This window comes from Strigops habroptila, chromosome 1, assembly GCF_004027225.2.
Source record: "Strigops habroptila isolate Jane chromosome 1, bStrHab1.2.pri, whole genome shotgun sequence".
NCBI lineage: Eukaryota > Metazoa > Chordata > Aves > Psittaciformes > Psittacidae > Strigops > Strigops habroptila.
The window spans coordinates 84,592,481-84,664,569 of NC_044277.2; positions in this window are offsets into that span (position 1 = coordinate 84,592,481).

Below are 72,089 nucleotides of genomic sequence, written 5' to 3' on the forward strand. Positions count from 1 at the left end.
TTCAGGAAGGTCTCATACTTCAGGTATTTATTACAATAGGAATTAAAATTATGGGTAAAATTAATGTTGTATTTAAGCCAAATAGTTGTCTTCAGTGTACATGCAGGTAAATACGCAGCAAAATTGCTGCTCCATAGATGAATGAAGGAGATGTGCGATTTAGATTCTTATGCTGTGAATTTGTAAAATGTCAAAATATACCTGACTTGCTGATTTATGCTAGGGCAGTTCTATTAGAACCACTATTACGGTGGTTCATGTTGGAATTTATCCTGACAGCTCTGACCCAGATTCTGAAATAGTGCTTTTTTTAACAGATCGGTTTCCAACAGTAGTGAAGGGTTGACATGTCTTTTCCAAAGCTTGCATGTGGGATCTTCTTGGCCTCAAGTCTTTGTGCTGAAGGGCTGGGGAGCTAAGAGCTACTCTGAGTGTTGTGTGCATGCATGTGCATACATGTGCAACTGAATGAGTATAAATGCTGCACAGACAGGTGTACCTCTAACCTCAGTCTAGCTAACTTAAGGTAATTTAGTCATCAAAGAGAGAAAGAGGATTTAATACTCTGTTGAGGTGTAAACTTCTTTCACATGCTCAAAATCTCAATTGTTCTGCTTTTCAGAAATTCCTGTGTTTAAAGATGCAGAAAACAAAATTTCTATTTACCTTCCATACCACCTCCTTCTATGAATCATATTTATGAAGTCTTCATACAGTGTATTCCATTTATATATGCTACAAACTAATGCCATATAATACTTAGCTAATTACTTTGAATTGCTACTTAAAATCCACCCAGGGGTTAGAGACATGGGCTAGTACATGGCAGGGCACTGCTGTAGTCCTTTTGCATTGTTCCCCTGTTGTAGAGAAAGGAAAGTAAAGAAGTCTTGGTAAATGTATGAATCAAGGTCAGTGTTCCAGACCGGGAAGGATTCAAACATTGTTGTATTTCAAACAGTACCCATGTCTAATTAATTTTATTAACTGTTCAATTGTCCCTAGAGGAAAGGAAATATACTTTAAGTAATACTTCAGGTTTTCAGTATTCCAGTCCAACATTTTCCATGTATTCAAGAAATGCCAGGGGATAAAATGATGGGCATTTGGTATAAATATCTATGTCCTATAAAAAAGTTTGTAATGAATCAACTATGTAAAATCCACAACACTTTCATTCTATTCTAAACTGCTACTCAGACATCCAGCCTGTGCATTTTTAATCCTGCTGTCGTTAGTGATTGGTTTTCATCCTGGCAGCTTTTTGGACAGAAACTGAAAACTTCTGACAAGCTCCATAAAGACATGATTTTTGGCAAAAGGAACGTTTTTTGGCAATTAAAACATTTCTCTCTGTAATTTCCATCAGGGGCCAACTAGGGCAGACCTAGTTCATTTTTCTGTCTGACTTCTTTTTTTTTTCTTTTGTAGCATTCAGAGTAAAAGATCAATTATTCTGGTAAATGTTCCTTATGTTTAAAAAGGCATATATTTCATTGGGAGAAGAATGCTCTGTTGGAAAAAAAATGGCTCTGGGGGTAGATAAATTCATAACTGGTGTAAACTTTAGTAGCTCCAGTGGGTGCCCTGTGGTCACTTAGCTACCTGTACTGTAACAGTGATTCCCAAATTAAGAGGTATATTTCTGGTGGTTAAGAGTGAGTTCATGAGTTTGACTGAGAAAATCAACTGAATCCAGTGTTAATAGATTTAGTTAAAACAAATAATGTGCCAGTCTATAATACAGTTGCAATGGCCAAAGTCCTTGGTTCCCAGAATATGGATGCTCTTCTTAGATGGACAAATATTTTAGACTTGACACCTCCTACCCCCACCCTCTTTCTCTCATATACTGAGAGCCTGAGAAGCTTCCTATACTGTGTTTTGCACAGTGCCTGCTGCCGTGAGATCAAGATCTCTGACAGGCCTGTTTGGGTGATTCAGGGACTAGGTCATTCTAATACGAAATGCAAAATGTGGGGCAGTGTTTCCTCAGCTGCGCTGCAGACTCAGTTCGCTCTATTCTGCAGAAGTCCCTCTTGGCCAACATTTAACACTGCGGCTGGCACAGCAGAAATTGCTCTGAAGCCTGGTTCGCACACGTTTGCTTCATAGAAACAGCTGGACTCCTCTTTTGTGCTACTAATAAAAATTCTGCATGCTTAAATTGATCTTGCTCTCAGAAATGATTTAAATGCTCCATAATAAAGTGCCATTTGAAGCTCATGGGGTTTTTAAATCTGCATTTATAGAGAGAGCGTGTGTAATAATGCACAGAATGGCCGAAGGGAAATTTAGAGTGACATAGTTACAAGTACTTCTAGGGTCTTTTGTGATTTATGATGTCAGTAAGACTCAGCTGTAATTATCCACATCTTCATAGCTTTCCATTGTTTTTTATTTACTTTGTCATGTATGAATTTCATTACAAATAAAAATTAACAAGAGTTGGCTACAGTCTAGAGGTTTGAACTTTAAAATAATAATAAAAAATAATAAATGCCTCACATAAAGATTAACATTCTGTCTCGATATTTAAGGTTGTTTCTCACCCCTTGAAATGGAGGGAGGGAGGGAGAGAGGGAGGAGGAGAGAAGTGAGGTTTTGAAGTGGGACCATCCCTTTCAGCTACAGTATTACTTCCTTCTGGCTTCATCCCTAGCCATTCTTCATGTCATGTTTATACATGCAGCACATATTCTGTTATGAATTCTTTAATGTGCCGTTCAGTAACCACATTTGAGGACAACCATCTGGTTGAAAAATTGCTGCAAAGATGGTCCATGAACCCAGAGAGCAATGCAGCACTGGTACAATTATAGGGAGACACCCTAAAGTGTGAAAAATCCTCTGTTAAGAGTAATGGCCCTTTCTTCTGTAAGACTTTTCAAGGTGGGACTGGAGGATATTTTGGAAAGGAATCTCCTCTGGAGATTGAATGCTCATCTACTGATGGAGAACTTCAGGCACACAGCATTGGTATGCAAATCTGTCCTGCAATGCCATTCTAAGTGTAGCCTTTTGTTCTGAAGTACAGTTACTTAGAATAAGCACAGCTTCTCTTTTTCTCTTTATTTACAATGATGTTTTATGTCAAACTTTCTTGTTTCTTCTTCAGCTATGCTCATGACAGAGTTTTGTTAATGGTATGTGTTTATGGCCTCAAGCAATAGAGCCCTTAAGTGGCTAAATGTCAAGACAGAAAAAACTTTAGTCGAGGGGTCATATAGAGAGCATCTCCAAGGATAGAAAACTACTTGTTCAACCATAACTGTTATTCCCAGTACAAAAGCATATTACCTCTTGGAGCTCTAGAGCCATCTTAAATCACCTGAGAGGTCTGTTGCCAAGAATGAGATGAAAAACATAGCAAAAACAGTTTACTATCCACAACTGCCTGCTCTTGTCATCTGCTCCTCTCCTCCTCCCCTACTCATCTTCCTTCTGCTTGAAAGCCTTCTTTGTAGGCAGTTCAAACACAGATATTAGCATTAGTGAAAAGCTTCCTTTGCACCCCTGGTGCTGCCTTCACTTTTTATTTCTTTTGTTACACTTTCATGATCCAGCTTAATAAAAACCACAATAGATTAAATAGCTATATTAGAAGTTATTCTGGTTATTTTGGAGCTTCTTTGGTATGACAAATACTTTCATTCTGCATTCAAGTTTTCTTTTAAAATAATTTGGTAGAATCTGAAATATATTTCTCCTAGAAGTTGTTCTCCTGAACTCGGGTAGATAAAGCATGGTCACTGCAACACTGTAATCCCAAGAGATGTATTGCTCACTCTGGTGGGATACAGTGTTGGAGACAGGAAAACATAAATAATTAGAGGTTTGGAGGGTTTGGTGTGCTGGCCAACTGGAGAAAAAGAAATAAATGATCTTGGGCTGACCTAAAAATGAATGTGCATTTTTTGAATTGTTGGCAAAACAGAAAGCAGAATCTTGAGTTGTAATCTATGTCCTACAGAGTGGGCCATGGTTACTCATCAGGGAATTGAGAGAAACAAAGTTCATATCATGTCTTTACCTGATTCAGAGCAGACATTCTTCCTTGAGAAATGTTATATTGAATTCCAGTCTGCCTTTCCTTGTCTTGTCCTCTTGAAGCTACGCCACATTGTATGAGGATTAAAATGACTAAATCATAAAAAGACAGAATGAGAAGACATATATTCTGGCTATGACTCTAACAATGGAGTGAGGGGAAGATACGGTTTGCATCCTAATTCTAGTGTGTACTATAGTGGGATCTATTTATCTGGCTCTACCTAGAAATTGTGTGTAGCCTATTCTGGTTTTGTGGCCTGTGCTGGAGTGCTCTTGGAATCCAGCTTAGTTAGTTAAAGTATTTGAAAACTAGTAAAATAACACGTTGGCAGTTCCAAAACCAGTTATTTTCTTCCTTATTTTTATCCATCTTCCAAGTACAACTAAGATTAAGTGGTTTGAGTAGAGAGATTTTGAAAATAAGCCTTTTTTTTTCTTTTTTTCCCCACTCCTCATCCCTCTGTCTGTCCCAAAGCAGAAACCTGCTTAGCATCCTGGAAACACTAAAAATCTGCTGTCTTATCGTGAGTTTTCTCTACTAACAGCAATTTAAGTAATGCAAAGTGAAGAAAACCCCTCAGTGCTTACTGCTGATTTCATTGAGGCCAGAGCTGTGAGGTGATGGAAACACTACCAGGTTTTCATTCATGTGACAAATGCTGCCCTCACTTTCAACCCATGCAAACTTTCTGGAGTTGAATGCTACAGAACCTGGCCCCTTAAACCGGTCTGCTTTCCCTTGACTTTCCTTCTGCCTCAAAGGAAAGAACTGAACTCAGCTGGAAAACTCAACTCTCCTTGAGCTGGTGAGATTTTATTCCCAAGAGCTTTCATCTGTATGTGATTTCCATTGATTCCAAGAAAGCCACATGTGCCCACACATGCAGAGCACTGGATGCTTCTTTAATCTCTCCATGAATGCTAATATTAGCATGCAATAAAGCTACACAACCCTTCCATTAGAAGCATACAGCATGAAGTACTTTTTCTCCTCGATGGGAGACTATTGGGCAGGTCTGCAGGCTGTGTAAACTGGCAGTCTTTGGATCTATCCTGATTTACATCATCACAAGAGCTGGATTCAGATCTTCTGACAATGTTGTCTCTGTTCACCACACCAGCCGTTGGATTGTGAAGTGTCCATTGAAAGTGTAATACTATAAAGAAAATAGGGTTTCTTTCAAAATGCGCCTAGGAGTGTCCACTATGCTGTTTTGCAGCTCCTACACATCTTAAGTAGTAACTTGGGTAGGATTAGTGTGGACTGTAACTGAGAGGACAATGGTAGGGCAATACTGGATGAGTTGTTCCTATCTGTGCCAGAGAAACTGGTTTAGACAAGAACAAGAAGCTAAGTAACAGCTGCTTTAAACTCGGTAGTAAAAGACAGACTCTCTCAGGTGCTTCGAATGTTGTACGTCATCTAGACTTCTCCTGAGACTGTTTAAAGTTATTATTTGCTGCCCCAAATCCTCTAGAAACTATTACCTTATATGAAATGCAAAGCCACTGAATTCTTTCCTAATGACAGTCATTCAAAATGGATAGTTTAGAAGAGTTATAGCTAGCCTTATGCCAGGGACTTTTTATAGTGAAACAAGACCTAAGCAATACCTTTCTTAAGTACACCTTTCAATCAGTGTAACAAAACCTGCCTCAGTCTAATGGGAGACAGAATTACACAGAAGAAAGGTAATGATTTTCTTCTTTGTTTTTGCCTAAAGATATCTATACTGACTATCCAGTGCTGAAATATAATAGGATTGACACCAGGGTATATTGATTTTAGTAGGAGTGGCATTTGCAACCAAATTCATTGTGTTCTTGTCTAGCTGCACCAAACTTTTGATTAACTGATGATACAAATGTCAATGATTGCACAAAGACTTTATTTGCATTAAGTATTTGGGCCATGACTGTTTCAATTTAGGATGTTAGTGTGTTTGAAAAACGCTTTTTGTCTGTTCACTATTTCTTCACTTCTGTCTTCCTTATGCTCCTGTTTTAAATGTGTCCACAGGACTAGAAGTGTTTAGTTACTCAGCCAGGAATCAGAAACATGATTATGGGGCCTAAGTGATGAATTACACAGCAGAAATGGTGCGTGGAGAAAGTAGTTCCCTTGTGAACAACTTACAAGCAAGAAATTGTTGACTTGCACTACCTGAACACTTACAAGTAATTAATCCAGTCACAAACATCTGGATTAAGTTTTTTTATGATGATGTAAATTTTACAACTATTTAAGGCACCGTGCCTTTACAGATTGCTTCAAATTTATAAGGCTTTACTCAATATCATACAGTTAATGGGAAATACAGGTGTTAAACTTGCAGTAGGCTGGCAGTGAGATGGCTTCTCTTCAACATTTAATGTTCTTAACCTGAGACTAGAGCAGGTGTCAGTGTGTCACCTTTCTAGAAGCCTACATGGAAGAGTCTTCCATTTCCATGAAGCTCATATCAGCAGAGAAACCAGCCTCTGATGAATTTCGTTTTGGTGTTTATTCATGCTCCTTCTCTCTGAAGTGCAGCTGGGTCCAGAAAGCCGTACTACCAGGCCATCCAAGATCTTGTCAGATGTCTCTGATTCATTTGCATAAAATGAATGGTGAAAGTCTACAGCCAAACATAACACACACTGGCTAACAAGAATACCTATAATACACAGTTCAAAGTTTATTAGGGAACTTTTACTGAACAGCCTCTGGCATTTAGATTTGTTTTCCATTGGCAAGGCAGTGTGGATGTAACTGCCAGGCACAACTTTCACAAACCTGCATATTTTCAGGATGGTTAGCAAATAACCTTTACATCTGGGCAGTTCCTTCTTGAGCAGCTTTGAAGCCTGAGCCTGAAACAGACACAAGACTAGAGAGATGAAGGCTTCAAAAGTAAAGTACACCACCTACAGGCCTCAGAAAACATGAAGGTGAGCTACTTCACTCTAAAATGCTTCCTGTGCATGAATCTCTCTCACTGCATCTCAAATGGTTTCCCTTAGTACTTTCAACATATAGGAATGGTTTATGGCAGAGTTAAATTGTGGAGTCTCTCTCACTGGTAAGTGGACACAATCACGTGCTATCAGCTAGCCCAATATCACAAGTGACCTTCAATAGTCACACATATTTACATGAAATTTAGTTACCGCAACTCTACAATTTTCCGAAGGTCCTGTAATACCTATGAATTACTGCAAGACAAGGGCATGAACTAATAGGAAAGGGCATCTGGACAGCACCTCATCAATAAGTGTCTCTGTCTAAAATTCAGGGACAATGCTTCACAAGACTTCTTTACTTTAGTGCCCAACTCTACAGTTGGTCACTAAAGAAGAGACATCATTCTCATGAACAGTGTTGATATGCTTAGTTTACAATGTGGGCTGCTGAAATTGTACCTCTTGATCCACGTGTTGAAATGTGTGTATAGGGCTTCACCCTGCCTCTTCTGAGAATATCCATTTAGCCACAGCACTGCTTTTCAAAATGCTGTAAAATGGGAGCCACAGAGAAGGATTGACTGAGGATAGCAAGGTAATTAACCTTTTCTGTATCCTGAATTGCTCCTGAGGTTGACTTCCTCCCTTTATTAGTTGTAGTATGGCCTGTTGGATTGCATGGAACAGCTTGGCAGCATGACTATACCCAGGCTTAGTCAAAAAGGTCTCAGTGTATTAGCACCTGTGGAAAGGAATAGGCTCAGACTTTGTGAGCAGCTCTTGTAGCACCATCAGCATGAGGAGCCCAGTTGCAGCTGCCTCACCTGGCTCATCCTGCGTTTGTAGGAAAAGTACAAGGGGCATGCCCCAAGTGAGTGGACATCACTGTCCTCCCATTGCAACCCCCTCAGAAGAGTGCAGATAACCTCATCACTTGTCCTCTGGAAATGAATGGAAGATCACCCATACTAAAAGCCACCATGGCTCTCACTCATAATAATGAGTAACTGTGTTCTTTCCCTCCCATTTTCTCCTATATTCTCCTGCTTTTGAATGATGGAGCATTTTTTTAAATGGTCATTCCTTTTCTTTGCCATGAAAAGCAATTCTCCAATCTCCATCATTTAAAAGTCCAAAGTAAGACACATGACTTCTTTATTCTGTATCCTCCATTCACAGCACATTGATTCACTTTAACATTTCAGACATCTTACACAGTGATGCTCAATATTTTCTGTTAAGAGGTGAAGGAAACAGTAAGCTATTTATTTTCATCTCTGAGCTCTGCAGAGGCCAGTGTTGTGAAGAACTGGTGTGTGCATGACTGCAACACCAGCCAGCTAAGGCTATATACCACACCAGAGCAGCACTCTGTTACTGACCTCCAGCCAGACTACAGGGCAAAGCTAGTATCTTTTATTAGGCCAGATGTTTTTATTTTATGTGCTTAAAGTAAGGCATTACCTCTCCCTGCCAGCCTTGTCTCATATCTTCTTTGATCCTTAGACTGTTCTGTTAAAAAAAAAAAACAAAAGAAAACAAAACTGAAACCTCATTCCTTTCTTCCCCAATACAAATTTTAAAACCACAAGGAGTGATAAGAAACATGAGGAAGTATTGCCAGATAGACTTATTGGCAGTATGTCTGAGCTTCCTTTAGCCGGCTGTGTCATTCAGCCTGATCTGCAGCAGCCCTTGCTTTTCCAGTCAGAAGGCAATTCAAAATATATTGCAGATGATGATAAATTGTGGAGGGATTTTGCAATGTGGCCATTACTCACTGGACAATAGATTTAGAGACCACCGAGCTCATTTATAGGTCTAACGAAACAGCGAGACATATTATCTCCATCAAATTATGTACTGGTCTTCCAATAAATGCAGCCCAGTGATCCCTGGTAAGGTAATTTCAAGCAGCAAAGAATATGCCAGCACAAAGCACTGATTCTGCATGTCATGGTAATATAATTTATTGGCCCCCGGGATTCAGAATTGCTCTATTTCTCTTCCCCAAGACAGACAGCTATGAAAAGGAGGATGGCCTTGTGGTTAAGGATTTGGATGCTGAAGATACAGTCTCAGTTTCCAGCATTCTCACAGGCTTCCTGTGTGGCCTCAAACAAGCCATTAATGCCTTTGTGTTTTTCTTGTCTGTCAGTAAGATGATGATTATACTAGCAGAACTGGACTGAACCCAAGTCTTTTTTTTTCCTTTCTTATTTCCCTTCTCAAATCTGTAGCTTCCTTATGGCTTCATATTCTTTGGTTTTACAGTGATTGCTGGCTGACAAAGATGCCTAATCAATTCAGTATTTACAGAACACCAATGGCATTTCATTTGGGGAAACTTTATTGGGTTCCTAAGGAATGCAGATAACCCAAACACCCTCTGAATTCAAGGTTTGGTACTGTGTGCTGAACTACTCTCCAACAGAGCCAAACATCTGTCTTGCCTTCTGGAAGTGTGCACCTCTCCCTTCAGTGACTGCAGGGGGAGATCAGGATGACAGCTCACCAAATTTTGATGGGGGTAAAGCAAGCAACTGGCTTGTGGTTGCAGTGGACCTGCCAGGACTGAAGGCAGGCTCACCTCTCGGAGTGCTGCTGCCGAGTTCGAGATGCTTCGAGGAAACACTTTGTGTTCAGCAGATTTTTCTATGACTCTTTCAACCATCTCTCTATATAGAAGCACTCCAAGTAAAAAGAAAAACAGCATAAAAAGCCTGCTAAATAGTTTGCTGAAAGAGTCCTGCCTTGCTCTGTTTTATTCTTCACCACGGTCTGTGCAATTTTCAGAGTTTTTGAACAGAACATAGACCCAGCTTCCTAATAATAATTATCATGTTTTTACATTGTGACATAAACAACCATTTATTCTCTATGATGTGGTATGTGAGCTCAGTCCAAAGCCCTAATTTTTCATACCCTACACGAGAAAAATAGCAAACCAGATCAGCATCTGAACTTTTTTTAGCCCCTAATTTGAGTTCAACCAAGCTCTCCATCTGAAAATCTATGAACTCTGACAAACTCTGGGTCTGAGTCCAAGCTTTGTATTATCTCTCTGGTATCAATCAAATCAACTGCAGGAAAAGCTTCAAAGATAATTCCTCTCTTCCCATGCCCTGTCTTCATTCTTTCAATGTCAAGCCAGTGCTGAGGATATTTTGACATGCTGACAGCTCTAACATAAAGAATGGTTAACGCAGCCTGGCTTGTGGCCTCCTAACAGCAGACAGTACTAGTGACAGAAGAGATATGCAAGTGGTAGGGATGGCAGGGTATGCATTATGGTCCCTCTACCTCTTCAAAGCCTTTCCAGTCATTTCTTAGAGAGTAACTGCTTTAGTATCTTTTTAGTAACATGTAGAAGATCATGAAGAGATCCAGAATTTCTCAGACACAGCCACTGTCTCCATGCTCCTGTACATGCACACACATTTGCCTAAATACCTGTTGACTGCACTAAGATGCTGAAATTCCAAGTTGTTCATGGGAGGAGTTGAAAGCCTTTCCTGGAGATCAGAGCAAAGATGGGTTTTTTTAGAGTCCTTTTCTGTTTCTTTTTCTTTCCTTCCTTTTTTTCACATAGCAGGGTGCCATCAGCTGGGTCTCCCTGTTGGCAACGATATGATAGATGGCGATGCATCTCGTGTTTGCAGCGGAGGCTGCTTTGGCTTACATCTGTCCGGCTAGCAAAACAGAGGGAGCTGCCAAAAAAACCAGTCCGAGGTATGAAAGTTAACAGTTAGCAATAACTGCGGTGTGAAACATTCCCATGAAATCCAGACATCAAGGATGCTGCCTGAAATAGCTTGAATGTCCTGCATTCTTTTCGAGTGAAAACAGAGTAATACACCAGCAGCGTGGGAGACAGCAGCCAAGGAAGAACACACGAGCCCCAGAGAACAGGCCATCAATTTTCTTGCTGAGGCTGGCTGAAGGAAACTGAAATGTATGTTGCAGTGGCTTCTGACACCAGCCACTGCTATGCGTGCTGCACTTTAGACTCAAAATACGTTACCCTAAAAAGTAAACAAAAAAATCCCCAAGCTATTAATAGATTTGTATAAAGAAATCCCTTGTAGTTTTTAATCATATACATATGGGACTCAGAAACCAAGCATAAAATGTCAGTGTGGCTATTACATGGGTCACTGGAACAGGTTTATGTTAGCTAATATGCTGAAATAGTAGATTAGAAAGAGGATAGTTTATAGCCTTTAGTTCATTTGTTGACAGGAAGAATCAGGAGCAGATTTGTTTTATGCCTGATCCCATCACAGAACAAGTAGGAATGGAGCAGTGCTTAAAATCCAGGCAACTGAAATAGGATAATGACTAGACTGCATCTACATTTTCTGTGGGTGAACAAGATGCTTGTGAAGGGGAAGCACTAATGAGATCACAGAAATTAGCAGAGCAGAACAAAACACTCCTGTGTGACCCTCTGGAGGTGACTCAGCAAAGAAATACTACTTGGCATCCCATTACAGAGCTGGTAAATACCCCCAACCCCTCATGCGATGCAGCACTGAGGAGGAAAAGATCTTCCTGAGACCTGTAGGAAACAAGTTTATTCTTAGAAAAAAGAAGTGTGCTGGCCTATGTGATGATACTGATGCTCTAGCAGGTCACCAAAAATAGCGAGGACTTTCCAATGCGCAGCCACTCTAGCACATCTGAAAATCTTGTTAAATCATCCTATGCTGTGTTTGATTGCTGTATATTGTAAATCCTAGCTCGAAGCTGACTCTTTTCTCTTGCCTGCATTCCATCTGTGTTTATCCTAGCTTTATGGGCAATTCTTTTGTGAGAAACAGAGCATCTTTGAAAACTAAAACTGTGTATATCCACCAGGCCTTCTTAATGTTTTATCAGAACATCATGGAAATCAATTCATTTGAGAAGACATAGGTGACATAAATGAATAATTAAATCCTGAAAGTATTGCAAAACCCTATCAATAATTAGTCTCATTCATCTTGCCTGGAACCAGGTCAAAACTCAAGTTGAAATTCTCTATGCAGTCATAATGGAGCAGGCCGCACCCCTCAAAGTCTGGCTTGATCCAAGGCACAGATGGGCAGCGCTCTGACTTTTACCTGGGTTACAGCACTACAGCAGCTTCCCTCCAACCTCAAGTATATTTCTGGTTTGTGATAAATTCTGTGTGTTATTTTAGCTGTGCTGGCATCCTGTGAGCTGTGTAGAGCGCTGCTTCAGAGAAGGCACCTGCAATAGGGCTTTCCTGGTCCAGGTCAGGAAAATAGCAGGGAGCACCCTTCTTCATCTAGGTTGAGAAGAACAGCAGAGTTTTCCTCTCGTTGGGGGGGAACTGACCAAGACTAAGACAGCTCAGAGCTGTCAGTTTTCCCCTAGCAGGTAGTCAAAGGTCTCTACCCAAATTGTCAACAAGCGAAAAGGAAAGGCAATCCCTGGATTTCCATGAATGCTGCTGAGGAACAAGCCCTGCAGTGGGACAGGTATGATACCTGCCTTCGATCTAGCCACGAGCGAATCTTTTTTCTGTCCACCACAAGTTTTACAGTTACTATTTTGGTTTATTTTCAAGGAGTGGAAAGCTTTTCAGCTCCATTCGTCAGGCTGGGGCAGCACATCTTGTATCATGTAATCTGCCAGCACCAGTGAAAGTAGAACAGGGCTTTATAAAAAAAATAACCTACGTTTGAATGCAAATAGTGTTACAAATTGGTGTTAAGACGTGGCATCCCGATCCCCATCTTTCTTGAATAATGATGTTTACTGTGCTATTTTCCCTTTTTTTTCTTTTTCTTGGAAACCAAACTTTCTTAGAACTGGCAGGAAAGTTTACATCTAGTTTTCATAGATTCATTTGAAAAAGGAAGCAAATGAATTAGTTACAATATTTTATTTCTTTTATGATGTGATTACTTTTCACCATCATCCTCAAAAAAAAGGTGCAACTTTCTAACCTATTTTCACCACAGCTTTATTTTACATATTGTCTTCAGACCAAATTGTTTCTTCCCATACTGCATTAATGATTCTCATTACTTCTGCAGCAAGTTTTCAGTATACACCTTGAAAACTCACTTCTTGTTTTGTTCCATAATGCCATGTATGTTGAAAAACACCCAAAAGGTAACCTAACGGTAGCCTTGCTGTCATTATTAAAAGCAGAAATGAAGTACACAAGCATTTAGGCATTTTGTCTCCAAAGCCTGAAAGATCTGTAATCATGTCATGGCTGTTCTTTCTTGAACAGTAATGTGTGATTCTGGAGCCATTAGTAGGTGGGGCGGGGGGACAGGATCTATTTTCAGGATCAGGAGTGGTGATCTCTCCCAAGTGGTTTTGACCCACTGAGGGGATTAGAGAATTTATGCAACTACACAGCTCCAATGTGTGGCTGAGATATCCAGCAGCAGGAGGCTGAGCGTGATGTTAATGGCATCTCTAATGGCAGACATTTGGGCAGCTGATCTGATCCCAGGTTATTTCTCTTAATCAGAACAAGTGAAAATGGGAAACTGCACAAACTGATTTTGAGAGAAGAAAGGTAACTACCTTTCTCTGCTCTTTCTAGAAAGAAAAGACTGAAATCAACTGAAAGAATAATTCTACAGAGGAAATGAGAAGAAGTAGGAGGTGTCATTTCAGCATTTCTGACTGCTTTTTCCAAGGAAAGGTGATTTAAGAACAACAGTCAAGGTCACGTATGCTTACTGATTCTAAATTGAGGTGATACTGCCTTCCCTTTTCACAGTAATTACAGAAATTTCTTGCAATAGAAATTGTTTTACATTTTTTCTTTTTTGCAGGATTCTTTTCTCTTAAACCAACATAATTAAAGGGATAGCTTTAACTCAGGACGTTTGTTACTTAGAGGTGAAACTTTTGTCCTCCTAGAAAGAATTAGGAAGAATTTTTTTTTTAAGTTTGATATGGAAGAACAGAAAACTACAGGTAGTAGTAGAGCTGTTGTTGGTGGTTGGGGGGTCATTCCTTTACTTCGAACCTGCAATAGAGTACCATTTGTCAACTGAGATATTTCTAATGGGCAAGTAATCTGTGTTTTAAGTCTCCTCACCCTGGGTGTTGGAAAGGGTAAAGTTTCTTCCGTGAAACAATGAAAAGCTCTCCTTGATAGTATACTTGTATAGTATACTTATATACTTATAGTATACTTACACAGTATACTTAAAATGTAAGTTTAAATACTTTCTGTAAAGCTATAATTCAAGTCTGAAGCAGGACAACCATGCCTCAGTCCAAGACAAAACAGGGACATTTCTGAGAAAGGTGTATTTTCACCACAGGAGGAAGAGAAGAACTGGGGGGGGGGAGCGTGTGTGTCGGATTTTATGCCCCCAGCAATAATTTCTCAAGGTGTGCTTATGCATCTGCTATGTATTTGGACTGCTTTATTAGCAGCTTTCTATTTAACCAGGTGAGCAACTTTACCTTTGAAAAGGAAAAGATAACAAAAACTGATGAGGGAATTTCTTATGATGACAATTTTGAGAGTAAAAATATAATTAGATTAAGAAACACTGTGGGTATTGTTAGACTCATCTCTCTTTGTTCCCCTTTTTATTGCAGAGCCCTGCGGTTTGGAGGTACTTGGCATTCGCTTAGCTGGTTCTGCTTCCCTCCTACGAATTTCCCTCTAGGATTAGACAGCAGTACAAATATTATTGCACTCTGCAGGCTTTGCCTTCTGACCTACTCTGTGGAGACATATGTGATGGAGTCAGAACCGCTGAATAGAAAATGTCTTTCTTAACTCTGTAGTGCTGGAGGGATGCCAAGGTCCAGTAGTTCATAAAAGAGATGGGGCTGGTAGTGCTCCTGAGGGAAGTCAGACCAAAGAAGGAACCCTGGGTATTTAAGGAAAAGTGTCAATAAAAAAATAAAATATGAGGGAGGGCGAAAAGAAAGGGGTGGGAAAGAAGGGGGGGAGGGGAAGTTAAGGGTGTTGGCTGGGGTGTCTGATTTCCTCAGCAGTGGGACATGTGCTTCTTCAGGAGCTACGTGACTGCAGCTCTTGGTCCGCCCCTGTTGGCCTTGCAGACCAGCCATGTTTATTTTGCTGTTAGCAGAAAGGGGTTCGTGAAGCGCCAGTGTGTGTATGTACGAGTGTGTTAAGTGTGTTTCCCCAGGAAAAGCTCCTTGGGAATGAGTTGGATCAGTCAGAAGTGCTAATAGATGGGAGGGCTTCCACTGCCCAGCACTAGCAGTTAGTGGCTACTCCCCTGCACTGTGCAGCTCAGCTCCCAGCGCTTGGGTCAGAACCTCCTCTGCACAATTTCCTTGTCATTGCTAAAGGATTGGGAACTTTTCAGCGGGGGTTTGCCAAAATACTTCATGATGGCGAAATCTTCTGTGGCAGAGTAATGCTAGTGAAAAGGAGGGGCTCGCAGGCTTGCTCGAAACCAGGCAGAGCATCAGCAGAGACTGTGCCAGCCTCCCACACAGCTCTGCTAACATGACGCTGTCTTGATCAGCAGCAGCCCTGCTGCTCCAGTGCGGCAGGGAGTGGTCAGGGGCTCTCTGAAGGCCTTGAATACCACCTACTTGTGCTGGGGGCTGTATTTGCGTGTGTGTGAATGACGTGGACAAAGTTCCTCCAGGGGATAGGTCTAGACCACCACCGTCACTCTTCCTTTTGACCTTGGCCAGGGTTTGAACTTCAGCCGCCAGTGGTGGAAATCTCTGCCAAGGCACTGAACTCTCCTGGTATGTGCGCCACAGCGTGCTGCAGACTGGAGATGATAGGGAGGGGGTTCAGCCAATACGCAAATCCGCAAGAATCTTCCCTCACGAAAGCAGCCCAGTCCAAACTCAGATGCTCATGAGCTCTGCAAAAGGCTTCTTGATCCTGCTTAGGTTTTGTTTAGCTTTTCTCAGTAACTCTCTGCTCCCTGACTCCATCAAGGGTCTGATGTAAAAACACTAACATACCATAAAAGCAATTCGTCTTTTGTTTATTGAAAGTCAAAAGCATAGTAAGTCTATCCAGGGGCTGGTCTGGTCTTTAGCATTTTGTTCAAATTACAGATTATGTCTTTGCAAATGGCCAGAAAAATTTTATTTCACGTGTCATTGAAATCAGGAAACACAAGAAATTTTCTCAGGGGCTTGTTTGATGTGTAGCCTAATTTGTACATCAAAAGGAGTTCGTTCACTGGACAAACTTTGAAGTACATGTTTTAGTCTTTCCACAATTTATTTTTTTCCAGCACTGCATTAATGAATTTTTGCAGCTCCTCTTTTGTGGGTATTATATTTTTTGAGAGCAGTACTGTGTTTTAGAGATGTTTCTTGCTTGCTTGCTTTAAGGTAAGCAGTTGTGGCTCTCTTCAGAGTCAACTCAGGCATTGGGGTACAGAGAGGAGGGAATATTTTCTTGAACTTAAACCAAAATGTTCATTGCCATTTTCCTTATGAGAAATACTGGATGGTAAACAGTAGGTAAGTATGGCTCATTCACACTGTCAATGCAATGTATGCAAAAAACACAAGGAAAGAATATGCTTTGGATAAACAGAAGTGGATGATCACATAAAGCTAATTTGTATCCATATTATTTGTGAGTTACGTGGTCGGTTTCAATTTGAAGGACATCTTGCAGACCTCAGTACCTCTTGCCTAGGGATTAACCTTTGTTTTTAATTATTGGACTGTAAGAGCTCGTGCTACAATTTTGGTGTCAGCGTTTACCCATTCAAAGACAAAAAAAGGGATAGCCTGTAAATCCTTTACCTCCTTCTTTTTCTAACACATCCAACAATAGTCTTTTGTGGCCTGAACTCTCGTAGTTCACTGCACTTGAAACCAACAATGCAAAGCTTGGTGCAAGGTTGATACCAGTCAGGAGCAGCATGGGTGGAAATTGCTCAGTGATGTCCCTGCACTGCATAAAGTGTACATAAAGGGCATAATACAGTCTAGTGGGCACTGAGTGAAAAAATGCATCTCTGCAAAGGAGGGCTTCTTCTTCCCCCATCAACACATTTAATAGAGCCAATAATGGGACAGACATCCAGAAGTTTTACTTTCATTGTTTTATTTTTTGCTTAGCTTGCCTGCTTGGTGAAAAGCTTCATTTTATTTACCATTAATATTATTTGAGAGGCAAGGTTCCAATTTTATCAGTTTATAATTCTGACAAATGGGGTTCCTCGTTTTCCTTCTGAGATTTCACATGACCGGCTAACTTTCCTGGCAAGCTGCATTCGGTATTGAAGGCTCTCTGCTGTGGAGTCGGCTGGACAAGTTTTCACTGAAACTAAACAGGGACAACTCCAGTCTGCGGGGAAGCATACCAAACCCCTGAGCTGAGCGGATCTGTATCTAGCACTGTGTCTGTGCTTTCGGCAGCAGCTGATGTGTGCAGGAAGCCACCGTGGCAGCTTTCCTTTTGCTGGGTGTCCAGACGCACAGCACAGCTTTCATTGCTCCCAGATTTACCTCACTGTGACAATTTAATACCCTTGTTAAGGCTTTGGTTAAAAAATCTTTTATGGGTTGACCCTTGATAATGTTAGTGATGACTCTGCACTTTCTTATATCTCTGCTTTTCTTCTGCAGCCGTAAGGAGAATGGAAAGAGGGTGGAGAAGGTGGCAGTAGAGCTGCTCTGGCAGATTCCTGGGATCATGCCTTCCCTTAACATGGAAAACACAGGGGAATTTTCAGCAAAATTGCTCTCCTCCAGAATATGGATGAAAAGGCAGTGCCTGAGCTGATATTTTTAGGATTCTGTAGCTGCTTTTTTATTTTCTGAAGACTCTAGCAGCCCTGTAATTTGCAACTCCAATGTGCATACACATATAGTGGCAGGAGAAAAGACATAAAAACTGAAGGCACTGTAGGATGAGCAAATGGTGACACTAAAACAGAGGTGTTACATCTCTGTTGTTGTTGTGAAAAAGATTATACCTACTGCTTTCTGCCTGTCTTATTACAGAAACTGAGAAATCTCTATGTCTTAAGCTAAACTCTATGTTTTAACCACTATGGCAACACTTAGATTGCCTCCCACCTCAGTAACTCATAGTTTCCTTGTTCTTGAAATGTTATCCTTTGCAGTTATGAAAGAAAAAGATGAGGGTTTTACAGGATCTAAGGGGCTTTTAAAGCAAAGAAAGGCCTGGCTGAACTTCCTGCCAGAACTGTCATATGTAATTCCTTTTTCCAGCACTTGTCTGAAAGGTGGTAGACAACCTGCACTTTTCATTTCAGTCTTTAAACTGCATCTATCTGGTCTAGGACTTTTAAATTTACATGGTTCCACTTTTTAGGGTATGTCATCTGGAAATCCCTGCAGGCAGGGAAGTGTCTGGTGTTACTTCAGATTGCTTGGTATAAATGAATGATATTTTTAGTTAAGGAGCGAAATGCTAAAACTCACATTGCTGAAGGTCTAATTAGATTATCTGCACACCTTCAGGTTTCCCTTTTTTGTTGTTTGTCTCCCTGTCAACCTCTACCTCCTCCCAGTGGCTGTCTTTCACCAAGACAAAGTCAGGAGGCTTTTGTCCCTGTGGTGTATGTTCTTAGCAGTATGCAATGTGCATCGCTACTGAAACAGTGCTAGGGAAGGGACAAGAAATCAGCTACCAGTTTCTTTCACTTGAGGACTTTTTCTCCTCTGGTGGAGTTCTCTCCAGCTGCATGTTTCCACAACTTCTTATATTGTTGAAAAAAAAGGAGGCAGCAGCATGCCTAAATATAGAGCCCCAAGTTTCCCTAAAGCATGAGCTCCTTGGGAAATGACTTGTGCTTCCTGTTCTAGACTAGAAAACACCGTCCTTGGAGCAGCAGTTCAGAGCCGAGTCACTGGACTCTTTCTGAACACCAGGCTTTGAGAGGAGCCTCGCATACATGTTTTCCTCTCCATTCACATTTGTTTCTGGCTCCCCTTGAATTCCTGTGAGAAAATGAGCCCTGCCTAGCCAGGATTTGGTATTTTTATTTTTTCCCCTTCAGCCACGTTGAAGAGACAGACCTTGGCAGCATGTAGGAAGAAGTGGTCTGGGATTTTGTCTGAGCAGAATAAGAGGAAGCCCTGTCTCTGCCTAGGAAGACAGCAGCACATCTGTCCATAGATGCAGGCAAAGTATGGATGAAAAATGGCACTTTCTTAGGACATACACATGAGAATATTGTTTCCAGGCTTGCCTCTAATTTCTGTTAGGCTGATCAAATTTGCAGTCTCTCCAACTGGGACTCAATATCCAATGGTAGGAAGGGGGTCCTTCTTTGAAGAATTGACATCAGATGGAGAGAACTTTTCACTTTATGGCCCTGGGCAGCAAACACCAACTTAAACTGACAGGACCCCAGGACTGCTAATTAGAAACTGGCAAAACCAGTACATCTGGACACCCTATCAGAGGTTTATCAAGATTACTGGTATGATCCATACAAACCCCTAATGGGAATCAGCTGTCAAAGAAGTAAAGTAACTTAGGCAAAGATTGCATTTTTTTGTTGTTGTTACAACTAGAAGACGTTAGAAGCTGAGTTCTTAAAGGCTGTAATAAATGTGCAGTTTCAGAAACACTGGGGTTTTGCTTGTTGTTTGACTCTCTAGCCAAAGAGACTCTGGGCCAAATTTAGAAAGAGAGCATGCTTTAGAGCAAGCAGTCAGTGCAAATCCCTGCGCCAATACTGGCTCTGAACTTGGCCTTCAGTTGCGAGGCTGTGCCCCTCTCCATAACTAAGGCAGCTTTAAATCAGCTCCACAGCACTTTCAATTATGAGAAATCTGCCACATCACCTTGTCTTTAGTGGTCAGCTAGAAGAGTTATAAAAGACTGTAAGGGAAAGAAATAACTTCATAAAAAAAGGTAAAACCGAGTGTGTGGTCCCACATTTTCCACAAGAGACATTGTAAAGAGCATACACTTCCTCAGATTGCACAAGCTGAGGATTATGATTGTTGTTTAGTCAGTATCTTTTATTAAAGTGGAGAAACAAAAGCCAGCATCATAAAAGAAGGATGGCCTTGGGTCTTGCACTCTTGAAAGCTCTGGGTGCTTTGATTCCACATATCCACACCTGGGGGGGAAGCTGAAAACAAAATGTCCCTTTTTTAATATACTCTTAAACCTATTTTTTTCTAAATGTTATTGAAGCCATAACCAAGGAAAGTAATAAATGAAATGTGAAGAAATGGAGCTGATGTCTGATGTTAGGTCCGCAGACCACAGGGAACACGATCCTACTGCCTGTTCATGTTAACTCGGAGATGTTCTAAGAGCCTAAGGAAGGGACAAGTCCATGGTTGGGCAAAACAGCCAAGAGAAATTGTATCTGGAGCATAGCCTAGGTTGCTGACTACCTTGTTTTGTGCTTTGATCTGGTTTGAGCCATCATTCTGAGGAAACTAGAATAATACAAGCAAAAAGAAGTCAGTTTTAGCAGAGACTTGCCAAATAATTTTTTCATGTGGAAGGGGAATTTCACTGTCTCAAACAAGCCTGGCATGAACCTGAGCAAATCCAATCTCTCTGTTCGTAAAACTTCAGACATAGTTTAGGTTTTACAGTGATCTGATTTTTGTTTCTGGATGCAAATATTCTTTGGTGACGTTTTTCCAAGTGAATGTTGTGGTGTTTGACTTATGGAATATTTCTCAAGACTGAAAGGTGATAATTTATTGTGCTGCTGAATGCTTGCCTGTTTTGGCAGGGGAGGATGGACTCGGTACATGGGAGGTTGAAAAGGACAATATTAATATAAATGCAAGTCCTTCAGATCCATTGGCTGTTCGTAGGGCTTCGGCTAAGAGCATTTAATCAGTCCTCCCATGTGCAAAAATGATGACTAGACAGCAAGACAAATCCTTTAGAAAGATGGGACATTCTACCTTGCCTTCAAAATGTAATGAACATGCATGGCACAGGGCCTAGATGAGTTGCATTTTAGCAGCTCACCTGATTCAACAATCTTCACTGGAGTAGGACTGATTCTTCAAATATAGACCACGGTAGAAGACCTTTGAAATGACCAGTTGAAGCCATGGCTCATTTACACATGTTGCATGCATTTTGGGGGTTGTTTGGTTTTTTTCTTATTATTTTTTTCTTATTCTGCACATAATTTATTTTGTTTTGGGGTTTTTCTGTTTTGGTTTTTTTTCCCCATACATAGGAAAAAAACCAACCCCACTCTTCTGCTTGGATTCACTCTTAATTTTTAAAGAGACAGCATGAAAACAACAGAGTGGATAACACAGGGTTTCAAGAAGGCAGAGCGACAGTGACCACCACTAGGGCAGCAACCTGATGAAACAATGCAGCTATCATATGACAGATAGCTGTTTGTTTTTCTGGAAGTTATAAAAACCATCTAAACAGCTCCCCTAGGAATATTACCTGCCCAAAGAATTTTCAGGCTCATGCAAATTTATCTAATTACCCTATCCTTGTTGATCTTAGGTTAGATCCTAATTAAATTTCAAAAGCAATATTATAAAAAGAAAATAAAATCCTCAAATATTCCAGGGGAAAAATGCTTTTGTACTTTGCTTTGTTCCAGACAAAGCTGCCAAGTGGTAGCTGAAAATTAATGCTACTTTTGCATGTGTACTTCTTAGTGAGCAAATCAACTGAACAGTACTGGTTAAAAACACATCTATACTTCAACAGTTGACTGTAGAGCCTCATAACCTACCAAAAGTCTCCAGTGCCTTGCATTTACCAGACTGCCTGTGGTTAACAAGCAAACTTCACCAGTTCCTTTCCTGTCTGAATAAGTGCTTCAACCTATTAAAAGATGAATGTTCACAAGAAGGGAACTTCTTTCTAGAATGTAAAGATCTCTCCAGTATAAGTAATTTGTTCAGACTGATACGAACAGATGGGTTATACATTGATTCAACCACAAATCCCTCACACTGTAGATCATATTTTGATACTGATGGTTTGAGGAGAAAATCTAACAATACATGCAGTGTTCAGAAAGCTATGTCAAACTTCTTGAGTTTTCAAGAAAATAAAGTATCTTCCTATCAATGGACGGCCCCAGTTGCCATGTTCTCTCTGAAATTCCATTAATTCAATATGTAGAAATGACAGGTTTGGAGCTTTTTATCTAGTTCGGGCATTCCAGTAAACAGTGCTCAATGCTAGTCCATGCTAGTTAACCTCAGGGTGGACATAAAACAAGCAAGAGCTGCAATGCATGAAAAGCTGTCTGAAAGAAATAAACTTCCTTTATGTACTTCTCCCTTTTGCTTGATTAGCTTGCTGATATATTACTGTTGTTAAGATCTGACCTGAGCATAAAGTAGGACTCTCACGCTGCAGCACGTCCAACAGTGTGCATTTTCTGGTAGAAAAATGAGAGCTACAGTCAACTGATGTTTCATTGACATTTCTTCAGCAACTATGAATGGCCTTTTACAGTAGAACTGAATCAATAAATAGTGATCTTTCTGCAATGGTAATCTCAGTTTTTATAAATATGTTGCTTTTCTCTGGCTTTCATACCAGTTTCTGCAGAGATTATCAAGGACAGGAGCAGCAGTCATTTTTTCTCATGTTGACCTATCTGTTCGGTTGCATAAATGCAGTCTTCATCACCTTAATGTCTAAATGACAGAAATGGTTACCGCGTTATTTTGTCTGCTTTCTTGTATTGTTACAAATAGTAGTCTTGTGATACAGGCACTATGTTTCCAAGCTGGGACTCATAGCTGTACCTTTCTTCAGCCTTGCCCTGATATTGGTTCCATCATTCTGCAACTCAAATTATTGACAGAAGCATGTAATGAATCACAGACAAGCCAGAAGAATGAGCTGGCTTGGAGGTAGTTCTGTATGTATGCAGTTTTATAATGAAACTTTCAAAGCTGCTCTAAATAATTTAGTATTATAGTATTCAGTATATAGCAGATGATAGTGGAACATGAACTGAACTTCTGCCTGTCTGAAGAACTGAAGATTGCCTGTCTTGCTTTCTGTAACAATCTGTGTAGTAATCATAGTGTATGATGTGCACATACTCAAGTGTGGTTAAATATTTAGGCAACTTGCTGTCTTCTCGTAGGTTTTGGGTATGGTAAACTAGAGGAAACATGGATTTGATACAGACTGTTGTGATCTACCTATATACTTCTGGAATATGTCCTCTTGCCTCATCTAGTTGAATGACTTCTCAGACTCCTCAAGGCAATGGAGTGGTTCATTACTATCCTTTCCATCAGATAGTACCTAGTAGACATAGGTGTTAAGGAACAGTGATGAGCAATTGAATTAGCCTTAGGGCACCAGAACACATTCCTTTTAACAAGTTAACATCTACCTAATAATGTATCCGATACCCCACTTTCAAGCTAGTGTCTATCTGAGAATGCTGATCCTGAGTCTGTGATCAAAGAATAGCTCTCAAGAAAAGATTTTCCTTGCTCTGCGTGTGTTAAAAATTAGGTATCTCTAAGTCAGTGTTGACTGTTTTTTTGGTGTATCTTTAAGGCTGACCCAGGCAAAATACTCAGAAAAACTTCACACTTTCTGGAAACCATGTCCTTCCAGTGGATCTGTGTGTGGGAACCCAACAAGGAAGGCATCCAAATCACCAGCCAGCTGAGGAGCCTGGCTTGGGAAGAACCTCCTGAGTAGTCATCTTTAACTCAGTCCCCTGTTAATGCAGGCAATTATGTCACATAATCCCTCTCATAAACTGATCAAGCTTCACATTTCAACTACTACTAATGTTTTACCAGAAATTTTCTGCCCTTTCTGCTAGAAAACTTGTCATAATTTCCAGTGGGAATGTATTCAGCGCCAGTCTATTGCTATTTGTTCTTCTGACAACATCAGTCTTTAGCTTAAATAGCTCATCGGTCCTCCTGGTGTCAACTCCCTTGATATATTTATAAAAAGTGAACACATTTCAACCTTCTTTTTGCTAGACTAAACAAGACAGGCTCTTTTGGTCTCATCCAGAAAGACAGGCTTTTCTTACCCTAAGCCTGAAGTCTTCCACAACTGTCCCAGTCTGAATAAATTAGTTCTTGAGTGTGGGTGACCTGAGCTGGAGAAAGTCCTGCCAAAGACTTGCACGATGGCATTTTGAAACTTCAGGCTGAGTCTGGGGTTTTGGTTCTGTATTTTGCTTTTTATGTAGCAGGAAGTATGTTTTGGATGCACTATGTATGTTTATGTTAAAAGCTTCGGGAATAATAATGGGACACTATTTTTTTGCTGACACTTTTGGAAGCCGCTTAGGGGAACTGTATTCTCAGCTCTCTCCCGCTTTCCATGGAAGTTAGGATCCTTATGATAATTCCAATTCAAATAGGGTATAAGATAAGCATTGAAGTTACAGTCTAGAAATTTAAAGAAAGAGCAAACTGTGCTTTGGTGCAGAGATGCCGTATTTCTCTTTGGTATCAGTAATAATCTTGCTCTGTCACCACAGAGACATGAACTGAGCCCCTTTCTCTTCTGACCACACTGGTACAAAGCAACCATACCAAGCCACACACTTCTGCAGCTAAATAGTCCCTAAAACAACCCCAGTGTCTGCCCCTACAGCTGCAAACCCCTACGTACTTAGATACTGTCACAGTTATGCTGCTCCTGCCCTGGACCTTATTCACCAGCCCCTTGGACTAAGATGAGTGATCACCGAGCTGTGGCAGCAGACTTACTTTCATGCATTTGCTACACCTGCAGCAGGTCATTTCTTGAAAGGCTGTCAAAGAGCTGTTACCATCCTATACTCCCTAACCATACCTTGCTTCTTGCTCTGCTTTGCAAAGAGCTCAAATTGTTCCCAAAGTCCTTTCCAAGGTCATTGCGACCAATGCAATGGCTGAGCTGTCAGGAGCTGATGGCATGACTCTTCTGGAGCCAAGAGCCCCCAGAGAAAGCATCCACTCTGCAGAGAAGCTCACTGCTTTCTGCTGTTGGGAAGGGCTGGTCCAGATCCCCCAAGACTCTCAGAATAAGCCTCCCTAATGCTGCTTCATCTTCCTCCTTTTCTTTGTGCCCGCTGAACCCTTCATTTTTTCTCATTTGCCACCTCCACTTAAATCCCTGCTTTTACCTCTTTACACTGCTGTCACCAGCTCCAGCAGTGCTACTATGTGGGGGTTGAGGGGGGAGGGGGAAACCCCTTGTAAGTCAGGAAGATCTTTAGTTCAGGCTCTGCACCAATTTTCCAGATGTGGCAGTACAGAGACTTTTCCCCGAATTTCCCTGCTGCTGGTAATGGGAAGCCTCCCAAGTGAGATACATCTGCCTTGCTGGGAACTGATGCTCTGTGCTAGAAGTCAGGCAACTTCTGAGAGTGTTCAGGCCCATCTGCAATATTTGTGTTATGTTCCCACACCTTGGCCATATGGACGGAGAAGCTGCTGAGGTACTGGGGGTTTGCAGCAGGCATGGCGCAAGACTTAGAGTGTATGGTTGCAGTGCCGCAGAAATCACAACCAAAAGGAAAGTTTCCAGGTCTGGCAGGAGGAGCTGTGAGGCTGTCCACAGAGGTGGAGAAGGAACCTGCTTTTTTGCTTTGTCTCCATCATTTCCCTCTTCTTCTAACTGCACTGGTTGCCTGTCGCCCTCCTGCCCTCTAATCCCCTCTACAAACATATTTGATACAAGCACCTCATTCCCTGCTTACAAGGTGACTCTCCCACAGTGGTAATTCTGTCCTATTTGTTTACACCAGTGAATGCTAATGGCTAACTTAGTTCAGTCATGAGTGTTTTCAGAAGAAACATATATGAAACAAAAAGAAGGGGAAAAAATGTATGGGAGAGAAAGAAAAAGTTGAGTGAACCAGTCTATTTTTACTCATCAAATATTCCAGCCACTGTTGTTCCAGAAAGGCCTCCCAACCTAGAAATAGTAGCTGGTGGTCATGATTAGTGTCCTACATTTGTGACTGAAAAGAGCTGTGACTCATAAATGTGTGCAGCGCTCTGGCTATAAGCCACTCTAACTTAAAATGGCTGAGGCTTACTGTGAGAAAGCACATCTGACTTGTATTTCCTCAAGACTGAAAAAGTATCATTCAATAACACTGTAAGGGAACAATACTAACCATAAAGAATTTTACATTCTGTAGAATTATATCGTAGAAGAATATACACAGTAGACTAATTACGATTTCATCTTTAATTTTACTCCAAAATAGGTTGCATTTTTTGAAGCGTCATTTCCTTTCATAATTTTTTCAAATGAATGGCTGCATTCCAATCACTTACTTACCATCATCTATATCAATTTGTGTTCTTCAAACAGCTGGATAATCTGTCCTAATTAGAATGATCTCCACTGGCTGGGTTTTATCATCTTGTCAGAAGGAATTACCCGGGCAGACTTCTCCTTACCCCGAGCAGACAGTGGAGGGTGCTGTTGTATTTGAGGTGGTCGCACGAAGGGACGCGGGATCAGCTCACTTGGCTGCTTTCACAGCTCCTTAGAGCTTGCAGACACAGACTTCCAGTTTTGTCTTTACTGGGGTGACAGGACCAGGACCCATGCACAGCTCAGGTCAACGAGGTGTCAGCTCAGTTAGTTGTCCAGGCAATGAACAAAGAACGATATATAATAATGCAGGTTTGGATTTTGACTCTACAGCTGTGTGTTCCCTAACAGTTTTACTGCCTCTTGTCCACAGATGATATTTTGTACTAAATTCCTCACAGAGAGAAGGGGGAGGAGGGAGAGGAAGAATCGGTCGAATCTGGGTTTTGGCTAGAGCAGTTCAGAGTCTGTCCATTAACTGCTCACTGCTTTTCCAAAGTATGTTCTGAATTAGGCAGAGCGCAGTATATTTTCTTCCATGTGCTGGCCAGAAGTCATGAAGCCATGATAAATCCATGGATGGCAAGCCTTGCTCTCAAATTTGGGAGATTGTATTAGGACACCCAGAGTCAGCACTAGCGCTCTTCAGCTGAGCTGACCTAAGAGCAGGAGCTCAGCAAGCCAGTCAGCCTGTTTGCTCACAGTCCTTGAACAGGATGTAGGATACAGTTATTGAATTTCCAGTGCTGTATTTCATCATCGTCAGGGCTCTGTGACGTCATTAGTGAATACATCATTAATAATATGACATGTGGTAAAAGGATGTGTCATTCCAAAACCCAAGTAAATAGCACGGAATTAACAAATGCGTATCAAAGCAGCCCTCTGTGATTTGCAAGTATGACTTGCTGCTACTGCTGTTCAGGCAATTGTTTTCTCTTTATACTACTTCTCCTGTAAAAATTTCAAGTAGAAATTCTACTTGAGCTTCTCATCTTAAATAAAACTATCTGGTTTATGGAGGAGTAACTGGAGAAGTCACAGAAGTTAAATGATTTTCCCAGGATCACAGACTGAGAATGAAACCAACCTGTGAATAAAACTCAGAAACTGAACTTCCCAGATCAGCTGGAAGGGGCAGAGGGAGCAGCCCATGACCCGTTTCTTTCCACCCTCAGCTTTGCTCCACACTCAGAACCATGGAGAAATTTTAGCTTTGCATCCTGAGGTAAATGCATTACGCAGGAGCTCTGGAGGATGCAAGTTGCTCTATGTGCTGCAAAGGTCTGCCAGCTCCTCTAACTGGCTGATATATCCTGATCATGATGTTTCCACATTGCTTTAAAGATGAGAAGCACTATGTATATCAGTGACATAAATTATTGTACAATGTAATTTTCATTCCACAGGATGTAAACCAGCCCCCTTGGGTATTCACATATGCTCTCTTATTTCTTCTGCTCCAGCCCTGAAAAGAAGAAAGTTCTCCCTAAAAAGTAATACAAGTGTAAATGCAATATCCCCCTTCTTTCCCCTCCTCCCCATATCATTCTGAATGAAAAACTTTTCAAAACCGTAGTTCTGGCCCCTTTCTAAATAACCAGATTCAGAACATGGATGAGTGGCAAATAGGTATGAGAAAAACTTTGTGCCACTCACACAGTCCTGTGGCCAATGTTCCTTTCTGGGCTAGTTTGCTGAGCACTGATTTGCTAACAAGAAATGTTCCTATCTATCTTGTGTTCAGTCTACCTGGATTTAATCTTCTTAGTTTGAGTTAGTAGAGGAGAGCGTGTTTATGTCTGTATTCATAGATGGAAATGGAGATAGACTCCTTACTTGAGTACACAGTGTTTATTTTATCCTAAAAGTTTGTTTTCCTTCCCCCCCTCCTTGCAGTGTCACTGCTGCTGTATTTTATTAGACCTCTGGTTTTCATTATGCAAAAAGTCAAAACTGAAACATTGTAAATCTCCCCTCTCCTCTCTGCTTGCTGCTCTGAAGCCTGTCCACCATTCAATGTCTAACAGCTTCTCCTACCAAAGCGCACTATTTACAGGGGCTTTGGGGAATAGGAGGTGAGAACAGGGAAAGGGGGGTGAACTCGCTTGCCCAAGGCTTGTTAACCTGAGCACACACTCTCTTTCTCAAATTTGTTTTCTCAGCTGGTGGCACAGTCACTGCCCCAGCACCATCAGTCCAGCAGAGAGCAGTTTCATTTGAGATCTGAAGGCAGATCTTAAAGAATTGGTTGGAGAAGGAGGGGAGGGAAGCTTAATAACAGCTTAGAGCCTGACTCCCCGTGTTTTCTTAGTATATTGAAATATGAACTGTGTAAACACTCTGCATTCCACCTGCTCCAGCATCTGCCAAAAAGCTCACAAAAGTCCTTTGCTCTTTTTTACATCCTCCCGTTCTCCTTGCCCTCCTCCCCATGAGGTCTCTCACACCACCTCGCTGTCCTGCCCCCTACCCAGTCTCCAAACAAACAAGGGGGTTTTTTCTGCCTTTTTTTTTTTTACTTTCTGCTGGAGACATGCATTTCCAAAGTCACTTTGCACCCAACGTGTGGTGCCTTTTCAGCCTCTTCTTTCACAGAGCCATCAATTTGCTTTGGTTTCAGAACACCGCTCAGTGGCGGTGCTTCTCAGATTATTGTTGTTCTTTTAATATTATTTACTGTTATTACACATAAATATGGCAGTAATCACCCAAGAGACGGAATGTTTTCCACATCAAAACTTAGAGCAGAAAAAGCTGCACCCACATGCTCTGTGTTTTACCTGCCTTCCCCTGAACAGGGAGCAGTTTCCATCCAGATGGCAAACCATCAAGGGTTTTACACTTTGACACTTAGTAAAAATGCTGAACAAAGAAGTGTATTTTCCATCATGTTCTGAAAGAGAGCAGGCTGTGCTGGCTTTGCTATGAGAGCAGATTTCCCCTTGGCACAGCCCTCCGCCAGCCTCTGGGATTGGGACTGAGACAAGGACCACGTTTCTAATGTGTGGTAGCATTCCCAAAAGGCATCTGAGGGGACATTGGTACTGTGTCAGCAATTCAGAAATAGCTGAATAGCCTCTGGTAGTCACTCCTTGTTTCTCATGTCAGATGTGATCATATCATCCCCCATGCTGCGTAGGACTTGGTGGGGTTCCTGGAAGGGAACAGGTAGTGCGTGTTCAAAAGCATGGTATTTTTGATCCAGGAGGTTCAAAACAGCCTGCTTTTGACTGAAGCAGCCAGTAAGTTTTGCCACGATTGCATCAGACTGCAAGAGGCTGACCTGAAAACAAGTGAAGAACTGTGATTTAGGTCTAAGACAAAACTTATTTGACTCTGTAGGGAAGTCACCACTTCAGCTGCCCAGGAATGGTGAAGGTGAGATTCAGCAGGATTCTCTACTGCCATATAGCAATCAACCACCAGCAAAAGCAGTCAACAGGGTCCCCTCAGTTTCATTTGTTGAAAAAATGAGGGTGCTCTTCTGCCTTCTCCTAATGAGGGTGTTCTTACCGCCCTTTGCCATTAAAATACTTTATGCTGCACACAGTGCTTGCGTCTCAGCTCTGATCCCTTTTGGACTCATCTCACCTCATCCATTTTGGACTGTAGGTTGTGAGGTAATTAGTTCTGACTGGTTAGAAATGTGGTGAGAACAGCCCAGCAGCAAGCCTGGCAAGGATTTGGCAGCCCTCTAACTGGGAAACAGGACCTAGATTTCATATTGGGACAGCTGACAGGAGGGATGAGCCCCGCTGCTGTTCAGGCTTTTCGTGGGTACCTAGATGTCTCTGCTTGTTTGCTGGACTTGTTTGTGGCCTCAGCATCTCACTGGGGCTTGGGGATTTTTCATTTTGTTCTCTCCTCCCTTGTGCTTTGATTCTGCATATATTCCTGCTGAAAAAGGAATCATGCAAAATATCCTCACAGTCCTTTTCAAGCTCTTGGCATTAGAAACACCCTTCCCCTCTGCCTCTCCCAGCCAAGTGATCTGTGCAGCAGAGCTGGGAGCGGGGAAGGAATGGGACAGGAAGGGAGGAGGAAGAGGAAATCATTCACCCCACCCTTCCAACCAGAAGCGAGAGTTTGAAGCAGTCACTCAAATGGAAGAAGGTCAGGTTTAAAAGAGGAGGGGGGAGAAGACAAAAGGTGTTCCCTCCCCTCACCCTGCTAGGATCATCGTGGCTGGGTGTAACCCACACACAGACACCAGCAACCCTTGCCAGAAACACATACGGTGACAATGTTAAACTGATGCCACCATAAGAGAAGCTATAGTCCCTGATAGGCTTGTGGCTTGCTCTGGGAAGGCAGCCTGACATCTTCCCCACCTAATTCAGTTTACTTAAAGCTATCCCCTAGCTGTCAGAATTCCTCTCATCAGAAATTAAAGCTAGAACCATGTATTTCTAGTCCCTCTAGAACAAAAGCTGTCCTGTCTCCAGCTATTTTTTGGAACGTTAGTGTGAAGGACTAAGCAACAGGGACGTGTATATTTGTTCCATGAAAAGAGGAAGGGTCATTAAACTGGAACATCTAGTATGCTTTTGAAAGAATTGCATTACATCAGAAGGAGCCAGAAATAAGATACCATTTGTTAACTTTGCTAATCCATTAAAAATACATTGGGCAACTGAACTATTATTTGTAACTCTCTGCAATCTCTCTTACGGTGAGGAAACAATGTCCTACTGTGTTTAGGTGTGGTGTGTTCTCAGAGCACATAAAGCTTTCAGCGGCTTTGTATGAGGCTGATTTTGATTTTAGGTAACAGCACATATTGAATCAGCTGGGGAAAGAAAGTCCCCAACCAGAGGTCTATCAGTAGAATTTATGCAGAATTCCAAATGATTGGTGGATATATTTATTATATTATCCCTGTATTTGTGAATTTGTGCATGGCAGGGGAAGGGGGTGTTCAAAACTGCAAATAGTCAATTCACGTTCAGTACTTCAAACTGAGCCAAGTCATTCTCGCCTTTTCTTTTAAACTGGACATAACTAGAAAATAATTGAGTGGTTGAAATGAAAGATTTTACCTTGGGTAATACTTTATTGTACTGAGTACTCCTGTGGTGGTAAGAACAAGTTAACTGCCTTGTTCTCCATCATTATGGAAAACTAAAGAGAGGATGTAAATGAACTGAGAAAATTATTCTTCTGTTCTAATCTTATTAATCTTTTCTCCTCTGTTCCAGTTAAAACAAAAGTGAAAGCTTTGGAGACATACTGACTCTGTAATAGGAAAAGCACAGTTTAGAGAATCTTTGAGTCTAAGACTGCGCTTTGCCTGCCCTGTAGCTCTAAAATTAAGATAGTATTCCTAGCTTTCAGCAGAATGAAGTTGCACTCTGAAGATAAAAACAAGATTCTGAAATTAAAAATGCAGTTTCATTTAGGACACTTTTTATAACACCAGGTTGTCTGACAGCAGAGATGGTAGTTAACAGCAGAAATTGTATTATAGGCATCAAATGGTGTTAATCAAGGACAACAAATATTCTGAAAGGATTAAATTTTCCTGAAAGGACAAAGAAGGCCAAACTGCCTGAAGGCAAGCAGTGGCTGGGTTGTACACTTTCACTGTGCACATAGCAGTAACAACCCGTGGCTAATATTTCCCGTCTTGCTGGGAGTTCAGGTTCTAAATTTAGGGCTCTAAATAAGCGACCTGATATATGAAGGGCCTTATATTACCAACCGCAGTTGGTTGGAAGAGCTGATGCCATGTGCCTCTCCAAATCAGGGCATTTAATTTTGAAGTACATTCTGAGCATCCAGCCTTTACTTCTTGACTTCAGTTACCCACAGGGGAGATGGGGCTGATGGGAGCACTCGTTTGCAAATGATCCAATGAGGGGTGAGCTCTGTCTATCAAATCTGGGTCTCAGTCCTTCACTGGGATCTGCTCGTGAGGGGCCCCATGCTTCTGCTGGCACTGACAGGGATCCATGCAATCTAACTGAGCCCTCTGCCAGGACCAGGCATAGGCGCCTGGAAATATGTTTTTAGGCTTTTACATGAAAAACAATAATTTCTCTGCTTTTAGGTAAAAGCCTGCTTGACTTCAGTTGAAATACTACTTCTGCCTAGCAAGACACCACTTTTCACGGCTGACACATTTCCAGGCAAGAATAATTTGCTCAGAGGCCACTGACAGGTTTTGCAGCAGGATTTTAGAGCAGGCAGCACTTGTGACTGTGTAAAGAAATCAATAAAAGCAGCCGAACGTGATGTGTAGGTAAAAGCATACAGTTACTGCAGCAAACCTGGGGCTGTTGTCACTGCTCTACCTCTGGCTAAGGCTGATAAGCACTGGAAGGCAGGACAGAAAGGAGGAGAACATGAGGTAGGATGAACCTCCACATCTACAGCTGCCCTAACGTGGACTTTACCCACTAGCATGCTGTGGCAGCTGTGCATTAATAAGCTATGAAGGGAAATTAAGCCTGCTTTTTAAAATGGGATGTCAACATCTGCCCTTGTGCACTGGGAATGAGACAGGCAAGTGGCATGCAGCAGCCAGTGTGCCAGGCTGTACAGGAGCAGAGCTTTTTGAGGAAGGACTGTATCCAGTCCTGTGGCCTTCACGTAATATCATCTCTGCTCATGTAATCAGCAAAGTACCAGCAAGGGGAGACAACACCTGCTATGCCACCCAGAGAGACCTCACCAGTAAGAACTTGTCTCTTGAATATCTTTGCCGTAGCACCCAGAGGAAGACATCTACCTTCAAACACCCTTCATATTTAAAATGCAAAGTAGTGATACATCAAATTTCCTCCAGATGTAACCTGGGCAGGTTCTGTCCATTAGAATGTCCTTCTGTGGCAAAGGTTTCCCAGCTCCCTGGCTCTAGAGGGTCTTGTTTCCAATGAAACATTTGCCTCAAGCCGTTGTTCTTCTGAGTTTCTGTAAGTGCCCAGCCCACCGCAATTCATGCTGCCTTCCAAAGTAGCCCTTCAAAGCCTTTCTCTGAGAGATGTGGAGCTTTCTGTAGGTGAAAAAGCAGTTAGGGATTTTCCTTCTATGGTGCATACGAATAAGGGACAGGGAAAGGGACTCATGTTTTTTCATTGCCTTGCTTTTCCTGGTGCTTTGTTCATGTGCTCCAAGACAGACACTATGTGGGATGACTGCTGTGCTACCACTTTGTGTTTGAAACATCAGCATGTCGCCACTTCTCTCAAACAAGCTCATAACCAGAGGAAGCCCCGGCCCCTCTGGGGTGAGCAGTTTTGGAAGGAGGCAGCAGTGGCATCTCCTCTCCACTTCAGAGATGAGACTTCAGCAGGAACCAGTTTCTGCCTCTCCTGGGGACAAGATAACCCTGACTGTCTGCGAGGGACAGGGCCACCTGATGCTCTTAGAACTGTATCCCGGCTTTTTTTTTCCATCAATTTGTACAAAGGTGAGGATTTTGAAACCACAGTATTTGCCAGTTTTTCCCGATCTAAACAGCTTTCAAGTCCATTGTACATTTCCTAACCAGTGTAGAAGAGGGCTAGAAATACGGCAGCTGGATGGAAAAGAGTCCCCTCTCTGCTCCCACCCCCGACACCACAAGGGAAAGCATATAGCCATTACCCATTTTCTTTCATTGCAGTCTGCCCATGCATTAACGTGAACTAATCACAGTAAACGCTGTTTATTTCTGATATGGCTGTCATAGGGAATATGAACAAGTTTTGCGGATGATGATAGTCAGAAGAACAAGGGCAGTCCTGTAGGAGTCAAGGCTTCACTATTTCTGCCACTCACGGGACAAGTTGGTATTTTCTTCATTTTGAGCATCACCAAGGCTCTGTTTTTCTTTTCTCTTTCGTAGCTGAGTCTCATGTAAAACAAAAGTGATTCCAAAATGGGAATGGAAACCTTGGTCCATCTGGTGTGTGTTTGAGCACTGTCAGGCAGGTGAGATAATCAAGAGCTGTGAGAATGTAATGTCCAGGGAAAACAGAAGAACTTAACTTAGATGGAGACATTATCATTCCAAGGAAAAAAAAAATAAATCCCCTATGTTTCTGTGATTTTCTTCCCCCTTTTGCACTCTTTTCAGTCATCTATTCTAAAGGACTGGCTCCTTTTCAGTGGCTAGAAATGGCCTAACCAGTTCAAAGACAGAAGAAGATACTAAGGACTTGGGGATAAGACTCTCACAAGTAACTTTCAAGCAAAATATTACAGCTTTAACAGCTAACAAGGGGCAGACATCCACCGTATCTAAGAGAGTGCCCTGGGGTGTTGCTAGGAGCCAGTTGCTGATAGTGGCTGCAAATGTATCAGCTGATGAAATGTTAAATTCTTTGACAGAGCTTTTTGGTTTTCAAAGTGACGCTTTTCCATTAAAATTTACATCATAAGAATTTGAGGTGGGGCAAAATTTGAACCATGTGTTGAGTGAATCTGGCAACTGATTAAAAAAGAGTGCAGGACTGAAGAGTCCATTCTTACAAATTACAGCATTAAAATCTAATTAACTGTCATCCAACCCAACTTCAACAGAAGAAAGTGCCTGGACAGGAGGGTTTCCTTACGGACTCAAGATCAATGTTTGCTAAACAAAAGCTACAGTCTCTCATCCCTGCATTTCTCAGGAGCAAAATTATAGCATAAAGTATTCTGAATTAACTAAAATTCCTGGAAAAATCCAGTTGGCACCAAAAGGAACAAAAATTGGACCAAATAAAATCTTTGTCTTGCTTACCAACTTATGGGAATTTCTTCTCTATCCCACAACCTCTTTTATCCATTGTGCCTACAACATTTGCTGTCAAATCGTCTGCAAAGGGAAGAGAGAAGGGAAGATGAATGTAGCCTAAAGAAATTTTTCTTAAAAAAAAAAAAAAAAGGTGAATGCCCAGATTTCATAAGCAATGAAACCCGAAGAAGTCATGATGCATATTCCTTGCAGAGGGATTCCGGTCGCATGAGCTCTGTTGGCAAAGCTCCTGTTGATTTCAGTGGGTGTGGACTTTGTCCTCTAGTTTAGATACTGTCTGTAGAGCATAGCAAGTATACTTGCAGACTTAAGGGGCTCGGAAAGTGTTAAGTAAGGTGTGTGAGCTAATTGCAAAAATTGCAGCTGTTGGATTTTTCCTGACCACAGCTTTACTCATTCCCATCAAACAGCTTCTTTGGTTCCAAACCTGCAAGAGGCTACATGCAAGGTTAACTTTCAGCGTGTGTATAGTCCTGTATCCATGAAGTCACTGTGAAGATTTATTTGAGGCTAAAAGTGCATAGGTGTTGGTTGGGACCTTGGACAGTTTCAGTATGGTGCTCATTGCAAGTACCTAACTGAAGACTCCTTAGGTTCACACTTTAGAGCAAAGATTTAAATCATAGGCAAAGAAGATAGCAAATTTGTACTTCAGAGAACTAAGTGAACAAGAGGCTGATCTCCTAAACCCTGCTTTGCTTACATTTATGTACTATAGATTATTAAATACTCACATATTAAACACGAGTTCATCTTTAACAGCTTCTAAACCTTCTGATCTTAAACGAAAGCAACTTCTAGATCTGACTTCAGAAAGCAGCAGGCTACCAACTGTCCTAAATTAAAATTACTTTTTTATTGTAGAAGTTATGTATGAAAGCTCAAATGCAAGAAAAAGAAACCCCTTATACTCAAATATAATCTCAAAGTTAGTGTAACTTAAACACATGCATAAAATAAAACAAATGTTTAAACGCTTTCCTGAATCAGGATCTGAATGAGCTGGTATTGCTGGATAAGCACAGAAGGACCATAGGTCTCCAAACAAATAAATTTTAACTATTAGCAGTACATATTTTCAACTTACCTTGCGTATTACTTCAAAAAGCGGTGGGTTGAAGCCAGATTCTTGAGGGGAAGAAAAATGAATGCACAACAGTACTGAAGAATGATCTCTGCTGTGTTGCCTTTTTGCCTGTAGAAACAAAAACAACCAAACAAGGATTTTTGGCATTTTTGTGTTGAAATCCATGAACGGCATGTTAAAAGGTTATATTTTGGAGTTGTATACAAATTAACAATTTAAAAGTTACACCTCAGAAGTCATTTATATCACGTGACTAGACTATCAATCATAATAATAATAATAAACCAGGAGATTTTTAAGCTAGCGCACTTCTGAGTATTCAACCGAAATGGAGAAAAATGAGGAAAACACATAATATATCTTAGGAGTAGTAATGTCCTGTTATTGTTAAAAAGCTGCTGGGACCTCATTAGTGACTATGAAAACATCATCTGTGAATACTGTGAGGCAATAAATCTACAGTGTCCAAGGAAGAGAGGGGCGGAGGGAGGAGGGGGAAGAGAGCAAGCACAGCATGTGTATTTGCCATTTTTTCTTACCCAGCTGTGAGTTAGTAATTTCCATATCTCCTTGCCAAACAGCTTCCAGAAACTATTACTGATTATGTGAATTCAATAGTCTGCTAATGAATGATAAGATAATGGGTCTATGTTCGAGAGTGCAGGAGACAAATAGTTGTTTACATGTCAAAAATTCCTTTTCCACTTGGGTCATTGCACACACACACGCACACACTTTTGAGGACATGCTTTATATCAGTGTAGCTTCAAGCCAGGGCTGCTGATGCTGCAGGTGTGGCCCTTTTGTCTCCAAACCAAGTGCTGTGTTTTGTAGTATTTCATTGGTGACCAATTGTCCATAGCTTTTAATAAAGCAAGCAGTGCTTTAAAAATAATGACCTAAGAATGGAACAAATGAAGGATGAAAGGCAAATAACTTATTGATCAACTCTGAAATAAATTAGTGTAAATACCTGGTATTTTGCAGACTTAGCATGAGACTCTTAAACAGATTTGTGATGGACTTACCTACCATAGCTACATTAGCAACACTTTGTAATACTTTTCACCCCAGATGATTTTATCATTTGTCTATCTATCTCATACAGCCATAGTGTGACCAGGCACAAATCCATTGCTGTCATAAATACATGCTCTTGCATTACTGTGGAATTTGGCTCTGTGTTTGCAGAGCTCACGTCACCCATCACTGAAATGGGGTTACTTCTACAGAGGAAAAGCAGCACTGCCAGCAAGACTGTTTTTAGCAGGGGAAGCAAAGGATAATATGGCCAAGTAAAATGGCTTGAGAGTTTACATAGGAAGAACACAAGTTAATGGCTTGTGTTGGAGTTCCTTTAGGACACTGGGTCTATCCATTCATACATGTCTGAGAAATCGTACCTTCAAAGGCTATGACAACGGAAAAAGAAGGTGATTTATCTCCTGGGATACTGGATATCTTGTCTTCTGTATGTGAAAATAAAGTAATGGGAAGTAAATGTCATTATAGAGACCAAGCATTCCCACTACCAGCTTCAGGAATTGGCAGTTGGCAGCTGCCTAGCACAGTGTCCTATCAGGGCAGTAAAACAGCTGTTTCTAGTGGTTTGTTTATGCTAGATCTTTGGACAGTGATGTTTACAGATGTGGGAGAGGCAGGGTTTAGGTGGTGCTGGGTTACTCCAATCTCCCCAAGGTGGCAGGAGGAGAGGCAAGCCCAGTCCTCCACAACTGTGTCCCAGGACTCCCCTCCCTTCCCAGCCCTGCTTTTTTCCTTTTTCCCATGGAAAGAGCGGCCTGGGGCCAGCTGAGTCCTGAGGACTTGCCCTTGGACAGCTGAATTTTGCTTAGTTTCAGAAAAGCCTTGAGCCAGGTCTGTGCAATCCCAGGATGGAAAGTCAGAGATGGCTTGAAATACACAAATAGTTTTGTTGTTTCATTCAAAAAGTCCTTTCTTATTTGATGTACTATATGAAATAACTTGAGATTCACTCTTTATTAAAGACAACCTCCACAGTTTCTAAGATTGTTAGAAGTACTGTAAGTAACTTTTCTTGTTACTGTAAGTAACAATTTCATTAGGTTATGATTACATATAAATTTAATGAAATTAAGGAAAAAACAACAAACCCTCAAAACCAGAAAAATGTCAGTGTTTCACTCAGTGTAGCTGAACATGAGTCGCACTTTAGCGGTAAACATGGACCTTGCACTCACACACAACAATTCCGTTTAATCTGTGCATTAATAAAAATGCCTCCTGTTTTCTTATCCCTACCACAATCCATATTAGAGTTCATAAACATTCAATTTGTTTTCCATGCTGTTACTACTTATGACATTCATGAATACAAAACAATCCTTAGAGGCTTTAACACATAGTGAATGTGAAGACTTGTCTACTCAGTCTTATGGTACTTCTTGGAATCTAAGGATTATCTAAGACCTCTGCATCAGACTATAGACTGCATTTTTAAGGAGTGATCTTGGACTTGCCCCATACTATAGCAAACAAAATACGTCCCTGCAGAAGAAAACTGAAATGCTGTGGTTATTTCCAGAGATCTTGAAGACTAAGTGATATCAGTAGAATGTGTGGGGCTTCTGGAATCTGGAAACAGTTGAAAATAAAACGTTTACATTGTTGGTTTTGAGTCTTGTGTATCAGCTTTATTTCCTGTTGTCTGAGAGCTTTGTACTTTCACCATTTGAGAACATTGCCTTTGGCATGGTTTCATCTCTTTGCAGCTTTTGAGCACCATGACAGAATCAGAGAGGAGAGCAATCTCTGCAGAAGCCAGCAGCATTGTTGGTTCTTGCTGAGAGGAGATCCAACAGTAGCCGAAGTCAAAGTAAAGATCTGACCACATCCAATCAAAGGTCATCTCCTGTATCACATCCAATTAGTCAAAAGGCAAAATGGGCCAGTCATGATTTAAAGTAATCTGAAATAAAGCACTAGTGCTTGGCTTGGAATGAATTCCAGGTTTTGTAATGGATCTAACAGAACTGTGTGTTAATGTGGTCTGTATTAATTTATGTTTTGTAAATGTAGAAAAGCTAATGGGAAAGCAGTCAGTCCCTGCTGAACTATATCTTTTGGAAGAAAAATTACATGGGGTGGGATTGGACGTTATAAAATCTCAAAGGCAGTAGGGAAAAAAGTGTGCTGTTACTCATTTGGAACGTTTTTGAGCTTCTTACTTCTCCTGGGCAGTGGTTGCACAATCACAAATGGTCAATTCAGGCATAAACATGCATGTAAATGCACTGATTTGCAACCTATGTACTATATGCATCGTGCACAGGCAAAGGATTTTCACAGGAAAATGTAGAAAAGGTTATTAATCTGGACAAAAGTTGGAATCACTAAGTCAGACATCCATGCGGGCAGTCTTAGCAGTGTAACAAGTATGAAGCTTTGAGGCAGAAGTTTCTGTGCCCTGCACTGTGTGCAGTCATATGGAGTAAGCTTGCAACAGGACTTTTCAAAAGTTTTAACACAGAGATATCTTGCCTTTTTACTTTGCCCAGTAGTTTGGTGTTCCTTAATATTAGATTAAAAGTGACGTTTTCATTGACATCTTGGTTTACCCAACAGGAAAGAAATGATACATAGGAAAAAAAAAAAAAAGCCAATTCTCTGTGTATATATAAACATTTAATTTCTGATACTATACTGGCCAGTCCATTAAGTCTGGACTGGCCACTATAGTATTTGAGGTGAAAGAAGAATTTGTATTTCTGTGAGATTCAGAAGGACACCACTCCCCAAAAATTACTGTTTCTGCTACTCGTCTTTCTTACTGACTGTATTTATGTAGCATTACACTACCATGCAAGCTGCTTGGCCTGTCCGGATAGCAGAGTACTTTGAGCAGGATTTTCAGTTCCATTGCAGGAAATTCAGACATTGAACTCCAAATAAAAGTCACAGGAATGTGTACGCACATCCCTTCGGAAGCTTCAAAAAATCACAGTTTTCTTGTGCGATGTTCTGCAGCATAAGGATTAGATGAATGAATGCCAGTACTGGACTTGGATTCAAATTTTCCCCTCTCCTGGCCTCACTAACTTAGTTTACTAGATTGAAATTTCCTAATTTTACTCTCTTATTTCTCTTTATTCTCTTTCTTTTCTCTGACACTCTCCTGAGGGTTTATTCTCTTCCCAATGACATGTTACTTCCGCTGCTGTAATAATATTACAGCCTTCTGTTGCTTTGATTCCATCTCCTCTTTATTGAGGAAAGACGAGTGACCTGAATGCTTCATATTTGCATCTCTTGTTATGAACTGCAGCCAGTTGAGTCACTAACAATTTAGTAACTGACAGAAACAGTTATCTCTGCTTCAGAGGAAATGTATCTTAAATGTTGAAAAATTTTGCATTAAATCTATTAGGAAAACCCAGAGCCCTCAGAGTGGAGCTTAGTAAAAGCTGTCCAATGATGGAGCATGTTAATTGGACCTCCATGCCAGCTGTTAACTCATCAGTCACTTACGGCTCTTGGAGCCTGGGAGCATTCCTGACAGCTGCCAGGGCTTTCAGTCCATTCCTTGGTTATGCATGGGTGCATGAATCCTGCCAGACCTCCAACCCTGCCATTTTGGCCCCAGGTTCAATGGCCTTCAGATGCTTCCAGCAGGTTATTCTTGGTTTAGGCCATTGACAATGCTAATGGTAAGAGCAGATTTTGATCTCACGTTTTGCAAATCAGATTGTTTCTTGCTGAAGTCCATACAAAAGAAGCAGAGGGAAGATCATAGTCCAGGTTGATGGACACTGAAGGAAGACAGGAGTTCCACTCATTGCCAAAGGTGGCAAGAATGATTCACTAAAAGAGTTAATTTCTGAGAAGATTATCACTATGGAAACCAAAGTGGTGACTCATGAGAAATATGTGGTTTCTGTACAGACAGGTGATAATTGTTTCCAAATCCTGTGAAAGAGCAAGCTGAGCTAATAATACTTCATGGTCCTGAACTGAAGATAGGTAACTGCCATAACCTTATTGCATACATCTGTTGTGTCTCCGGAGGCAGGGCAGTGTTTATCAGTGACTGAGATTTCATATTACAACCTGCTCTCCCCAGGCAGCTCCTGAGCTTGTGTGGAGTGCCATGCAGACTTTTCCTCTCCTCCATCTGGGGGTGAGAAGCAAAAGAGAGATTGGCCGCTGGCTGCAAACCAAAAAAAGTATGTAATACTTCAGGGTTTTTTTGGCCATGCTTTATTCAATTCAAGACACTAATATAGACAGAGAGCTCAGCCATTTTTATCCATTAGTAACCCCAAAGTCTTTCCTTTTTGAGGGATTATTCGTGCTGATCTGTGGAACATCAAACAGCATTGCCAGAGAGAAGGCAAATACTGCAAATAATATGCATATGCATTCATATCAACAAAACTCAGGAAGGTAAGTACATCAGGAAGGTACTTCTTTTCTATTTGCTTTCCAATTAATGTTTGTGAACATATTTGTCAGTAGAAAATTAATAGCAGGAGTAAGCTTACATGAGTTTTCTGAGCATAGTATATGCACATCAAGTGCTTTAAGTGGCCATTTTGAAAGCTCTGGTTTGTTGAGAGTTGCTCAACTGAGGACCTGAGCATTTCGCTGAAAATCAAGTAACCAACTAAGCTGTAAAACCAGGTATTTCCAAGCTGCATTCATCACAAGTAAGCAAGAACTTGTTTTTTTAAAATAGAGTAGTAACATGTCAAACAGTATCTCAAAAAATTTGTGAGCTCTAGTTCTGTTGTCCCTCACCTTTCTCCAAATTTTACTGATGCCTACGTTGCCAATATTGTCAGTCTACAACCCTCAGCACACTAAAATACTTACATGATTTCATTCTTTATTTTCATCTCCCCCATTGCATAACTGCAGCAGGCGCCTGATTGAGGACTTACTACGTACTAATGTGCAAAAGTACAATGTTAAATGCTATTGCCTTCAATGGCACCTAATCTTCCACGAATCTAACTGATCTGTTGACTGTGGAGCATTAGATTTTTTGTAACATTTGGTATAAATTGTACAAAACTTGTCCACTTTCAGCCATAATTCACTTAATCCACCAAAGATGAGTCACTGGGAGCACAAGGATGTGTCATTGGTCTAAGACAACTCTACCACTGTCACATATTGTACGTGGCATTTTCTTCTATTTTTTCCTGCTTTCATTAAAAAATACACCAGGAGAAAAAAACCCAATGATTTTCTCCCACTCATTTCCTTCATTCCATATATCTGAGTCAAAAATCCAGTGAAGCACCTATATCTCAAAGCACTAATATTAAATTCGTCTAAACATTTCCATTCTAAAGGCCCAGTTTCAGTTATTTATTATTTTCATAAACTTTAGCCTTTTTGGCTGAACTTTTTCCAGGGTTGTTCTCTTTCCAAGAGTGCCTATTTTGGGAAAGTTTGAGCATGAATCAAACAAAACCAGAACTTAACAAAAAAATACACTTTTCCCATCATTTCCCCCAAATCTTTCTTTGGAATAGGTATAATGGCCAAATCTTTTCAGACAAAAATCTGATATTTGGCAGAAGACCATCTATAAAACAGAAAGGAACCTTCCAACGTCCTTCTGAAAACAGATTCAGATTTACTCAAATCATATATACTCAAAAACTAATTTCCACTTACATGCAGTTGTGTTTTAATAAGAACTCATCTATAGTGTTGTAATTTTTGTTATTTGCTTGTTTTGTTTTTTGTTGGGGTTTTGGTTGTTGTTTTTTTTTTTTCACAAATACTTAAGAGGCAATTGGAATCGTCACTCCCATTTTTTCAAATGAAGAAACTGAAACATGGGACCAGTGACTGGTATTGTTATTCTTTCCATTCCTTGTTATTCGTTCTATTAATTTCTACTTTAATTAGAAATTGAATGTTTTAAATGACAGTGGCATGCATTCCTCATGCAGAAAATGTTGTGCAAAGAAGAGAGACAAATTGGTGGTACAAACCTGTATGTGCAGTCTAGGTGTAAACAGAGTAATTGTGCAATAAATACAGATACATGCTTAATGAACAGCCAGTTTCAACTAAGTGAATGCTGAAAGCATTTGCATGCAGTGGTTTTTTTCTTCTTTTCTTGTATGCCATGGCAAATAAACATGCCACAGCTGCCTCATTCACTTAACAACATCATATCTGACCACTGAATCAGAGGGTACTGGCATGGAATTGAAAATTCTCTCTTGGGCCTCAACCCAGCATTGCGGAAGACTTTAGAATTGCTTAGAAGAGAGTTTTGGGAGCCAAATGCCCAACTCCCACTGGCTTTCAGTAGAGTTTTCAGTCCTTCTCCATTCAGCGCTTTTGACAATTCCACCTGCATAATGTAAGTACCATTAATTGTAAACACATGAGTAGCTCCACTGAAGCCTGAAGTTAAGTAAGGTCCTAGGTGCTGTGCTGGGTGCATTCTGTTTACACTCCATTACAAAAAAAAGAGTCCAAAAGTAGTGGGGGAAAAAAAAAAATAGAACTTTCCATTTAAGCTAAAATGCCTGAGGAAAATAGACATACTTTCTAAATTTTTTGGTAGACCAAGACAAAGATGGGAAAGAAGAATGCTTGACATACATTACCGATCCCTTTTAGTGAAGGAGATAAGAGCTCACATGCTCTTGCCACTGAAGAAGACAGGACTTTCGTGCATTCAGCTGTCCCTGATGCATCATTTCAGAAAACGTGGCTTCCTGGTCTGTATTCTTTGTTCTCAAGAGACTCTAAGGTACAACACATTAAATTAGTTCTGAGCAGTCTTTGTCAAGCACATATACATCAACTAAGAGGTTCTTAGATGAGGCATCTGCATGCAGGTTTTTTTCCTCCCTCCTTCATTACACAAGGTGACACTTACCCACAAATAAATACAAACTGTGCAGTAAATGACAGTCTAGAATGACAACTTTGTTTTCTGAAGAAGATAGAGGGTTTATACCATGAGAAGAAAGGAGATAAAGCAGGAGGACTGCCATGCTAGAATGAGGTAGCCCTTGTGCAGTAATTTTCCAATGCAACTGTATTCCTTCTTGTCGTGGATATCCACACACAGTGCTACATTACCTGTTGTTGATACATTTTCTGTGTTCCTGTTTGGCTCTGTAAATTGGGGATGACTGCTTCTACCTGCAGGACTGGACTAAGTGCAACAGGAGATGCTATAGCCATCTCACCTTTCCAATGTTCAGAGCAAGAAGCCAACATTAGAGACTTGTCCCCAGAGACTTCTATTGCCATCAAACCACAGGCTGTGTAAAGGTAAGGCTGACACAGAAATATTCATAATTTTGAGTCTGAATCACTTGCAAACAAGCAAGGCCTAAGGACGGACATTTTCCGGGGGGGGGGGGGGGGGGGTGTGTGTGTGTGGAAATCAAATGCCTGGTTGCCAGTTAAGCTTGTTGATCCTTACTATTGCCACCAAGTAACCCTGTGCCTGAATGACTTCTGCCTCAAGAAGGAAAAGATAGCTTTCAATGATGCAGTCAAGGGCCCTATCATAATCTGTCCATGTGAGGAAGGGTGTGAGTGTAGTCTGTGCAGCAATTTCCTTGCTTTTGAACACTTGACTTCAAAACTCAACAATGTTCTTTTAGATGATGGTGTGCTTTTGTGTAAGTTTCCCTGTGCGTAACGGTAAACTGTGGTAGTGATAAATAGTATCACTACAACAGGGATGTGAGTTAGCGTGATGTGTGGCAGGGACAGTGGTGCAGCTCTGCATCCAAAAACCAAACAGATTTTTCCTTTGGGCTTCACATATGTTTGCTGAAAAGCAGAGGAATGACCTGAACCTTGGGTTCCAGCCAAGATTTTGGAAGAGAGAATAGTTTAGAGGGCATAGCCCATTTCTGCACCTCATTCTTCAATTCGTTTCCCCTAACCTCCTTTTCTCAGACTCAGTTACTTCTACTCTGATCTTTCCAGGCTTTTCCTTTTCCAAGGCTTGGTTAAACAGAGGCAGGGCCCATTTAAACTTAGAGGTTTCCAAAGACCAGGCTCACTGGCTGACTGCTTTCACCCTTGATGAATCCCCTTGCTGATCCAGGCCATGATCTGCTTGGCGAAGATGTCTCACAAGCTCCTCCTAAGACTTCAAAGATCTCAGCAACAGCTCCACTGCCAAAGGTCAAACCATGAGTTCCTTGGTACCAGTAGACAGTCGACACCTGCACCACCTAGGTAGGTTTAACCTGGTAGATGCCTAAACCAGGGCCTTTCCTTTTCCAGTTCATGCTACTTTTGCTCCTTGGTTCTCCATCTTCACCACAGTCTCCTTGCCAAGATTAATCAGAATGCTTGGGTCTTTCTCTACAAAGAAGAGGGAAAGATAATTTGTTAAACAGATACAGTGTTTTGCTATTTGGCATTGACTACAGTTGGTGTTCAGTTGTTCTTTTCTAGAAAAAAGAAAAAAAAACCACTCCATGTATGAAACAAAAAGAGTTCCTGGTCCAACCCACTGCTGACATACCACACAGGTCAGATCACTAGACCGATTATGATCTACTTACTACCATCACGGTTGCGTTGTAAAGCTCCCAGGATAAGGCAAATATGTGGAAAAGAATGGGGCTAGAATTAGCTTATTATCACTTCTAAACCCTATCAGACTACTTATCTAAGCCTGATCTGGATGCACAGCTCCTGTGTGCATTCGCCCTATTCAGTGTAACTTTTTCTAGTTCAGGCTCTCTCCAGGCTTGGCTCTGTAAGGTCTTGCCCAACAAATATATTCCCTCAGCACAGAGCTTAGACACGGAGAGAATTGGCACTTTCCTTGCCACACCTGTTTCAGCAGAGAGAGAGCTTTGATCTTTGTGGCTACCCATCTAACAGCCCCATACAGCAATAAATTCACACACTTCTCTTTTTTTTTTTTTTTTTACCCTTTTTAAAATATATCTGCCAAGAAAGGAAAAAAAAAGTAGTAAAAGGAAAAAAGCGGCAGTTCCAGGAAGAAGCTGAAGTCTATAAAATGATCTTTCACTCACTTTTGCAAAGCTATTGCTAGTCAGCACCACCACAGATCTATCAGAATATTTTCGGTAACAAGCTTTTGAAAAGCTGATTTTAAAATAAGAAGTGGGAAATGGGGAGGGAGGCAGGGGGAGTATCTTCAAACCAAATGCCACGACTGCTCACAAGGCACTCTATAATTCAAAACTGGGTACCCTCAAGCATGCTATGCATACATTTATATTTTCAAGAGAACAGTCCCACAATGCAAACACTGTGAGTGGTTTTGCCTAAAGGATCCTGTAGGATTTATGCACACGAGGGCTGTTGTCACTTGTAAGTAGAGGTCAGGAACCTGCCTGGGTGGAGAAGGCAGAGTCAGTGCTTTCCTGAAATCCCTCTTTGTGCCAGGAAATAATCACCACACCCATAGCTACCACATTTAAGCCAAGGTGTTCCAGGGACATGGTCTGTCATATAGGGCACACCCATGGAAATAAAGTTTTATAAACCATATCCCGTCTCTTTAATCTTCCATTCCTTACTGCTGAAAGAAATAAAAAAATCAAGGTAGTTGCTTCTGAGAGAAAATAAAAGGAGTTTCTGTTCAACATCCTATAGTAAAAGATCAAAAAGCAAACTTTGATTTTTCACATCTTCCACACTGCTCAAGACAGTGTTTATTTCCACTGGGTTAAATAGCAGGTAATGAAATTTTGACCATGGTGGCATAAATCACCTCTCTTGATGGGGTGAAGAGTAAGGAGGAGAACAAAGAACAGGCAGAGAGACTACAATATCAAGTGTTACTTCTAAAAATATAGAACTGGTATTTGTTTCTGGTAGGAATCTTGTTCTGTGATTTATTGTTGATTCAAGAACTCCACAATCTTTTATTAGAGCTGAATGGATTTGAAACAACCATTGCTACATAAAATGGCTAATTGTATTTTACTGCTTCATTTCAAGTACAATTATATCTTGGTGCCAAGGATCAGGTGGGAAAAAAATTTCATACTTTCTTTTAAATAATTGCAATGAAAAAATGTGTAGGTTTCTTTTGGCTGTGATTATATTACTGAATATTATATTATGAATGAAAAAAATGTTGTTTCTTGTCAATAGCATCTGTCTTGTACCTCCTTGGCTCAAAAAATGTCCACATTTGTTTGGTTTTATATCCTATAAATTCTCCTGAATTCTTGGACATCTTATTTGCATTTTGAAACTGATGGTTTTCTCATACATACTTAAACATCACATCTCTCATTTCATGTGGAGGCCAATGACATCTGAGAATGAGTAGGCGAAACAGATGCACAGAAATGTCATCAGAGCCTGTGTGGAGCAGTGGATGCAGATCACACCCGCATTTCCCTAACCGCAAATGGCCAGCAAATCAACATGCTGCAATCGAAATTATTCTCTAAAAAAACCCACTAGCATTCAATGACCTAAGTATATAGAGTTGTGAATAGACTTCAGCTTTAAGAAACATACAGATTTTGCACTTGATGACATGGCCGCATGTGCCTAGGGGGAAAGCAACAGGACATCTCTTATCCTCTGTACTACACAGCCATCGAGGGACAACACCGTTAATCACAGGAGGCAGTAGACAGCATCTTGTCATGGCTGAGAAATAGTTCAACCAGTAGGTTCAAGGCTCAGAGGACTAGAAGTCCCAGAGAAGCCATGATAAGAAACAATTTGCTATAGTCTATGGACTCATTACATACTGGCTTTTTGATGCTGGATTCAAGCTCATGAGAACATAAGCAAACAAGACAGGCAAACAGCAGGCTGCCTTTGTGCGCGTGCGTGAGTGTGTGCATGTGCGTGTTGGTTTGAGGGGCACCAGGCAGCAGAGGAATGAGGAGCCAGAGGTTTGCCAAAGGCAGAGCTGAGGAGACTCAGTGGATGCTGTGGGGACATACAACAGACCTCACAACCACGCGAGTGTCAGAGCAGGGGTGCTTAACTTTTATCCCCATGTGTCACAGAACTGACTTATCCCAACCCTTTCCTCAGGTGCCAAGACTTGCAGCTTGAAATCTTACCCTGACTTCATCATTTTGCCCTGCAGTTGTTTGTGATACTGCTCTCCAGCGCTTCACCTACAGGATATAGGACCTGACAGTTACAAGGCATTTCCTCGACTTGGGCACTGAAGGCTTTTGTTCCAGGTCTGTCAGCCCCACTGTCTTTTCTGATCATTTTAATTTTAAGGTGTTGTGCACAAACAGCTGTTTCTAACTATAGTAGATATGATCTATAGCAAGAAATGTTGCCTGCTGGCCTCCAAGTATTAACAGATCCGGCTGAAAGCAATAGGCAATACCATGGAAGAAAAAGGCTATAAGACAACACCATTACAGACCCCGTTCCTGGCTCAGCTTGTCAAACGTGGCAAGTCGCTCAACAGAGTAAGCGCTGCACTTTCACTCTGTGGAGTGGAGGTAATAAGAGAGGATATTTCAGGGTCATTCTTACTTGTAAAATATTTCAAGATCCCTAGATGACAAGATATTACATAAATCACTGTATTTTATTTTCAAATATGCTAGCTGGGATAGCAGGTTTTGTAGATAATTTGTATTTTGCTCCGTTGTCTGGAAAGATCAAACTATGCTAAATGACAGTAGTTTTGTGAAAGAGCACTGTAGCCAGAATTTATATATTTCTGCTGCCATTCCTCTTACAAAAGTATGTAACTATAACTAAACAATGTCATTCTCTTAAACAGATGCCTTTGGGCAGATGTTATCTTGACTGTACAGGTATTCCTAAAACTAGGTAGCACCATTTCGGAGTTTTGTGAATAATACACTATGTCGGTAAATACACTATGTTGGTAGTGTTTGAACATGTAGCTGTAATTTTAGGTGTGAAGCACAGCCACACCTCCAAAATCCATTGAACTTAATCTGAGTCATTTACTTCACTGCCTATTGAATAAGACCTATAAAATTTAGTTTATTGTACACACTATAATTTGAACTTAATCTGAGTTATCATCAATGGCAGTAATGGCAAACAGCTGAGGTAACTTCTGTTCTGGGGGAGACGCTTTCCAGCTATTTCTTGAAAATAACTATATCACCATTTTTTCATTGGACTTTCTATGTGTAGGAACAAAAGCGTTAGGGACACTTAATATTGCCAGAATCCAGTGAACTAATCTTTCAGGCACTGATACAGAAATATCATATGGTTTTATTTTAGTCAGTAATAAAATCATGTGGGTGAGTTAGTGTTTATGTCTTTGGCTTGCAAAGATACCGTCCACTTGACATGTCATACAAAGGAAAATAATTTGGTGCTGTTCCTCCCTCGGATGATAAGTTAGATGAGGTGAGGGTTACGTTGTTTTTTTTTTTTTTTTTTTTTTAAAAAGTCTGTTAATTAGCTACCAAATGACAGATAAAAATCCAATATCCTAAAATAAGGATTTGAAAATAGAGCAGTTCGTGGCAGACTCAAAATCCAACTTCTAGAAAAGATCTGTTCCAGTTCTGTCATTTCTCTATGCTGTCAGATTTTCCACAAGATTTATAATGAGCACTTTATAAGACTCTGGCACCTGGGCTGAATACTAAGCATTTAAAAGTTGTCCCTGGGGATTTTTTTTTTTTGGTCAGCCTTAGGGCACAGGAGTACACGAGGTCCTAACTGGAGTTCTTGTGCTGCACCAAGCTCCATACATGGTGGCTGAACCTGAGCAGAACTGCAGTCATTCGGTGTCTTGCAAAATGGTCCACAAAAGGAAAACTCAGGGTAAAATAAAGCCTTGGATTTGAAACACTGACTTGAGGCTGGGTTCTGATTCTTCTCTGACTTATACCTGTTCAGCTGCATTACCTCAGTAGAGTTACGCGGGTGCATCCCAGACCAGAATTTGGCCTCATCCGACTCACTCCACAACTTGAGCTAAACTCTCACATCAATTCCACAGGGTGGGTCCCAGCAAAGTGGCAGAAATGAAGGCTTATCTTGGCCACAGTGCAAAAATGCTGGATGTTTCCATATTTCAAATAGTGGTTTGCATCAGCTGCACACAAAGTCTGTGCTGTGTCAAACCGATCTCGGGGACAGTAGTGTCCCTGGCCATGATGGGGATGTTTCCAGCCAATTCCCCACTACAATGCTGGGGATTCTACTTACACTGCCTGAAATCAAAGCCAGATGAGACAGAAAATTTATTCTACCCTTCAGGTGAGAAAAAAATGGGTGTTTAAACCTTTCAAGCTTCAGAGACACTTGGGAGAATGCTGAAGGTTTAGTACATACAGTGCATCCGCACATGCACATGCCCATGTTCAGCCAGTGTCAAGTTCTGAATGAAAACAACTGCGCTCCACATGGCATGGAGTTAGGGTGATCCCTGACAAATAAAACATATTTGGCAGTCATTCCTTTTGCTCAGCATGTTTCCTAAAATTTAAAGGAATTATGCTTGGCATTGTTTCGAAGCCAGCAGCCTTCAAAGTGATCAAAAGCTTAGATGAATAAATCAGAAATACAAATAGATGAATAATGGTCAGGCTCCTTTGCCCTGCTTTCAGACATCATTTGAGTGAGAATATTGACACAATATATCTCCTTCACTCCCATCAGAAACAGGAGGCACCTGTCACTGAAGTGCCCTATGTCGTTGGTACTGTGTGGCAATTCAGCACCGGCTTTCCATAGCCAGAACAGATTTGTGTGACATGCAGGTTGCTAGATACATGAAGATAGCTTCAAACTGTGCAGAACCTGATGTTTTCGTTTACCACAAAACTAACTTCCTGAGTGCAAATCATTATCCTGGGATCCAGGCAAAGTAGCTGGTTTCCACTTTTGTAGGAGGTTGCCTGGGATCAGAATCAACACAGCCTTTTCTTGCCATAGGTCTGAATTAACACAAATCAAAAGCACAGTTAAAAGCACACTTACTTAATTTATCTCTAACCAGGGAGAGACTCAAGCTTCTCCCATTAATTTCAGTGAGTGGTGGGCACACACATAAAAATTTTTGGTATCCTGAATTTAGCATCTGTCTCCTCTGGCAGAGAGGATAATAAAGGAGAGAAAACTTACTACACACACTCAATCCCCCTTTGCCATAGAGTGATCCAGAGCAGCAGCTTGTCTGAAGTTTCTGTGACTGCCAGTGTCAGACCTGCAAGATATTTTTTTGCATATTGTGGGTGCAAACGAAAAATGGGTGTCTATGTAAAAGGGCAAAATTTACTGTATTGTCTGTGCTGTTTCTCATTCCACATTTAGTGAAGAAAAAAATCTTACTTTCAGGAGACGAAAAGCAGTATAAAAAGTACAAAAAGCAGTAGGGGTAGAAGCATCAGTTTGCTGGAGGTTTAAAAGCTGAACCTCTATTTGTGCTTTTAAAAACTGCCTGAAAAAACCTGCCCTGTTGTAAGTATCCATTTTAGTAGAGACTGTCTTGCATTCTTTTAGATAAGATAATGGTTTACCTAATAAAGGGGGAATTGTGTTAAATAGCATGGCCATGATGACATGGGGTGCTATAATGCAGTTATTGATAGGAGTCTGGAACTCATAACCCAATGACTCATAATGATCTTCCCAAAGACATGACATGTAATAAAGAGCAATGATTTACACAAATGCACAGGTTAGCTGGGGGTATTCTTCTGGGGCTAGACATCTCATTTTATGCACAACCTTTTCCTGAATCTTGTGTTTCATGCTGTGCATGTGAACTGCTTCAGTTGTAATGCCTCAGAGAGGCAGGATGTCTCCTAGTGTTCCCTTGAGTATACTCCTTGGAAAAGACTCAAGCAGGTCAGCTGGACAGTGTGCCTGGAAGGAAGCAACACCATGTTCCTTCTTCCTCTCTGTTGTACAGCTCAAGGGGTGTAGCCCATGCATTCTAATGAACATCAGAAATGCAGTTCTGCCCCATCCCGACATCAGCTGTGTATTTTACCTCAGACATTTTTACTTAAAAATTTATGCTTAAAATAGCTCACATTTGTTAGGGCTTTGGCGTTCTGTATGCTAGCCTTGTGCTAATTCTCTTCAGATGGAGAACAGTTCAGATCTCCACTGATCTAATTTGGATTAGGTCTAGATATAAACAGCAAAGATTAAGTTTAACTGTTCTTATTACTAGCATTATTTATGTCTCATAATATGGGTCCTTGTTAAGTACCCAGGCACTTTCCTTCTTGGTGCCGTTCAATATTTATTCCAACTTCTGAGCAGCAGCAAGTCAAGCAGAAGAAATAACTCTTTCAATCGCTTTTTTGCTTTTTGGCAAAGTAGAAGCTAAACATTGAGAATGGGGTTTGGGTAACTCTATCAGAGGTTTAAGTATGTAGAAGTATTAAGTATTTTTTAAGTATGGTCTTTTTCTCAAACATAGCTAAGTAAAAATGGTATCTTCTTGCCCAGTGGTCTGCTCAAGGCACGTTTTCAGTTCCATCTGGCCAACTTAGTAATTCTAAGAAAAAATGTGTTTTTTCTGTGACCTGTGGAGAAGTGGATTCATTTCCCATTTCCTTTGAAGTTTTCATTGGTACTATGGCTTGCTAAGATCCATTACCATACTTTGGTACTGTTAATGTGATTTAAATAATTAAGCTTGATAGTCTTGCATTAACATGCTCTCTCTTTCTCAATATGTATATCTCAATAAAAAGTAGAATATGTTTTTACAAGATTATTATTAGGATTTTTACTACCTGTGGCATTGTTCCATGTCTCTGGAGCCCCTCATTCTGTACAGGCATAGAACAGAGGCTTGACTGGACCAAAGGTTTTCCAAGCTCTTCACTGATCAGGAAAAGTCAGGAATAAAATAAGACTAGGAGTTATAGTGATAAATTCATGAAAGAGATGAAGATGGATTACCTCACAAAGTAGTTATTCACTTCTTGATACAGGCTGAAAAGTAACAGCTACTTAAAATATGGATTGCTTTGAGTCAGAGGTCCAAAAAATATCTGGAAGTTGTTTCCTAAGTAAGGGTAAAAGTAGGAGGGGACCTTGTAGGAAGGAACTGAATAAAAATCCACCTTAAAAATCACATGGATAATAACAGAAAGCCTAAAAGGAATGAGAAGAAAGACTAATCAGCTGGGAAAGCAGCATCTTAAGAGGTCGAAGTGCAGAAACAAAGTATGAATTGCCAAAAGTCAAGCTGCATTAGACCTTACAGAGGAAATAAAACAAACACCAAAAAATTATTCAGCCATGTAACTAGGAATTGAGCACAAAAGAAGCAAGGGAATAGCCATGCAGTAGGCTAGGGTGGAGATTAATAATGATTTTTCCAAAAACTAACCCACTGTGCCTTTCATTTCCCTTTATGCACAATGACACTGACAACACAGAGAGACACAGTATGGCCAGAAGGCATTAGATAGATAGAAAAAGAACTCAAAGGGCCACATCAATCTTGTTTTGGAGGGCACAGGTTAATCTCCACAATTCTGTGAAAGCAGCATGTGAAATCATCAACTCGTTAGAAAGTTCCCCTCACAGACACTTGAGACAGAGGAGATGATTAAAGAATTGAAAACACCATACCCATCTTTCAAAATGGGATAGGAAGAGAAGGTGGTCTGGTTATCTCAGGGTCATTTAGTTTGCAACAGCATGCAAGTCTGTAGGACAGATTTTGCAGGTAATAATGAAGATAAGCAGAAAAATGGAAAATGCCATTTTTAGTCTGTTTTGGTCATAGTCTGGTCATGCCGGACTAACATAATAGCTTTCTTTAAGACGACTCTTCTCTCTAGACAAAGGAAATGCAGTGTTCTGGATTTCAGCAAAACAGCTGGTTTGGTGCCATGTGAGAAAGTGTTTGTATAGGTAAGGAAAAGGAGGATTAGTAGAGAAACTGTAAGATGGCTAGAAAACTGGTTAAAGCAGAGATGACAGCAGACTGTGTCAAGAGAGGAAGTATTGGACTGAAGACAGGCTATTAATGGAGCCCCTCAAGGACTGGTTTTGGCTCAAAAAGTAGGAATGGGCTTATTAAATGCATTGATGACACAAAGTTGGAAGGCACTGTCAATTCAGAGGACTAGAATACCATGCAGAGAGAACTGGATGAGCTTGAGGAGAGAAGTAATGGAAATGGAATGAAAGTGAAAAGCACAAACTGCAAAATCCAGCCCTTCAGGATGAATAACAATAATTCCTATGAGAAACAGCTGGAAACAGTGGAGGAGAGGGAAGCATACCTGAATGTACCCGTTAAATGTAGAATGACTATGATCCCCAAGTTGGATGTGATTGTGATCTTAGGATGCAGCAAGTGGAATATTTCTATGGCAGGTGTAAACCAATTTCAAGGATTCACCTGAAATGCAATATATAATTCTCATTACTTGTGTTCAATAAAAAGCATTTAAGCTGGAACAGTATTGTGAAGATGGACAAGGAGGTAGAGAACCTATGTCAAAGGAGGATTATGGACACGGACAAAAATTGTGGCATGAACGTTCAGAGTGACCTAGTTTGGGCACTAAAAGGCGTGCAGTCACATCAACAGCATGCTCAGGCTGCTGGACTAAATTGCCAGAGCCAAGTGCAGCTATATTTCTTCCAGGGCTCCAGCTAGTGGTGGCATAGTGTGGCTCTGCTGCCCAGAGGCCACACAACCTAAATGAAGTTGATTTATTCAATCCAGTAACTTAAGTACTAGAAGCAGTTATGTTACTTCTCCATGTGCACCAGCTAGTAGAAAATGAATTAGGATGAAGAGACTTACCACAAGAGACTGTGGAGATAACATGGATATAATATCCATCAATGTAGGCTGGAAGCAAGATTTCTAATAATCAGGACAGTCAGAAAGTGGAGTAACAGAGGGGACAGAAAAACTCTACCTAGACATTTAGGTTGCTTGGTAAGTTGGTGAGACTGCAAAAGAGAATGTTTGATGTAGTAGCAGGGGACTGGACTCAGCTACCTATGAGGTTTTTCTCAGTCCCGACCTCTATGCAAGATAGTTCAGGCCAGAACAACATTTAGCACAATTCTTTTGAAGCCAGTGGATCCAATCTGCTGTCTAGCAGCTGAGAATTTGCTTCTTTCTTTTCATGATTATGTAGGATTTGTTGTCTGGTCCTTTATACACTTTATTTCCAAAGTGACTAAATATCCCTCCAAGTGGATAAATAGTGGCACTAGCAGGTGAACAAACCCAAGCATGGAATAAGGCCTCCCAAACAGAAAAGAGCAAGAATTGTGGGGAGAGGTGTTCAGCCCTTACTTGGACAAGTATGCCAGGCAAGCAACAAATAATAAACCCAACTGACGTAGCATAATGCATCAGAAACTTTCCTTCTGGAAGAGTCCTCTAAGATAGCTAAGGAATGAATCACACTGGAGAGGAACCCTCAGGACCAGCCCCTTTCCCTAGGCATCTGAGGGCCCTCTGTCACCATACAACCAAAATGCAGCCCAAAGCCCTGTAATGGCTCGTTATATTTTATTATTTATTTATTTATCCATTTATTTGTATTTTTTATTATTTATTTATTATTTTATATATTTATTTTAATAATGAAGAGATGGGACTTAAAGAGAAATGTCCAAAGTAGTGTCTCCTGCAATTCTGGAAATGGCATCAGAGGACATCACGGACTTCAAAGTTCTTACCCACATGCCAGCGAGAGATGGAAAATACCTTTTAACAAAAAAAACCCAGATATTTTACAGATAAATGTCAAGAATAATTAAACCTCTGGGCCCAGCCCATTTATGCAGAGCCCCTGAAAAGAAGGGTGTTGAACCCATGCTCTGTGCTCGCAGCTTCCACAGGATTATCCTTCACCCACTGAGGAAAGGTTTTTCAGTAGTGTGTGTGTATGGATTTCTGGGTGGCAAGATGCTTTCTTCATACTACGTCTGCAATGAAATCACTAGGAGTTTCTAACTGAATACAGACTTCTTCATGTCCAATTATTTTCTCATGCCATGACTTTTTAATTTAGTTTCCAAAGGGCAACAACGCATGCTAGGAGAATTGGCACAAATCCCCGGATTTCAAACAATAGGTGGATGCTGGAATTTACAGTTAATTATCCAGACGTTGTTCCCTATCTATCTATTAATGAAATGATTACTAACAATTAAATCATGGTTGACATCATATTATGACCAGTGATTTCATTGCTGCTTTAATTGTGAGCATCTGAGATAACTAAACCAAAGCAAAGGGGAAAAAATCCCAGCTCCAGTTTGTACTCAGGACATGATCTTTCCTAGAGGCTCCAATATCTATCCAGAAGTGTAATTATTGTTCCCCAGGAGTTGTTCTAGCAATAATTATCCATGAGTCAGATGGTGAAGATTGTCTTACTGTGCAATATAAACAGAAATGACAATCATAGAAGCTCAGTCCTACAAAGACACTTGCAATCACTGGATCACTAACAGTCTGCACCTGGCTTTCATGCCCTTCCTCAGATCTTATGCCTCTGTCTGATAGAGATCTAGATCTCACAGCATCTGTCTTGAAAATAACATTTTAGTCAGACTAATAGTAGCACAACTGTGGTGCTATATGTCAAGAAACTGGGAAAAAAGATCAAGAACTAAGCAGAGCCTGCAAGCCTCTAGCTGACACCTTGTTCCCATTATACAGTATTTATGTGTAGCATTTATGATGGGAGACAGCATATTGGCTTTGGAAAAAAGTTAGAATTTGTGCCACAAAAGAAATGCTTGGAGCTGATTTTCAGCTTGCCTTTTAACACGGTGCAGATCTTACATATTATGTGCCTGTGGAACTATACAGTGAGTAACGGTATCACAGTATCATATCAATTGTAAATCTCCATGAGGTACATCCAAATGGCAAATGAAGTCCATTCAAAGCATTCAGACCTTGACCAGCCAGAAATTATCAGTCCAAGCAAATACCATACCACGCCACATCCTCAATTTTACTTTTGTTCAGGCTGTGAATGCATATTCTGCTTCTTGTAACGCTGCACTGACAGATCTTTTTTCACCTGTATGGTTTTTCGCAGAGCCTTGAGACATAGCAGGGAAAGCCATGTGCTCAACCTCTTTTCTGCCCAGGGTAAATTTCTTCAGACAGATGTCCCTTTCCTTTCAGGAGAACCTGGAGTCTAACAACAAGAGAAGAAGAAAACAAATGGGCAGGAAAAAATTAGTATTTAGTTTAGTAATTTATTGTGGATTGGTTGCATATGTAGTAAACTGAGCACAGTTTTAGATTTAAAATATTTGCATATGGATGAAGTCTCAGTATGAAGGGGGTTGAATATTCTTGCTGGGGTGTTCCACTCCACTGCCCCCTTGACGGGTACAGAAGTCCCTAGCAGTGGGGCAGTGTGGACAGCTGGACATTGCAGGGTCTCAGATGCATTAACGAGAGCTCTTGTCTGATCCATAGGGCAGCACTGCTGAACAAGGAAGAGTCTTCCACTGAAAGAAATAAATGTGAGCTTAACTTATACAATGACTATATGTAGTATATATGAAATTAACTGAGCAAGGAGGAAGATGGTTGCAAATCACTTCTGCTCCAATGACAGAATGTGCCCTATGTTCACTGTGTATCCTAAAACAGGATACACAAAGCAGCTACCATCTAAGCTACGCATCTGCACCCTGTTTACAGACCCAGGATCTGAAAGTCTGCAAGAAGCAACACCTTCCTCCCTGCCCCTGCATAAGCATACCAGCTTCCCAGAATCATCTTACTTCCAAATATCCCATTCATACAGTTCAAGGAATCATGGCGCTGGCTTTGTCACTTCTACCAGCTCTGAGGAGTTCCCAGATCTCAACAATTCGACATCATGCTGTTTGAATAGCTAGCAGAGGGAAGGTGGATTAGAGGAAAGGGATGGTTTCAGTGTGACAGCCAGTGTGTATAACTGATATGAGCATAATATAAACTAGCAAATTTTACTGTGGATCTAGATTTTGGGCATCTGAGCATTCTGAGCCTGAAGAATTTTAGCCAAGGACTTTAGTTCTGATGATTCATGCTATTGTGAAAGACTCATTTCCAGAAGGTGATCTGAACATAGATCATAAATATAACCCATTTCAGAGGATAGGAAATACACTGAGGTGATTCTAGTTATTGTTAAATTTGATGGCAATCACTGAATTCAGGATGCCTGGGTCAGGATAGGCTTGGTTAGAGATTCAGATCAAACCAGGACTAGCAAGGACTCATCAGTGCTCCCTGGTACACAATTCACTGCAGGTGAGAAGGTCTGTTTGGATCTGGAGTCTCAGTTTTGCCTGCTAAAGTTATTTCATTGGTTCACAAAATCTAAGTTGCATTATTCTTCACACAACTAGCTCCAATGTGCATTTTCTACTGCATCCCCAGGGCTTTTTAATTTTCCTTGTTTCACACATACCATAGAAATTCCTTTAACTGGTAAGAAGGCTCTTAAAATTTTCCTGCTTTTGTTGTAACCTATCATTGCTTGGTTTAGTGCAATATATTGTCATGGCCCTCCTCTGAAAATGGCAGAGGAAATTGTCTCTGAAGACCATTAGCTGGTAATATATTATGAATAAATAAACATACAAATAGGTAGTTCTGCATTTCCTCACCCTCAAAGTTGACTATTTTAGCCTTCTTTTTCTTAAATGACTCCTCTTAGCTGTTACATGGGTGGGTGGACAGATGTTTGCAATTATGTCCATATATGTGGTCCACAGGTATGCTAGAACTGAAGGAATCTGGTGCTTTGTTAGATATTTTCAAGTAACCAGCTGCTGCATTTCTCCATGCAGCCAAACCACACCAAATGGAAATGTACTAAAAGAGATGGGTAAAGTGAAGTACTCTTTTAAAAACAGAAAAATGACTCATGCTCATAAAATGTAATTACTGTAGTAATTCTTTAAATATACTGACCAATGATTGGGGGAAATTTCAATTGACCGTTCATTAGAGTAATTTTATTTCCCCCCCACCCTTCAAATTTCTACACCCGTAATTGCTTCAGCCTACCAGCAGGCTGTAACTAGGAAGAAAGAGTAAAAGGACCTATACGTCCATGAAGGAGGGGGAGTACAGCCTGTAGCAGAGCGCTTCAGGTACACTCTATATGTTTCTACATCATGCACCGAGTTTGTTGTCACTGTTAAGCAGCAGTTGGCTGCAATTGAACTTTCTTTCACTAAATACACTTCAGCAAGTTGTAGTGTTTAATGTTCAGTCATGAGATACTCAGGAAGACCAATATGTTATGAAATAAGGAAAGTGGAAATTCCCAGATTTTATAAATATCTTCTAAGCGTACACTGATGACATGTTTTAGTTTTGCTGGCATCATAAGCAGCTACATAATTTTTTTTTTCCAGTATTTTGTAATGGTTCATAATTCCCTGTTTTTGGGAAACTACCTAAGAAGACATGGGATATAAGTCCTAAATATTGAAATGTAACTTTGCTATTTTTCACTACTCTAGGCATCATTCGCCACTGCACTGTGCACTTTCTCTACACCATTTACTTGAGCGCAGAGCAGGTACAAAGCAAGTGTAGAAAATGCAACTAGACAGAAATGCAAAGGTATATAATGAAGCAAGCATGAGCAATCAATAGAAGTTGACATACTTTCACATCTTACAAGTGTGCGTGCATATATGAGCACACACAGGCTCGTATGTCAAGCTTTCAAAAGAGCCCAAAATCCAATAGTTGTTATCAAGCCTCCAGAGAGCAGTGTGTATGCATTAGTGGTTGTGCTTGAGAAGAAGCGCAGACAGAGTACAGTGTGCATGTGTTAGATTTCTTGCTATGAAAAATCATATTTTTAGAGCATTATCTACTCAATAAATAGTTCCAGAACCAAACTTTGGCTTGGCAGGCACTAGTGGCAGATCTGTTTTCTCACTTTCCAAAATAAGTGCAGAGAAAGCCATTAGGAAACTATCTTATTCCTGTGCTTTTTAAGTAATGTAAAGAATTTAATATCAAGAGAGGATAACTGAGAAAATATTAGTGCACAAGTATGATAGATACAGAAGTGAAAGATGAGCATTCTGTATTTGTCTCCCTGTGCCTATACACTTAGCTGCCAAAACCATAGGTATCCAGAAGACACATGCTGTAGATTTGTACAATCTGTACACCTAGCTAAGGCAAGATCCATCAATTTTTTAATTTTTTAATTTTTTTTTTCCATGACTGGCTTTATTGGATGCCTGAGTTCCTAAGTTCCAAGAGAAACCTGCCTAGTTGGGCTTGACTTATTCAGCTTTCATTCCTAAGCCATGACATTCTGTGTAGGAGGTTTTGGACTATTTCTATAAATGGTGTCATTCTCAATAGCTCAAGTGAGCTCTTTCAGGTGACTCTGAAGAGGGTTTGAGAATCTAAATTCCCACCACAAACACCAGTAGGGATTCTTTTTTAAAATGGCTTTAACAGCAAGGGGATCCATCACATTCTGAAAATAGGGGTTTACCTTATTATTATTATTTGCAATTAAAGAGGTCATAAAGAATCTGGTAAGAAGAAATTATTTCTTTCTAAAGAAATAACCCAGATTTACAGATCTTTTTATTTAAATTTTGCACTCTAAATGAGCTATAGAGGGAAATAACTAGTGAATTTGTGTGCCCCCAAACAATTTGACCTTCAGAGTGCTCTCTTAAAATGGAACTTTGTTACATTGTATGGCCAGTTACCTGAAAACTGGTACTCTTTAAAAGCTGAGTGAAATGTACTTTAACTAGAAATCCAAAACACCAGAATGGCCTAATTTCTGAAGGCATTATAGATCTTTGGGAAGCAATCTGTACTGCTTTTAAACAACTCATATAATTACACAAGACATCTGAAAGTGTTTGTGTGGTAACAGTGCAAAACAAATCGAATTACTTATTTTCAATTAAATCTTGGTAAAAATACAAACTCTTGCGCTGGATTGTCCAGAATGCGCAGAAAGCACTGATGGCGCAAATGGGACTTGAGGGACAAGGCTTTGCAATGAAACAATGACAAAATGGCAAACACCATACCCACGCCGTAGAACTATAATAAAGGGATTTGAGAGTTTGTGTTGATGAAGCGGACATTCTGTGTCAAAGAAGAACAGCTTCATTCCACTTTTTTGGCACCCTTTTTTTTCTGTTGGTTTTTGAAAGCGGAGCTTTGTGGGAAGAAGGTCCCTTTCGTTCCCATTTTTTAACCATGTAACTTTCATAAACATAGTAGAACCTAGTAAACACCAAAGCTTTTAAAAAATTGCCTCAGCAGACCAGCATTGAGGTGTTATAAACACCTAGTAGACACACCATGTTGCAGGAATTGCTGTGTCTTCCAAATATTTACAAAATTGCACACACTTTGCTGCCTTTGGTAAGGGCAGTCTTGCAGCCTAACATAAAACTCTCAGCAGTTTTGTTACATTTGGAATTCTCTAATGAACCTGGGCATTGATAATGTTTCAATTGAAACATGAGATGTAAACCCAAACAACAAATAATTGCATTTTATTTTCCTAATTTCTTCCACATTGTTATTTTCACAAGCTCTTAAATACACTCTGCTTAAAAGAAGCAAACAAAACCTGAGTTACAGAAGCCATACCAAACAGTTACCCTCTAAAAGATTTCCATTTGGCAGTCCTTCTAAAAGCAAAATCGTTCTTATTTGGGCCTGGTTTTTCCTCACATACCATAAATGGTGCCTGAGGTTGCCTTACTACACTCATGTTACACCAGAGGGGAAGGTCTGATCCATATGCAGCTTCACTAGGACTAAACGGTCTGTGTTCATTGCTGTGTGACCACAGGCATGGCAGCGATGGGGCACATACGCACATGCCTTTACCTAGCACCTTGGTGTCCTGTCTGTAAAATGGAACCTTCTGATGTGAGGAAGGTGTTGTAAGGACAAGAATCCACCAGCATTCCTCAGAGGTGGTAATGACAGATGTCATTTAGGCAACTATGGACGAACACTGCTGTTGATGCCACTGAGTATTTCAGCAGTTTCCATTTAAGGTGGTGCTGCAATTGGATTTTCTTCAGCAGGTGAAATCCCTCTACACTGCCAAAGCCACGGCCAAATTTTGTAGGGACTAGTTAATGACACCTCCCCACAGAGACTCACTCAGGTGGAAGATCCTGCTTTGGTTTTATGGACCTTGATTATCTCACAAAGGATCTTTCTTCTCCAAACAGTCGCAGTAGGTGTGGGATTTCAAACGGCATTGCGTGTATATCAGGTTTTCACTTGCTTATTTTCTGAAACACTTGAGAAACATCTGTAAAGCTGCCATCCTAGAAGGTAGGTTGAATTGCCATTACCACAGTACAGTGGCAAATTCAGCTGCTGCAGTAGTAAAGAAACAAAGAGGAGTGGAAGAGAATTTTAAAAGGTAGCAGGGGAGGAAATGAGGAGCTCAGAAGACAGGGGTAAGCAAAAGACCAAGTACTCCAATTTGGACCAGTGAGCTCTGTACACTAGTCACTGCCTTTGGGAGCTGCTTACCCTCTTGGCAAATACCTCCCTGGCCTGGGTCAACTGGGTAAGGAAAAACACACGCTAAGATGGCTGAGACCCCTTTCAAAAAAAGGAGGGGGAAACCCAAAAAAACAACCAACCTCCTTTTTGGACAGCTTTTTGGAAAGCCATAAAATCAAATGCAGTTCATAACACATGCTGTGTGATCAAATAGAGCTTCCCCTCACTTGCCAGAACCCTGCCCAGGGACCAAGAGGTCTTTTAAAAACTGTGGTATTCTAATGTTTGCTTTCCTCTGCATTGGAATAGATTATTCTGAGGAAATGAACCCAAAACATGCATGTGTTTTAATGTATCATACTCCTGATTACTAGTATTTTCGCTAGATCACGAAAAAGATTCTCCCCCCTCTTTTATTTATCAGACACTTTATTTAAAATCCTGTATTTTTTCAATGACCCATTTCCTCCACAAAACCTTGAAAGTCTCAGATGATTACAGCATCCCGGCCTTCTCAAACAAAGCTGCCTGCCAACACAGCAATTAATTAACCTTGTTGACCAGCTATGCCCTTTTAAATGTTTCTTCCATCCAAAATGTATCTTATATATAAAATAAATAGCTGATACATTGTGGAAATGGAAAGTTACACTAATGCCTGCTTTAGTCAGCAAGTTTAGTCAGCAAGTGAAGCCATACTGCTTTACTTGTATGGCAAAGCAATAAAACAAATGTAAGCTCATACCTAAATAAATAAATCAACCTTGTGTCTGTGAGGTAGGTAGTAGCAATGAGGGTCAGTTAGGCAACTAATTGATGCCTTTTCCACAAGGAATGCTTCCTCTGGTAGAACATCCTGTCCAGACAGCAAATACAATGGGAAAATGAGAACACTGTAAAAGATGCAGAGGCTCAGGAAAATCAAAATCTAACATGTCCATGAACAAATACAGCTGACCTGTACTGCCCTGACAAGAAAGTGTTGTGATATATATAGCTCTCTCTGCCCCAGGGTCCACCAGCAATTATCATTCAGTCTGATCTATGATTATTTACAAAACAAGTGAACCTGCTTATTTGGGTGACTGACCTTGGAAGGCATCCCGCCATGACAGCCAGAAAAGGAGATTTAGGAGGTCATTAAAACCTTTTACACCTTCGCCAATTTGATGAATGAGCCCTCGCAGATGCCCGCACGCATAAAACTTGACATATCCTGTCTAGAAATAATACCCACCATATTTGTTTACTGAAAACTGATGGACATCCTCATCAGATTCAAGACTAAACAATTTCATACATGTCAGTTCTAGCAATTAACTTCACTGTCTCTAGTCTTTTTTTATTTAATTAGAAAAAAAAAGCTTTAAAAATCACTATATTTTATTTAGAAACACAACTATGGCAGTGCATCAATAATTTCAAAATATCAGTGAATACCTAAGTCAAAGTTGTTTGTGACCCATATCTGTGCATGCTTGTACTATAAAGTCTGGATTTCCTTGAACCAGGAAACTTCTTCTGGGTTTTGGCAGTTAAATGCAAAAAACCTTGTGGTTTCACAAAGAAAGGTTTGTGGTGGATTATGCACATCTCAATATATATTTCTTTCTCAAAGTACTGAGCTAAAAGCTTGTTGTATCCAGAAGAGTAGGGAAGTGAACTATACAGCAATAGTCCATGCTTAGGGCTCTTAATGTGTTTCTTTGAACAAGAGAATATTGCTAGGCAAACTTCTTTCTCTTGAAAAGGGCCAGGGATTCCTTTTCAATTGGTCCATAACTGGAGTTTTACACAGAAAAAAAAAAAAAAGTTAATGAAGCTGAGCCTCAAATTGGCATCAGGGCTAAGTCTGAAGGACATTTTTGGTTGAGAAATGTGTATTTCCAGGGGTCAGTCTGGTTCAGAAGAAAAAGTGCTAGGAAATGTATTTGGATTGACAGCATGACTGATTTCTCTTCATTTTCTTGCACAATAAATCTAAGTTTGGAATTAATCTCACCATGATAAATCTTATAAGTATAAACATTGCTAACCAATATTTTATTAATACAGCTGGAGGACTATCCAATAAAACAAAATATTTTGTCTTCAAGATACCTTTCATCCTGGAGCACTTTACAACCCATACGCTATTTCTACAACCTCCCTGCTCTTGGGCGTGCTCAGCAGACTGAACCCACAGCACCCAGTAGGGATGCAGAGTTACACACACTTCACACATACCAGCAGACCTATTGACACCAACAGATGTAAGGAAAGTCTTGCTTGTTAAGAAGATCGAAAACTCTTATTTTACTGATATTTTTAATGTTCACACAGGGTAGAGATTTTTGGTGGGACAATTGGACCACTTGTGTTGGGTCACTGAAAGACTGGTGCCCAAACCGTTGCTAAAGGCAGCAAGATATGAAAAAACAATTCATACGATTGTTGCATTAAACAAAACTAATAGTTCAACAAGAAGCCATACTATTACTGCATAGTCAATAGTGGGCTGATATCCCTTTTCTTGTAAAAATAGTAAGTCCATATGACTCTGACATCATACCTGTATGAGCATTGTCACCAGAGGCACTTGCATTTCGACAAGTGTGAAAGCCTTTGCATCCCTGAGCATCTCCTGTAGCATGCGTCTTCAGTTCCAACAGCTGGCAGTGGGAAGCAAGATTGGATGGACATCACACCCTGCTTGTAGTGTTTATTCGAGCCATTAAAAAACAAACCAAGACTTTGGAGGAGATGGAAGCAAAGCAGCCTGCCTATTCCACCCAAGATGTCAGTGCTGTTCCATGGGAAAAAGCAGGTTAGAGAATGGGCATCACAAATTTCAAAGCACGTCAGAAAAGCCCACACATAGTGAATTGTCGAGAGCATAACCTGATCAAAATATGGATCTTCACAATTCTGGAAGAGGCAAAGCTAGCATTTAGGGCAGCCACAAGGTAAAGTAGATGGGGAGGTATGCAGAAGCCCCAGTATCCCTTGGCACTGGGTGAAAACCATACTTGTGGTATGGAGGCCTCCTTTTCACTCTCTTTGCAGTAAAAACTCCAGTCAGGCTATGAAAAGCACTGAGCTGCCCAAACTTGCTGAATGAATATCCCAGAGGAGTGAAACAGGGAGGTACTACTGAAAATCCTGGTCAATGGTCTTTTGTGCACTTAGATGCTTAAATAACTTTGGAAATCTGGCTCTTGGGTGATTAAGCCACCTTCTACAGGCAGTTAAGTATTCTAAATGAAACAGTTTATTAGGCATCAGCACTCTGCTCTGAGTTCATGTTCATTAACCAAAGCATGGCTGGTTTCACACAACCGGCTATTAAGGCCTATGGAAATGTGCTGCTTGGCTGGGAGGGGAGAGGCACAGTCCAAAGGTTCGGCCCTAAGTCTCAGACTGAGCTGTGGGTTCGGTCACTGGTTTGGCTCTGGTTGCAGTGCAAATCTGGGCAAGTGATTTCATCCCCATGTGCTTCCTGGTTGGAAGCCATAAGCACTAATGTAACACAAATAATAATAGAGAGTCATTTATAGTAGCTACTATTAAATTATAAACAAGTGATTAGGAGGTTTTTTTAAAACAGTGTTTCTGTTTCTCCTCTTACATTTCTAAAAATAATTTGTAATCTTGTAAGGGTTGCAAAAATGAGGAAATAAAGAGTGAAAATTGTTGAAGTGCTTTGAGGTAAAATACTGTGTTTCCCTCATGTATAGAGTATCTCAGTGTTTTTACTGGCTTTTGGACCAAAAGTGAAGAAAATCAAAACACAGAAGAATTATGCAAAAAATAAGAACAGGACATAGGAAGGTGTGTGGGAGATATCCTGCATATGTGAGGATTACTTGGCAAAATGTTTTTCTGCTGAGCTGAGCTTCTTAGTAAGAATTACTCATTGTCTTGCAGCTGGGACAACTAGCACCATTATGAACATGCAAGCATGTACAACAGATGATTCTGGTGTAACTGGAGCAAATAATTTCTGTGGGGCCTTGCAGTTTTTATAGCCCACATTTTCAAGAAATGTGTCTACATGCAAAAGAAAACAAAGGTCAGTTAAGTGGTCAATTAAGTAAATAAGATTGCTTGGAGTGGACATCCTGCCACCCATCCTCAGGTAGGGTGTGTTACTTATTACTTAGTTGTAAATGGTCCTTATGAATAAATGAGAACCATTGTGGAATCATGAACTAGGAAACATGGGAGATGCTGACCATCACTGAATAACAATAAATAAAATCCTATAGTTATATTATTTATCTAACTTACAGTGGCAAGCCTGATTTTGAAAAAATGAGCCAGAGAGTCATTTGTCTTGTTTTAAAGTTGTCAGTTTTCAGTTCTGTATTATTACTTGTTCTATCAGAATGCAGAGATTGGATAAAAGTTGCTCCACTCACAACAGCAAGACACGTGTAAGTTACTTCACAAGTGTCAAAAAAGAACAAATATATCATTCTGAGGATGCACATTTTCCAATACCATGCCTTCGCTGGGGCAGTTATTTCTAACTGTGTGCATCTGTAGAACCTTTGATATGAAAACAGGAACTTCAATCTGATAAAGGAAATAAAAAACAGGAAAAGTAAAACATAAATGAAACAGAAGGATAGAAAGGAAAAGAAGTGGAAAATAAATACAAAAAGAAAAGGAGAAAAAATGAGAAGAAAAAATAAAAAGAGGAAAAAATGTTAAAAAGGTAAACAGAGACGAAAAAAGACAAAACTTTCTTACATGAGACCAGTAGGGGGAGTGTTGACTTTATCCCAGAGCACTCACAACCCTTAAAATGAACTTCCCTTTTCTGTGAAAGTGTAATTCCCAAGAAATGAGTAAATCAATCTTATCTGTGTTTTGCTACTTTTAAAGATACTGTCCTTTATGCCACATACCAAAGTAAGCCCTCTTTCAGAAGTACTGCATTGTCCATATATTGCTTTTGGCAGCATGTCTTGTTTCGGAGATAATAGGAAATTCCCTGATTTGTCAGAGTTCTGTTAAGCCAACTTAGATACTCACTATTCCCATGGGTGATGGGGAAACTGCCGTTCATCCTGGCAAATGCTCTTTCTTTACAAGAAATCAGAATGGTGGTAGAAAGGGGAAAAACATGAAAACACCTGTAATTACACAGAGGAAGCGGGGCTGGAAAAATGGGAGCTTTAGAAGTACGTTCTTATTGGTTTTGAGACTTTGGTATATTTTTGGAAGCTCGGGCCCATTTCAAATAGGGTAATAGAATGAAAGTGGAAAAGAAACCTGGGAAGGAGAGTTATTTCTATGCCAGAATGGGTAAGTGGGGTTTAGTAATCTATAATGCCAAAGTCTCTAGTCTACCCTTCCTTTAGCTGAGAAGACATCTAGCACAAAGGTTTGCCATTGTGGCTCCAGTCCTGCCTCTGCATGTCACTTCGCTGGACCTTGGACCTTTGCAGCTTGTCTTATGGATGGACCCCTTAGACTCACATTGTATCTTGTCTCCAGTTCTGTCTCTGGCCCTGTCTTCTACTGCTTTTGACTGGACCTCCAGGATGGACCCAGGATCTGATCCATCACTGGCCACTGAGGTAGTGTGCACATCCACAACCCATTACAGCTTTTGCAGTGTACGCTGCGCCGGGGTGGCTGGCTGGTGACAAATTGTGGTTACAGTCCCTACTTTAACCACTGAACTCTGGCTTGTCTATAGATTTTAGCACTGTCCAAGCCCTTGTCCACCCAAAGTCATATTGCGTTAGAAGACTGAACTGTTTTCTGGGAAGGCAAGGTGCAGAAATATATCTAGCTCTTCATGAAGGGAACATGGGAATGTCTGCACACTCAAACTTCTATTCAGATGGCGTAAGATGAAAGGATATAGCTAATGAAAGCAAATCATTACATCAGTATACAAAACATAGAAAGGAAATATAAGCTAAAACTTGAAATAACACCTCGAATAACACCACATTAGTAGAGATTTGAATGGCTCTGATTTTATTTATTTTTTTTTTAGTTTAAGGCTTTTTTGAGGTTACTCTACAGAGGAGACCTACTCTTGGTATTAATGCCACCACCAGTAAGAACTGAAACAAAATATAAAGTGGTAACTTACATTGCTGAGAGAGTGCGGAACTCTACCACAATTCTGTCAATACAGGTCCTCTCTTCCATACTAGCTAAACTCCCACTACTTCCAGCCCTGACAAGAGAAGTCTGCACAAACCTATCAATCACATGTCATGGTATCCCTTGAAGCTGAACAGCTGGAAAAAGAGAAGAACTTCTTTTAGTACCTTCAAAAAACATATCCTACTAACCCTGCATCTTTAGACCAAAAGGGATGCAGATGTCACACCAAAGTATGAGACAACTCTTCTTCCTGCCATGAAAGTGGTTCAGGTATTACCTCAGTAACAGGTTTCCTCCTGAGAGTGAAGGATCTACAGTTTGGCATGATGGCAATAATGAACCTGTAAACCTCTTATGTCTCCTATTTGCTGAGTGGACAAGTTTTTCATTGGCAATTGTGCTTTGCAGTTTTATCTTACTCTGGGGTGTCCAATGAGTGCAGTACCTGCAGGGAGCAGAGAGGAACCATAAGTCCTGAAGAGCAGAAAGAGACATATCCTGGCTACTTTGCAATTTCAGACTCGTTTTTTTATGTTGCTCTACCGGAAATCTTGAAATAACGAGATTCAGAGCATAATGTTTCCATCTGCACTAAAGGCATAAAAAGAAATAAATACCAAGATTTGTGGGGCAGGAAGAGGAGGAGAGCAGAGAGCCCAAATGAGAAGTTCTGTTAGCAATGAACGATGGTGGCAGTTTCGTACAATAAACAACAAGAGTCTTCAAAGGACTACCTTTTTCCTTTGGAAGCCTCCCACTAGTAAAAGGACAATGAAGCTTCTTTTTGAAATCTAACCCCTCTATCGCTTCAAAGAAGCAGACTTCAGCATTTCCACTAGCTTTCACTGGTGCCAGCGTTCCTGAAGAGCTGTGCATTGCATGCCCATCACCTACTGCAATTCTAAGAAAGCTGGGGGCTAGTAACATCTCTGCACACCATTAAAAAGCTAAGCTTTATTCCTTAAAGCCTTGGGAAGGGAGTTACAGGGGCAAAAATCAACCCATATCCTCTGTATAAAACAGTTCAAACCTTTGCGACAAATCACTTGAGAGAAAACATTATATATTGCACAGTCAGCCTTTTAGATAAAACAAAAAGTAAAAGTATTTCAGTATGCAGGAAAAACTGTCACTCTTTTGAAAAGGAAATGGAGCTGGTACTTCTTCACGACTATCTTTATTTAAGCATTTGTTTAGGTCCAAGTCTATTTATGTTTTAAATAAGTGTGCTGTACTTTTTAGAAGTATCTAAATGATTTCCAGTTCCAAAAGTCATTCAGGACTCCAAGACCACTAACCTTACAGCTGCTGGCATCACAAAGATCTATTTTGCTGAAGAACATTGAACATATGCACCTAATTCATTTACACCATTCGGCAGAGGCTTACAGAAAATCTCTCTGACTACGGTAAGGCTTTATGTTATGTTGGTCACCATAGCATCTCAGTACTTCTCAGCTAACCTGCTTCACAGAAAAAGGACTGCTGGAGTCTTTTTGGAGTCTTCAGATGAAGATCACCTATTCAATCCAGCTGAATCACTTGTGTTTTCCCAGTCTTCTTTGCAGTGTAGGTTACTCTGACTTCTAAAAAAGTTTTTAATCCTATTTGTCATGCTTGCATCTGCAGCATTATTATTTCACTTTGCTACACTATTCACTTTAATGTTTTTCAAACTAGATGAAAAATCAGAAAATCGTAAGGGCTGATATTGCTGGAAAAATAGTTCTTAATAGGCAATGCATATTGGGGGGGGAATCTACTTATGAAGGTCTTAAGTTTGACACATTGTTTTGTAATGAAATCCAATTCAAACAGAATAATTGTCTCAGTAATATTCACAAGTGTGAACAGAAAGGGCTATGCAAAACAACATGTGGCCTTTAAATTAAGGATAAAATATGTTTCTGCACATTTATCAAGAGTTATTTTGTAACATACATAGAAGCTGCTACATATCTCTTCCAAATTTTATGGGTATTAGTCTATTAATGTCTAACAACACAGTGAGTTTCATTTTTAAGTGAATATAGGTCTGTTACTCTTTTTTTTTTTTTTTGCCTCAATTGTTATCTTGAAAATCAGGTCTCTATCTTATCCTCTGAGCACTCTCAAAAATGAAATAATTAGTCACATGTTATTTACCCATATTGCAATCACAGATAGGTCATTTCTTCTAGATCAGTAACCCACAAGCCTCAGTAATCCTCTGAGTCTCCACGACAGCTTGACCAAATAGCTACTGAAGTTAAACTGGTACTCATTTAAGCACTCAATATATAATCAGTAAGCTCTGAAGACTGGGTGTTCTTGGCAGTTAATTAAAGACAAGTCTTGCTTTTGGAGTAAAAGTGCAACTATAGTTGTCTAAAATATCTGTCAAAATCACCTGTGAAGATCAGTAGCTTAGCACAGAAGATTCACTAACAGAAAATTACACTTGGAGTGTAGTTTTCAGAGGTTGACTGTAAAAACTAGAAAGAAGTACTGAATGGGCTTTCACAGAGATCAGCCCTTGAACCAGACCTATTCAAGATAGTACTAAGCAGTTTTACTAAAAAGTAAAGCAGGATGGGAGGTGAGGCAGAGGATGTATGCTGCTGGGGAGGCTAAATAATTAAAACAATTCCAACAAATTGCAGAAACGATCTGTAAAAAATGGGATGATATTCAGTGGAACAAATGCAAGACAGGATGTTATGCAGGATTCATCAGACACATGCAGGATAAAGAGCAACTGACAATTGCCATTTCTCTAGAAAAGGGATGGAGAGTACCCGTGAATTATAAATCAAGTGACAATCAACATTTCATGCTGTTGCAAAGCAGGAAAATGAGGTGCTGGGATACAGAAATACAGGTACAACTTGTACATAGAGTAATCCTTTGCTCTACAAAGTGTTAAGAAAGCCTTGTGTGAGTTTAGTTTTGGATGTTACTACAATGTGGTTCACACTGATTGTTGTTATCTGAACTATCTCCAGTGAAAATATTCAGGATTCTATAAAACATGACTTGTAAGAAAAAGTTGAAAAAACTGAGTCTCTTCAGCCTAAAAGAGAGAAGGCTGAGAGGGAACATGAAAAGAATCTGAGGATACAACAATTTGTTGCAGTGATGAAGGGAATAATCTCTTCCCTTCATCCATGGTGATTAAAATGGGAAACACTGAGTTTAAACAGCAACAAGGAGCATTTGGGTTGGACATCAGGAAAGACTTCTCTTCTGGCAGCAACAGACTAGAACTGGAGAGCACAGCAGTGAACAGAATGCGAATCCTCTATCTACAAACAGGTGAAGTAGTTATGGCAAGAGTGATGTATCTGCTCTGGGCGAGGAAGATGGATTTATTGAACTATAAAAGCAGTACTGTTACGACAGATTTTCTCACTAACAGGGTTTTGTAGTCACTTAAAAGGGGAAATGCAAATATGGGGATCCCATGTTTGTGGGCAGTAGTGAGCAG